This window comes from Urocitellus parryii, chromosome 2 (assembly GCF_045843805.1).
Source record: "Urocitellus parryii isolate mUroPar1 chromosome 2, mUroPar1.hap1, whole genome shotgun sequence".
Lineage (NCBI taxonomy): Eukaryota > Metazoa > Chordata > Mammalia > Rodentia > Sciuridae > Urocitellus > Urocitellus parryii.
This window is the reverse complement of record NC_135532.1, coordinates 47,897,854-47,969,942: the sequence shown is the minus strand read 5'-3', so window position 1 is coordinate 47,969,942 and position 72,089 is coordinate 47,897,854. Positions and strand designations below refer to the sequence as shown.

The window sequence follows — 72,089 nt, the reverse complement described above, 5'->3', positions numbered from 1 at the left end:
AACCATGTTCTAGCTGTGTGATCTGTGTGGGGTCTTATAACTTCTCTGTGCTTCAATTGCCTATTCTGAAAATGAGTGTGATAATCATATCACTCTTCACAGAGCTGTGATGACTTAATGAGTAAATATAAAGAAGTTAATGCCAGCTATCATTGTTGTGTTTATATTCAGTACATGCTGTAGCATTTTGTGTACTCCTGGCTTCTGCTACTCTATAATGTTATGAATTATCATGCAATTAATATTTTTCAAGTATGATACTAACTCTGAATCCTTGCCCCATAATCATTTGTATAAATTTCTGCCAAGCTGCCTCTATGTAAGGGTTTATACCTCTTTAGTTTATCTATAAAATGTTTTAATTAAAGAAGTCATAAGTCCAACACAGCTTTTCTTTAGGCAAGTGGCTCACAAAATAATTACTTTTATATTTCATTACTAAAACAGAATCTTGAAAATGCCATAATCTCAGGCATGCTAGAAACATCTGTTCCTTTATCTAACTTCATGACAAGCCTCCCACATTGTGAATTTGCTCTAATACTTGTTTCTTCAAATATTAAACAATATTTTCTATGTCAGTATTTACTGGCAAAGAACTATATTTTAGTTTGTATCTTATTGTTCTCCATGTCTAGTTTCAGCCATTTTTATTATATCATAAAATCCAATTTTGCATTTCTGTTAATAAACAGGAAATCTCAAGAGAGTTTTCCAATCACATGTCCTGATGCTTCATGAAGACTTATGGAATATTGGACTGGGCATCACGACATGCTAAACATAGTTGAAAAACATTCTATAGAACTTAGTCCCTTAGTCTTATTGCTCAGGATCTTAGGCTGCTTAGTATTAGCTAATTTCTCAAGGGACTCTCTATTGGATAATTGCTTTAACTCCTACATGTCCTAAGAAGAGCTCAAAGTAGGAATGGGAGAGCCAGTTCTTCCAGTTTCTCTTTCACTTTTCTTATATTATCAGTGTGATCTTTAGGCTATAATTTCAACTGAGCCATTTTTTAAGCCATACATCTATTCGATGAGAATTAATGAACATGGCTCAGGTTGGACCTAGAGACCAATTTAGGATGCACATGTGTGTCCACATAGTATTCAAACATGGTCAAGTTTTTTTTTTCTAATTTGCAGATAACATAAACACATATAATTTCTAGCACTCTCTTGGTGCTCCTCCAGTGGAGGACTTCCTACGTGCTCAAGGCTCTTCCTTAAGCTCTCAATCTTTGCTACTTCAGAAGAGCTTGTCAGGAGAAGAGCCCTATCTATTGACTCTCTTCAGAAACACGTTCTTTCTAGCAGTTGTCATGCTTCTTTTCTACCCCAGACAGATAAAAAATCAACATGACAATTATCTAGAACTGGTCTAGCAATGTATGGTGTTCCATAGGACAGAGAAAAACCATGAATTGATTTTAATATGGCATTCTGGCCATTGATGGGCCCAAATACTCCCTGATTTGGGGTTAGCATCAACATAAATTCATTATTCTTTCATATTATTTTCTGAATTAATTTGAATTTTTCCAAATTACATCTTTTGGCTCCTCTTTAGCATCTCTCATCTTAAAATTCACAAGTTTTTCTAAGTGAATTGGAAGAGGCCCAAGAAACTGAGTCTGAAAAGAGGTAGACATTCACGGATTATAAAACCTAGAAATGATATCTAAAAAGAGTTTAGTGAAGGGGAAAAATGATAACACAAATAGATTTCATTTATGATTCCTTTTCAGAAGTTGTGTATGTGTCTGTGTGTATGTGTCCATGGGTATGGGTGTGTGCACATAGTTTGATAAGGTTCACTACATGATAACTATCTACAAATTCTCTAAAGCATGCACATTGGGGAGTAAAATGAAATTCAAAATAGAACTCAAGGAATGTAGTTAAGTGACAGTAAAATGCATGCATTGTTTCTGGAAATACTTTTGAGAGTGGAGACTGTTAAAATAAGAAATAAAGATTCACCAAGGAAAATGGTAAAAAAATATAATAATAATAAAAATCACCTGTTGTTTTTAATGACATAGGACCAAATTCTCCTGAGGGTATGTTATAAAGAATAGTCCTGCAACCCCAAAACAATGTATTGGACTGGTTGGATTACTTGATTTTTCCACATCTGATTTTTCAAATTCAATCAATTTCCAGCCAGCTTTTCTACTTTGCCATCTGTTTCTAAAGCAAAACTTAGCACAAGTCTATGGAGAATGAGGTTTGTTTTGTTTCTTTTCAATCTAAGATTTAGTGAATCATGTCTAGGCTAAATTCCAGGTTGAATGGATCATCAAAACCCAGCATCGCGCCCACATGTTTTCTTTAGTTCAGAGTAGAGCATGTTGTCTTTCTTGTTCCGTTACTTTGAACCATAGAAATAGATTTACTGTGTTAACAAGCATCTGAATAGCACGTGCAGGAGCACTTCCTAAGGAAAAAGACAGTTAATAGGCATTTCAATACCGTTCATCTCCACCGAGTTTCAAATTCTCTGCTGTGTTAACTCTAATACATTTTGAAACTGTTTATTCTGAATCTGATAGTTTTTATGTAAATGAGTCTTACGTATTTTGTGTAGGATAATCTGGCACACAATGACATGTAAGAATGAAAAACTTTACACATTTAATAGTCTGATTATGGTATTGAGGTGATCATGAGTTCAAATTTGTCCCACTGAGGTATAAAAATTCACAATAAATGTCCATATCCTAGTCATTATTTTGTTCTCTCAATGGATGAAGAATGCATTTGCCCTTAAAGTTTAGAAGAAAATGATATGAAAACACTGCACAGGTATATAAAGAAAAAAAAAAAACTATACCAACACAATCATCCCTACCTACTGGGGCAGAAATAGTTAAGAGGCTCACTGGAGAAGTAATACATGAGAAGTGGTGGTTCCTAAAAGTATTCAATAAATATTAGTTGTTATTGTTACTAGATGCCAAACAACTGTAAAAATTCTGACTTTTGTTTGTAAAGGAATACATGAAGCAATGAGATTTTTTCCTTTTTTTTTCTAAAACTATGACTCATTTAGGATAAATTCCATATTGAAAGAAAACAAAGGCTATCTGCATCCTCTTACACCTGATACAAAGACTTAGGCAGACACATGCATGGAAAATGGCAGAAATGTACAGAGCTGCAGAATAACTTTGTGTGTGATTCAAAATGTTTACTGCATTCCTATACAAATGTTGTAGTAGAGTATATACTTGATGCGTTTTACTTAGCTGAAACTTGAAAGTCTGGAGGTGAAAAAGAAGTTTGCTCCCAAAAGAAAACTGACTCCCAGAATCCCGGCAGAAAATCCTGAACTTAGTTGATTATTAGTAAAACCTGCAAGACCTCAGGTACTGAATTTATTCCACACTGAATCATTTTTCTATGATTAAACAGTTGTTATTTCTAGGAATGCATTTTTAAATTTTAAATGCAAATTTAGTAGATTATAAATTTCTGAGGGCAGGGGTTATTCTCCCCATCCCAGTTTTCTGATACAAGTAGGATATTACCTTGTAGATTTTCCTTACATAGCTGTTATTTTAAAATACAGTTCATTTATTGCAACGATTATGTTCAAGTAAGACATAGAGGGGAGAATGCCATTATTTGATATCGTTTAAGGCCTTACTTTTTATTTAACAGTTTTATTGATGTATAATTAAGATACAACATATATATTGAAGTGAATAATTTGATATTTTAGCATGTATACATCCACGAAACCATCACCACAACCAAGATAATTAACATATCTCTTATTCTCAAAGGTTTCCTCATGCCCCCTTGTAATCTCTTCTTCAGTCCTTTTTTGTGTGGAGACAACTGATTTTTATTCTGCCACTATTAAAGAGTTTGCATTTACAATAACTTTATATACATGGATTTATTCGAAAACTACTCTTTCTGATGTAGATTCTTTCATACAGCACAATAATATTGAAACTCATCTTTGTGTGTCATGTATCAATGATTAACATCTTTTCATGCCCAAGTAGTATTCTGTTAAATTAATATGCTACAATTTGATGATTCATTCACCAGTCAATGGGTAGTTGTGTTTTATCCAGATTTTATGTACTGCAAATAAATCTGTTATGAACATCAATGTATATATCTTTATATGGACATATGCTATCATTTCTTTTGGGGAAGTACTTTGGAGTACAATGGGTAGGTCAACTAGTAGATATATGCTCACTTTTAAAAAACTACCAAGCACTTTTCAAAAAGATGTAAAAGTTGTACCTTTTACATCTCTATCAACAGTGTATAAGAGTTCTAATTGTTTCATTCCTTGACAGCACTTTATATGATCAAAATTTTGTTTTGATCTTTTAATGTTAGCCATTCTATTAGAAACACAGTAGTATTTCATTATTTTTTATTTTAAATTTATTCATTTATTCTAATTTGTCATATATGATAGAATGCATTTCAATTCATAGTACACATATAGAGCACAATTTTTCATTTCTCTGGTTATACAAAAAGTCGTCACACCATTCATATCTTCATACATGTACTTAGGGTAATGATGTCCTCATTCTGACATTTTCCCTACTCCCCATGGCCCCTCTCTTCCCCTACCTCCCCTTTGCCCTATCAAAAGTTCCTCCATTCCTCTCATGCTACCCCCCATCCCCATTATGGATCAGCATTCACATATTAGCAAAGACATTTGGTCTTTGGTTTTGGGGACTGGCTTACTTAAGTTAGCATGATATTCTCCAACTCCATCCGTTTACCTGCAAATGCCATGATTTTATTCTTTAATTTTTATTAATAGTGTTTTGCAATTTCAGTGTATGGGTCCTTCATATTGACAAATTTATCCATATTTCCATACTTTTCTGTTTTATAAATTTTTAAATTTTGGGTTATTTTATTGCTTTTATAGAGAGATACTATACATTTTGGTAAATAAACCTTATAACAGATAATTTACTAAGCTCATTTGTTAGTTTTAATAGCATTTTTATAGAATCTATTGGATTTTTTAACATATATAATTCATGTCAGTAGAGTTTTACTTCTTCCTTTTCATTCTGGATGACTTTTCTTTTTTTTTTTTTCCTGAAGGCTCAATCAATTCGTATCTACCTGTACTCTTTAAATGGATGTCTTCTATAAATTTATCTACTCCTAATTTGCTGAATTATATCACAACTGGATGTTGAATTTTGATTGACAACACTTTTCAACTATTGAGCATATTTCCTTCTCTTTCACTGATGAGATGATGAATTGTTTCAATTACTTTTTAAAATGTTAACCCAAACTTAAAACCCAAACTAAACACCATAAACAAATTCATGCATGTATATGATCAATTGGTTTTTGACAATTGTGCAAGATATTCATTCAGAAAAGTGCAATCTTTTAAATAAATGAGGATGGAACAATTGGATATTTATATACCACACAGAAAAAAATAATTGACCCTTACCTCATTACATACATAAAAATCAATCCAATATACATCAATAGTCAAAAAAACATATTAAAAGATGTCCACCATCATTAGTCCTCAAGGAAATGTAAATTCAAACTATACCACAATTCACTAGCTTCAAATTGATCTGTAGTCTTAATACCATCATAATTAACCAAGAGGGAATTTATTTGTAGAAATCGACGAGCTAATTATGAAATTTATGTGTAAATACAAAAGTTCTAAAATAACTCAAACACTTTTTAAAAGGGAAACAAAGTTGGAAAATTTATAATGTCTGATTTTGAGACTTACTAGAGGGCTGGGGATGTGGCTCAAGCAGTAGCGCGTTCACCTGGCAAGCGCCGGGCGTTCGGTTCCATCCTCAGCACCACATAAAGATGTGTCCACCGAAAACTAAAAGATAAATATTAAAATGTTCTCTCTCTCTCTCTTTCTCTCTCTCTCTCTCTCTCTCTCTCTCTCTCTCTCTCTCTCTCTCTCTCTCCTAAAAAAAAAGACTTACTAGAAAGCTATAGCAACCATATATATAATTGGGAGTAAAATTATTATATAGATTAATAGAAGAAAACAGGAAGTCCAGAAATCAACTTCTGTTGAAAATCAACAAAAGTGCAAAGGTGACTCAATGGAGGAATAAATAGTGTTTTAAACAAATTGTGCTGGGAAAAAAAAAAAACTGTATATCCATATGGAAATAAAATGAACATTGACTTAGGCGCATACCTTTTACCATTTCCAAAAATTAATTCAAAACGATTACAAATTCAAAGGTAAAACCTATAATTCTAAATTTTGGGGGAGAGAATCTTTCTGATTTGCGGTTAATAGAAAAATTGTTTAGATATCACGCCCAAATTATGGGTCAGAAAAGAAAATAAGTGATAAGCTGAGTAACATAAAATTAGAAAAAAAAAAACAAGACAACATTAAGAAAAAGAAAATATAAGCACAGCCTGAGAGCACATAGTTTTAAAAAAATTATGTCTGATAAAGGACTTGTACTGAGAATATATGTATATGTATATATATATTTATATGTATGTGTGTATGTATATGTATATTATAATAAAACAATTTTTGCACTATTATATAAATAAAAAGTATAATAAAACACCAGGATATCTACTAATTTTAACTTTACTTGTTTTCAGCCTTGTCTTTTTCCTTTCTACTCAAAATTGATCCTCAAACTACACCACTGAAATCACATCAGAGCTTGTCAGAAATTCAGCATCTTGCAACAACTTCCTGCAACAACTGAATAAGAATCTGCATCTAAAGAAGTCCCCAAGTGACTCAAACACACATTAATGTTTCAGAAACTCTGGAATACTTTATCAAGCTGGAATCTTTCTAGACTGCTCAGAGTTTCTTGAGCTTCCTAGTCTGTTTCACAAGGTATAAAAATCCTTGACATCTTTGCTCTCCAACTGGAGAACTTTATCCTTGAGCATTTTTCATTCTAATAAGGGTTTTAGTGGCCTCCTCTGAATCTTTGCCTACCTATTGGTATTTTCAGGAATGTGTATCTATCTCTCTTTTCCTTTCAAACCATGGTAAGAGGCGAAATCTATCAAACTCCTTCTTGCCTTGAGATGTCATTACAACACCTAGGCCTGTCATATCTCCCCATCAGTGGGGGATTATTTTATTACCTTCCCATCTGCTTTAACATGAGCTTTATGTTCTTTAAAGCTATAGTTTTCACATGTATAATCTGCAATGAATAATCACTATTTACACCTAAATACTTCCTTCGGTAGACCAGCAAATTTTACACCTTAATTTTTGAAACTGCTCTCATCTTTAAAGCAACTCTGCTCTGAAAACACAATTTGGAAACCATTTAGATGTGCCATAAATATGCTTCAGTATAAAATTACAAAATTGCTTATTCAATGCATAGTGCTTTGGTTGTCATTTAGTAGCACTTTAAAAAAAGGTAAAAAAAATGAATCCTAAATTGAAGTATAGAACAATATTTTTAATGGTCAATGCACTGAGTGTCAAATAGCTATAAGAAAAAATAAAGAAATTCTTACTCTTCTCTTGCTTTAAGGGCATGTGATTTTACAAATAGAGACAACACACGTTTAACTCTGGTTACCACTGATATAAAAATAGATGAGGTGGTCAGTGAATGGTCTTCACATGTATGAAAGAGGCCATTGCAGGGGACAGAGCAGGTAGGGATTAATGAGTGATATTGGCCAAATTATATTGTTATATCGTGCATGCATAAAAATGTAACAACAAATCCCATCATTATGTACAGCTAAACTGCACCAATGAAACAATGTGGAATGAGAAAAAAAAAGAGGCCATTGCATATAGCTTGTACATGAAAGAAACTTGTAGCATCTCATTTTTCACTGTAACATTGGCTAATTATTCAAAATCTTTCATTTGTAACTAAGTAAGAAATTACCTGGGACTTATGTTGCAATTATTGGGGCATTATTTTAGACAATTTTTTTTCATTCCAGAATGTCATATAAGATCTTTACTAACTAAATTTCCTCTTTTTCTCATATATTGAAAGTTAAAGTAACAACTTCTCTATATTTTTCAAAATTACTACCCAAAATATTGACATTATAGCTATTCCTTTTAATATATTTCAAATAACTTAGATGCTAAAGGTCCCAGGGTATAGAATATTATATTTTCTTAGGGATTATCTAACCTAAGAAAGAAAATGGTCACCCCTCCCATTTCTTTTCCTTCTACTTCAGGTTAGCATTTGACATGGCTCAAATATAATGAGCTCTTTTGCCACAGCCTGCATTTAAAGTGGATATATTTCTCACTTGAAACATAAGCTACTTTGCCAAAGCTTACATTTTATACGAATATATTTCTAATTTGAAACTGTAGTATGATATAAAGTTTTTGGAACTAATAAAACCAAGCTTCTAAATGAAAAACAAATAATTAAACACTAGTGAGAAATGCTCCACCAGAAGAAATGTAATAAAGACACATCAATGGCTTACTTCTGGTCTCTTAGAAATATCATCTCATGACCTTTTCTGTACTTGATTCTCTGAAGTTCTTTCTAAATACACTTTGCATCGACACAATTCACTTCTCTTTTTAACCCATTGGTGTCATTTCAGCTTTTGTACCTACTCTTTGTCTTGCTTGTCTTTCTTCTATAGGTTTCTGCAACAGCTGTAAATAAGCAGGGTTTGGAAAACAAGAAAAAAGGAGATCAAATTGGTTCAGCAACAAGCTTCCACTTTCTGTTCTCTGATGCTTTTAGAGGATTTAGCTGGTTTTATCATTTTCCCCCTGTGCTGTAGACCATGAAACAAAATCTTTAAAGTTCAAATGCGCAAACTTGGCTGGAGAAGCAAATAAAGAATTGACTAGTCTCAGCATTGCAATGTTAATTGGTATCTCAGAGGTTCACTTTCCATCAGAAGGGCTATTGGCACTGATTCTTTCCAGAACAGGAAAAAAAATCATCAGGATATTAACTAAAAGAGAGAGAAAAAGAAAGGGATAGAGAATACTAAGTGGGCTAGTTGAATAGGGAAAAGTTCAAATCTTCTTTTTTATATTAGTATACAGTCAGATGATTCTTTGGGCTTTCATATACTGGGAAAAAAATCTCCTAGGATATCTCAGATTTTTGCACATCATGCAAGCAGATGCACTGAAGAATTTTGTACTAGACAATGTTTCGAGGATATTTGGAAATAGAGAAATGCTTTCTTCCATAGCAGAAGGTAGGTTTGTTTATTGTCTAGCATAATAAAGATAATTTCTCCCTCTGGGACAAAGTTTAAGCAGGTTTACTTGTAGCTCATTGTAATAGATTGAGGATTTGTAAACTTGAGGTTTTTCAGCAGAGAAACAATTGCCCACACAGCATTCATCTTTATCTACCTGTGTTGCCCTATGAGAAAACAATGTGAATGTCCAGCTTATGCTGCCTGTTGTGACATGAATAATAAAGTCCTTTGTCTCTGACCCAGGATCTTATGTTTTCATCACTGTCTACAAAGCTGTGGCAGGTTAACTTGTCAAATGGCCAACAGGGCAGAATTACAGACCCTTCACATTTCTAGATGCCAGACTGCAGCCATTTCTGAACATTCAACTCACCTAACTATCTTTTTTTTTTTTTTTTTTTTTTTTTTTTTTTTTTTCCTTTTTTTTTTTTTTTATTGGTCGTTCATAACATTACATAGTTCTTGATACATCATATTACACGGTTGATTCACGTGGATTATGAACTCCCGCTTTTACCCCGTATACAAATTGCTGTATCACATCAGTTTCCCTTCCATTGATTGACATATTGCCTTTCTAGTGTCTGATGTATTCTGCTGTCTGTCCTATTCTCTACTATCCCCCCTCCCCTCCCCTCCCCTCCCCTCCCCTTTTCTCTCTCTACCCCTTCTACTGTAAATCATTTCTTCCATTTGTATTATCTTGTCTTACCCCTCCTTTCCTCTTATATGACATTTTGTATAACCCTGAGGATCGCCTTCCATTTCCATGCACTTTCCCTTCTCACTCCCTTTCCCTCCCACCTCTCATCCCTGTTTAATGTAGATCTTCTTCTCAAGCTCTTCGTCCCTACCCTGTCCTTGTTTACTCCCCTTATATCAAAGGAGTCATTTGGTATTTGTTTTTTAAAGATTGACTAGCTTCACTTAGCATAATCTGCTCTAATGCCATCCATTTCCCTCCAAATTCTATGATTTTGTCATTTTTTAATGCAGAGTAATACTCCATAGTATATAAATGCCACATTTTTTTTATCCATTCATCTATTGAAGGGCATCTAGGCTGGTTCTAACTATCTTAAGGCACGTGCATATTTAAAATTTGTTCATAAAGAGGTGTTGAGCCAAACATTTAGGCTCCAAGGTTGATTATACATTAGTTGTTGCTAAGCTTTAGATAAGAGGTGACCACAAGAGCTCATATGAGACAATGCAGCATGAAGGCACAGAGCTGAAATGATTGGGTTATGAGAGCCTTAATATCATCAGTGCATTAATCCAATAATAGGGATTAACTGGGTGGTAACTGTAGGCAGATCAGGTATGGCTTAAGGAGGTAGGTCACTGGGAGTATGCCTTTGGGTTGTATATTTTGTCCCAGGAGAGTGGAGCTCTCTCTTTCTCTGCTTCCTACTGCCATATCCTGAGCTGTTTTCCTCCACTATGCCCTCTGCCATAATGTTCTACCTCACCTCAGGCCTAGAGTAATGGAGTTGTCTGTCTATGGACTGAGACCACTGAAATCATGAGCTTTAAACATATTTTTCCTCCTCTATTTGTTCTTGTCAGATCTTTTGGTCACAGCAAAAACAGAAATTGGTACCAGGAGTAGGGCTGTTTTTGTGACTAATCTGACCATGTGAGAAGCCTATAGAGCTGGTTTGCAGGGGGAGGAATTTTGAGATGTTTAGAGATGCATGTGGAACATATTTAGAATGTTGTAAGCAGAGCTTAATGGATTATTCTGGTGGTAGCTCCTAAGACCAGAATGCCAACAGGACTGGACTATAAAGACTTGGTAGAAGGAGGACTCTATTAGACATTGAACTAGAGGCCATTTGTGTTACATTCTGGCTAAGAGGCTGCTACAGCCATAGTTCCAGGAGGCCTGGCTACTATTTGAGGTGGTGGCAGACCTTTGCATCAACCACAAGGTGCAGGTTCTGAAGGATGCTGGAGTTAGGCGGTCATGGAGGCTTCCACCAAGATAACAAAGGAAGGTCTGGGAGGCCAGGTAAAGTGCAGCAGAGTCAGAGCCTCTGCAGGCAACCCTTGAGAAGGTGATGAGTGAAGATGTGAGAAGGAAGCCAAAGCTGCAGTGAAGACCACTGAGATTAAGAGATGTCAGTATCATGGAACATCTCCCAAGAAAAGCTGTAAGAGAAAGGCCATGTAGGCTATAATCAGCAAAGCCATAGGGGCAGAAATGCACAATCCCTTCAGAGAGAACATCACAATGCCTTGTGCCTCAGATGCTGGACATGGAGCTACAGGAATTGTCTACCCAGTTGCATTTCAGTCTTGCTTTGGTTCTCTCACTTCTTTCTATTCCCCTATTTCTCCACATGATAACGTTTAGTCTGTGTCTTTGTATATTGGATGTATGTGACTTGCTTTTCATTTTTATGGGGACTCACACCGAAATTTTGACTTGAGATTCAGAAGAGACTTTATAGTTGGACTTTTGGGTAATGATGGAATTGTTAACACTATAGGGACTCATGGAAATGGAATAAATATGTTTTTATTATGAGATGGGCATGAGTTTTGGGGAGTAGGAGAGCAATGTTAAGATTCAGATATTAGGTGACCCCTAAAACTTCTGTGTGTGACAATGCAAGAAGGTTCAGAAGTGAAATGATTGGGTTATGAGAGCCTTAACCTCAACAGTGCATTAATCCACTGACATGAATTAACGGCGTAGTAACTGTAGACAGGTTGGGTGTGGCTGGTGGAGGTAGGTCATTGGGGGCATGCTTTTGGGATCTATATTTTGTGTCTAGTGAATTGATTGCATACTGTCTCCTTTCCTACCCCCTTACTTTCCTATTGCCATGTCCTGTTCTACTGCCTTCCACCATGCCCTTCTGCTATGATGTTCTGCCTCACCTTAGCCCAGAGCTGTCTATGAACTTGAAACCTTTGAAACTGTGAACTCCAAATAAACTTTTTTTAAAATTAGCTCCTTTATTTTTTCTAATTTGTTATACAAGACAGCAGAATGCATTTTAATTCATAGTACATATATGGAGCACAATTTTTCATTTCTCTGGTTGTATACAAAGTAGAGTCACACCATTCTTGTCTTCATACACGTACCTAGGGTAATGATGTCCATCTCATTCTGCCATGTTTCCTACCCCCATGCCCTCTCCCTTCCCCTACCATCCATATACCCTATCCAAAGTTCCTCCATTCTTCCCATGCTACCTCCCCCACATTATGTATCAGCATCTTTTTATCAGAGAAAACATTTGGGCTTTCATTTTGGAAGATTGGCTTATTTCACTTAGCATGATATTCTCCAACTCCATCTATTTACCTGCAAAAATGCCATGATTTTATTCTCCTTTAATGCTGAGTAAAATTCCACATTTTCTTTATCCTTTCATCTATTGAGGGGCATCTAGGTTGCTTCCACAATTTAGCTATTGCAAATTGTGCTTCTGTAAACATTACTGTGGGTGTACCACTCTAGTATTCTAGTTTTAAGTCTTTGGGGTATAAACTGAGGAGTAGGATAGCTGGGTCAAATGGTGATTCTGTTCCAAGTTTTCTAAGGGATCTCCATACTGCTTTGCAGATTGGTTGCTTGAATTTGCATTCCCACCATCAATGTAAAAGTTTGCCTTTTTTCCCACATCCTCACCAACACATATTGTTGCTTGTATTCTGAATAACTGCCATTCTCACTGGTGTGAGATGAAATCTTAGGGTAGTTTTTATTTGCTTTTCTCTAATTGCTAGATGTTGAACATTTTTTTCATATATTTGTTGATTGATTGTACATCATCTTCTGAGAAGTATCTGTTCAGTTCCTTAGCCCATTTATTGATTGGCTTGTTTGGTTTTTTTGGTGTTAATATTTTTGAGTTCTTTATATATCCTAGAGATTAGTGCTCTGATGTATGTGTGGTAAAAATTTGCTCCCGTTCTGTAGACTCTCTCTTCACCTCACTGATAATTTCTTTTGCTGAGAAGAAGCTTTTCGGTTTGAATCTATCCCATTTATTGATTCTTGATTTTATTTCTTGCACTACAGAACTCTTGTTAAGGAAGCCACAGCCTAATACAACTTGATGAAGATTTGGGCCTAATTTTTCTTCTACTAGGTACAGGATCTCTAGTCTAATTTGTAGGTCCTTGATCCACTTTGAGTTGAGTTTTGTGCATGGTGACAGATAGAGGCTTAATTCCATTTTGCTGCATATGGATTTCTAATTCTCCCAACACCATTTGTTGAAGAGGCTATCTTTTCTCCAATATATGTTTTTGGTGTCTTTGTCTAGCATGAGATAACTGTATTTATGTGGGTTTGTCTCTGTGTCCTCTATTCTGTACCATTGGTCTACAATTCTATTTTGTGCCCATACCATGCCATTTTTGTTACTACTGATATGTAATATAGCTTAATATAGTGCTTCACTCTTCTTGCTAAGGATTGCTTTGACTATTCTGGGTCTCTTATTTTTCCAGATGAATTTTATGATTGTTTTTTAGGATCCAAAAAATTCGACCAGAAAACATCTAGAACTAATAAATGAGTTTAGCTAAATAGCAGGACATAAAATCAAAACTCATAAATTGAAGGTATTTCTGTATATTAGTGACAAATCCTCTGAAAGAGAAACTAGGAAAACTACCCCATTTATAATAGCTTCAAAAAAGTACTTTGGAATCAACTTAATGAAAGAGGTGAAAGACTTCTACAATGAAAACTACGGCATGCTAAAGAAAGAAATTAAAGAAGACCTTAGAAGATAGGAAGATCTCCCATGTTCTTGTATAGGCAGAATTAATACTGTCAAAATGGCCATACTATCAAAAGCACTATACAGATTTAATGTAATACCAATCAAAATCCCAATGACATTCCTCATAGAAATTGAAAAATCAGCCAAATAAACTTTTCCTCCTCTATTTGTTCTTGTCAGGTCTTTTGGTCCCAGTGACATAAAAACTAACTAAAACAATTGTCTATGCTATATAATCCACATACAGAACACCAATAAGACACATTATATGCCCAAAACCTTTAGTTTTAGTGAAACAATTCTAGTATCTTCATGATAAATATACCATATATAGTAGTTTGTGTCTTCTGATTTCTGTTGAAATATGAATTCCCAGCAGAAGAGACTTGAACTGGTACACAGAAGAAATCATTAGCAATCTCCTTATGAAAAGCATCTAGATGGAGTTAGACACAGTTGTGAATAAAATCTTTCCATTTATAAACAACCCATAGAGAAAGTAAAGAGACATTAAACCAGTACCCAGGAGGTTTCACTGGCACAGATGAACCCATTGTGTATACTGCATTAGATGGTTCACGGGCTTCAGTGTTTATGTAACAGTGGTCCACTTCATGCTTTGAATATGGTCGTTGCTGCTCTGCCACTGAGGCTCATTTTTTAAATGGATACATTTTCTTTTCCTCTTCTCCCTCTCCTCCTCCCAAATCTTGGAGGAAAGCTTTTTCCCATTCTGAGCCAAGTTATTTGTCTTTGAGCACACAGCCATCATAGGAAATAAGTAAGTCACACTAAAGTGATGGTACCAGAAGATCTAAGGAAGTGAATCACTCCCACCACAGGGAACACCTGGAATGGATCACTTCTTTGAAAATCCCCTGTTCTCCCTGATGAGCAGAATCACAGCTTCTGGGATAGGAGTCCCCTGTGCTTCTCCTTAGCTAGAAAGCAAAAAACAAACAAACAAAAAAAAAACTTATTTTTTCTTTTTTTCTCAAAACCATGTTCTCTATATTGAACTGGCATCAGGGACAAGGACCAAGCTTTTGGTAATATTTGTGGGTGACATCTCCTCTGACTGGTAATGTATCCAGACTGTCTTTGATCTCTGCTATCAGTGCATTTTTGTCTGATCCTGGGTAGGACAGCCAGGGGTATATAAAACATTGGGATCTCTTGCAACAATATTTTATCTAAACAAACTCTTTCACAGTGTAGGGAGAGACAAGGAAGAATCAGAAAATAGCAAAAAAGATCCTGGGTAGAATAAGCAACTAACAACAATCAGAAGGGATTTTGTTCAAGGGAAATTTTTAGTTATTATAAAACTGAGGTTGTGTGTAATACACTCGGATTGAATAAAAGCTGCTAAATTATATTAAGATTAAAAGGAATGGGTGGATATTTAGAAAACACAAGAATAAGAGACTAGTGAACTAAAAGAAAAGATTTCCTTTGTTTCTGTGTTCTAAACTGATAAATTATCTGTAGCATGTATTGACTCAGAACAACAACTACAAAAAAATCTTAACACAGGAATAACAACTAAACAGTTCCTGTATGCTATGTAAATATAATTCTTTGAATACTTCTAGATAAAGTTATTATTAACCCGTATTCACAAATGAAGTTTGGCACCTCACATGGATTCACTAAGCCCAAGAGCTAACAAGGGGTAGAACACAAGTTTAAACACAGGTTTCTCTGATTCCAAAGCTTCATTTTTAGTACAATCATCCATGGAGTTGTGAGGATTTAGACATAATATGCAAAGTGTTTAGCAGAATGTTAGACACCTAATAAATAACAATGCTATTATTTATTATAACTTTAATAAGTTAGAAACATGATAGCTGAATTTAAGACTTTTCTTCAACACAAGCAGTCCAATTCATTAATTCAGTAGATATTTTTCAAATGCTCACTCCTATTCCAACACTGAAATGTTGTACCCTAGAAACTTACAAGAGCACAAAACCCCCAGAGAGCCCACAGCTTAGTTGGAGATAAGCAAGGATACAAGGGATTTCATGGCCGTATAGTAAGACAAATTTTGGTAATGTTAATACTAGCACTATAGAAGAACTTAGAAAACATATCTACCTGGCATAGGGAATCTTACTACAAAGGCATTTTCCCCTTTGGTTTCATTTTAGTCAGACACATTGAAGTGAGAAGACTCGGTTGGTTCCTAGATATGACAGCTTGTTCCAAAGAAGTCTCTGCCTGTTGTGGCAGATTACGGTCTCTAGAACTTTCACAGACTGAACAGCCTGTAACAGCAGCATCCAGACAAGCCAGCAACATCAGCACATGCTTGGAATTCTGTTATCTGATATTATCAACATCAGAATTTCTGTTGCTGATTTAAGTTCCCTCCTGAAACTAGTCTACAGCAATGAGCCAAATGTGATATTTTCTTTCTTGGGTTTGTCAGTGCTCAAAAATGAAATTACTGAGTGTGGCATGATCCCCAAATTATTATCTATACATCTAAAAGGAACATAAAAAGAATATCTTTAAGGAATGTATTCCCTGTACAATCAAATTTGAAGTAAAGCAACTTTTGACTTCAGAAACTTCCTGAATCCTTTAGGACTAAGCCAACATACTGTAAGTAAGATAGTTTAAGCCACTTATTGTGCTCTGGAGGCACATCTCAAACTCCCTTGAGCTTCTCTGCCTGTAATACCTGTGTACAGTTTGGAACCAACCCAAAGGTAGAACAAATCCCCCAGACACCAGTGAATTTGAGGAGAATGATAATTACCTCAGGGAGAGAAAGGTTCTAAAACCACATTTCATCCTCTCTGCTTCTCCATGGTCTCTCATCAGAGAGGGATTTGAAAATGAGCACTGCCCTGTCCTTTGTCCACTTTTTGAACTGGAACAACTGCCTAAGTTTACAAGGGATTGAAATAGCAAGACACAGAAAAGGGATAAGCAGACCATTAAGCCCTTTATTGCTACAAAAGTCACTCTGGGAAGCCGTATCCTTCATCCCTGCAGTGTACAATTGCAAGCACAGGAAATAAAACCACACATGTAGACTAAATCTGAGTCGCTACCCGACATGCAACACCAGGCTCATCCTTCCGCAAACAAACACCTTCCTCATTCTGTAAGCATGTCACAAATCCTGGAGCTGGGCTGACATTTACTTTGCTTTTAAGTATACCTGAAACATCCACTAAAAATGTGATACCCATAAAAGATAGACCCCCAAATGTTCCAATTATTAGCAGGAAATTACTTTATAACCTCATAAGTGATTTTCTTATAATTCTGGGATATCAATAATGAAGATTTGTACAAATAGTGAAATTAGTTGTCCATATAATGCTACCTGAACCCCAAATAGGAAATCAAGAGACTAAAAGTTATTTCATATATCTGACTTCTTTTTACTCTTACAAACAAAATTAGGATGTGTTCCATTTGCTTATGGGCAGCAAAACACATAAATACTCCATCATTTGGCTTGATATCTTGGAGCAAGGCACGGGGGTGAGCACAAGAGAGGCTAATGGGGACTTTGTCTTAGACTGCGATTAATTGTGCCCGAGTCAGTGTGCAACTGTCACTGCCAATGATTTACATACTGAATATTTGGCTCTTCAAAACAGGTTGAGCATATGAACATTTGTGTTTACCTTTGAGGTTTACACCAAAGGATTCCTGATGGGAAATGAGACAGTGAAAAGGAAGCCTGATTAATTCTGATGTGAGGGGCATTCTATGCAATGGAAATTAAATCTTGGCACCTTGGGGACTGCTAGTTTCTTTAGCTCCTGAATAAAATGGGAGGTTGCAGAGGCTTTTGTGAGAAGTACAGTCTTTGACTTTTATAGGAAAAAGGTTAAATGCTTTGTTTCTTTTTTCTTCAACAGTTATTCTTTTAATAATCTTAGACTTTTCACAGGGATTTTCTTGAAAAGCTTTCATTTCCTTGATAGGTATGGAAATGTGCTCTTTTAAAAAGTAAAATGTTCTCTGCATGCTTGTCTATACAAGAGAAACACACCCTTTCAAAGACGAACAAGGCAAGCTCTCCTTCTTAAAGAAAGAGAACTAGCATTGTGGAGAAAACTCTCTGTGTCCCAGGTACATATTTTAATCTTATAACCTCAATGACATAATAGGAATAACATAAATATCAATGTAAAAGACTACACCAACCTGACAATTTCAAGTGACTATGCTATTAGAACCAGTGTCACTGCTTTTATCATCTTTGTTATTGGTATCATTAGTTGTGACTTTAGTACTAGTAGTAGTAGTAGTAGTAGTAGTAGTTGTAGTAGTAAGAGCAGTGGTGGTAGTGGTGGTGAAGCACATGGTGTCTCAGGTCTCACAGGTTAGGCACATTATATAAATTATTTCTAACCTTAACAATAACCTTGATAGTTATGATTATTCTCACTTTACAAGTGGGAATACACCATTTAAAAAAAGATTATGCTATCATTTTTAAAGTTCAACTTGAGGAACCAAGCTTTCCAGAGAGAAAAGTAAACCTGGAAGAAGCAGAGTTCAGACAGTTATAATCACGCTCCCTTCTCAAGGAGATGCAGAAGTTTTACATTTATAAATCTGTTAAGTCTGTATTATATAAGAAAGCACATGCTTTGGAACTGACTTTTATAAAACTGAGCTAATCTTTATTAAAAATATGGAAAAATACTATATTCCACCAGTGCCAAATCTGTTGGTCAAGTTTTCATCAAAGAGTTGAAGCGAGATGGCCTGCCCTGGGGGATTCATGAAGATCTGCTTATTTCCTCTGGTCCTTGACCACTGGGCTACATGCATAAGAAACTGTAACCCTTTGACCTGTATCGAGGTCTCTTGGCTCTCTGAGCTGGTGAAGAATTGGATGAGAATAAAAATGCAGGCATAGAGCCTCATTCTGACTTATTCCAGAAAATGAAGAAGGGACATTGTATTAATCAGAAATATTTAATTATCTAGTCCAAAACTGGGTGGACTCATTGCTCAGGCTTCTGGTGAATGTGTTAGATGGCAGTGGCAAGGAATACAAGGGACAGCAAAGCCATTTAAATCATGAGCCAAAGAGCAAGGGGCAGAACTCCCACTGGAACCCACATCCTGAAGGTTCCACCGTTTCCTGATAACTCTACCCTGGGGACCACGCTTTGAACAAAAGCCTTTGGGAGACTTTTAAGATTCCAACTGTAGCAGGTTTTCAGGTTAAATGACTTTGTGGAATACAATACTGGAAGAAGCGTCAGCTTTGAGATCTAAATCACAACAAGGTCTTGCACCTTCTAACTTCTAGCTGGTTTGCGATGAAAAAAAAAATTACCTCTTAATTCTTTAGTATTGCTTATCAAAAAAAAAAAAAGCCTCTACCACTAAGTAGTTGTATAACTAGTTGTCCACATTAGGATCTTTTGAGCACTATAATAATAACACTAAGACAAGATGTTTAAGGAAAGAATCTCTCAGGGAAACCAGAACATGAGAATATCTTTATGTTAATGTGCTCTTCAATATTTTACATAGGACCCACTCTCCGAAACCAAAAACAAAAGTTGTTCCACAATTCAATCACAGTGGTATTTGTCCCACTGAAGACTAAACATGATGTGATTTTCATCAAAAAGATAATAAAAAGAAAATCAAGCCATATCTTGGTGTTTAGTATGTCCAACTTTCATATCAGATTTCTCTTCTGCTACCAACCTACAATCACCCTCTCCTGTCCTGTTCTCTCTCACCAATAATCTGAGGAAGTTCTTTATCAGATCTTTGCAAATCACATCACTATTCCATCCAGAGAGATCAATCCAGGTCCTGGCTGAAAGAAATAGGTCAGGCTCCGCTGCCAAATTCCCTTCCAAGGAAGACTCTCCTTTGCTTCCCACCAAAAGTATTACTCATCATCCAAAAGGAAATTCCTCTCACTCAGTAATCAGAGTTTTGTGGTGGTTGGACCAGTAAACCTCCATAATGATAGGAAAAATGTGCTTGGTCTTGGTTTCTTCCTATTGTATTGCTGTTTTCCAGGCCCAACTCACATTTATTTAAACTATATTGCACCATTGATGACTCACAATCTGTCTGCAATTCAAAATAAATCAACCAACATCAATCAATGCATATGTATTGAACACCTATTTTAAGCATACAGGGAGTCTGACCTTTGTTTTTATGCAACCAATTATTCCTCATTGTGCTGATGAAGGGTTTGCTTTTCCTTTCAAGGCTCACTACTTTGTCCTTGCCCTCATTGACCCTCATTTGGGTTGTCTTGACTTCCTGCCCAGATCAACAAGAGTACTTTGAATTTTGATCCAGGCTTTCTAGATGTTGGCCACCCTCCCATATCTCATGCAAATAGAAAATGTAATGGAAATTTTTCTTATTGACTTTTCACCATGTCCAGTAACTATTCACAAATCTGAGTGTAGGAATGTAAGGGCCCAGGACAACATTCACAACATGTTATTTTTAATTGTGTGTGTGTGTGTGTGTGTGTGTGTACACGTGCGGACGCTCTCATGCTTGTATTACTGCAAAACATTGTCATAAACACAGAAGCCAAAATAAGAAATATTTATTATCTCTCATACTTTTTATGGATCTGGAATCTGGGAGCAGCTTTCCTGGGTGATTCTAGCTCAGGACCACTCTGAAATTTGCTGTCAGGATGTCTGCCAGGGTCTCAATCTTCTGAAGACTTCACAGGGCTAGAGAGTCTACTTCCAAGATGGGTCACAAAGCTATTGACTGGAGGTTGGGGACTTCTTCTTTATTGGTGGGAGAGCTGCAGTGAACTTTATCAATGGCTCATGACAATAGGGATCCCTAAACCCCTCCCCTTCTTCAGGAGATCTGGGATAGAAAATGGAAGGAAGGAAGGAAGATTCTCAGTATGTTGGGGGACTGATTTGGAGCAGCACTCCCCAGCAACTGAGGGCCTCTCTCTTCCTTTCATGTTCTTGCTGGGGTAGGTGGTCCAGGGGCTGTTACTCCTTGGAGGCCATGTGGACCATTAAATCCACCACCTTGTTACTATAACCAAATTTATTGTCATACCAGAAAATGAACTTAACAAAGTGCTTGTTGAGGGCAGTACTAGATCCAGCATCAAAAGAGCTGAGCATGGTGGTGCATGCCCATAATTCTTGCAACCTGGGGGTCTGAGGTAGGAGGATCACAAGTTCAAGGCCAGCCTTAGAAACTTAGTGAGGCCCTAAGGAACTTAGTGAAACCCAGTCTTAAAATAAAAATAAAAAGGTCTAGGCATGAGGCTCAGTGGTTAAGTACCCCTGGGTTTAATTCCCAGTATCAAAATAAATAAATAAAAATAAATAAATAGAAGAGTAGGGATCACTGTTAAAGTCACAGGAGACAACCTGGTCCTCAGTGTAGACCAGAACACTCTTGATGGGTTCCTCTGATGCCTGCTTCACTACTTTTTTTATTTTTAATTTTATGGGCACTAAGGATTGCACTCAGGAGCACTCCACCACTGAGCCACATCCCCATTCCTATTTTTTATTTAGAGACAGAATTTCACTGAGTTTTTTAGCACTTCACTGTTGCTGAGGCTGGCTTTGAGCTCATGATCCTCCTGTCTCAGCCTCCTGAGCCACTGAGATTACAGGTGTGCACCAGTCGCCCAGCAACTACTTTCTTGATGTCATGATATTTGGCAGTTTTCTTCAGGTGGCATGCCAGATTCAACAAGTTGTGGGTGGGCACATGGGAGGCCATGCCAGTGAGCTTCCCACTCAATTCAGGGAAGACATTGCTTACTATCATGGCACCAAAGGACCCAAGGATTATGTTCTGGGCAGCCCTGTGGCAGAGCAGCTTTCCATGTCTTCTGAACGGGAGTGACAGCATGGATTGTGGTCTTGAACCCCTCATATGGACTTCTTTCTAGGGCTCCTTGAGTGTCCTTAAGTATTGGTAATGAACTTTCCATAGACAAAGTGATTTAGGAGCAGAAATAAGAAGGATGCCATATGCCTTTTTATGACATTGCCACATATTGCTATCTGCTCTATTATATTCACTTGAAGCAAATCCTTAGTCCAGCCCACATCCAGGGGAGAGATAAACTAGGCTCCACTTTATTTGGAAGGGAAAATGTCAAAGAATTTGTGAGTATATTTTAAAATCACCTTGGAAGGTATATTTTTCAGGGATATAGAAGATTCAGAATTGAAAAGCTTTATGGATAGATTAATACACTTACACATTATTATTATATGATAATAAATATATTTTATTTCAATTATATTTCATTTTCAATTTGGGATCCAGCATATTAAATCCTTCAAATTATATCAAAAGCTTGTGCCTTCACATATTTCAAATCAATGCAATTAAAATAAATTTGACAAACACTAGTTGGGAATTAAAAGGTTCTGTGTTAGTCCAGAAGATAAAAACAAAGAAAGATACAGCCTTCAGAAACTCTCAAGGAATCTAGAAATAGGCTAGATTCCTGAAGTTGGTTTATTGTAAGAAAATGGCTCACATGATTATGGATGCTGATATATCCCAAACCTGGAGAACTGAGATCCCAGATCAGTTCAGAGCTGGAAGCTATTGAAGAAATAAGAAGAGCTGATATCCCAATTAGAAAGCCATCTACAGTCGGAGAATTCTTTCTTACTGAGGGGAGAATCAACCTTTTGTTGACCTCTATTTAGGCCTTCAACTGACTGAATGAGTCTCACATTATGGAAGGCAATCTACTTCATTCAAGTTCACTGATTTTAATGTTAATTTTTTCCAAAGACATTCTCACAGAGATACCCAGAATAAAATTTGCCAACTGTCTTGCCCAAACTGACATATAAAATTAATAATCACAGTAGGCATTCAAAAAACATAATCAGTAATGACATATTTATGTTCTTTTAGAATTTCATTAATTTACTCACCCTTTCTTGAGAAAACAAAATGCACATATTTGAATAGAATATTATAATTTGCTGACCACTTTTCAAAAGCTTTATTACAGTTACATTTTATAACACACAGCATGAGAAAACTAAGGATTAGATAGGTTGATTTTTCAATGTCAAAAGACTAACTGAAGGAGTAGAATAAAATATCCAAGAAGGAGTTCTTTGAGTTTAGATCCACAGTATTTTTCTTTACACAAGTTTTCCAGCAATTGTATATACTGGCAATAATTGTGGAAACCATGTTTTTTTGTTTGTTTATTTTGTTTTGTAATGTTTACGGTAATCAAATTCCTTTTTTAAATGAAATTCTATACATAATTTAACATTTCCAAAGTGAATCTGCTGAGATAGATGAGTGGGCTGGGCATGAACTCACCTTTCCTCACCTTGGGGGAATTTTAGTATCAACAAGAATCTGTGCAATCTTATTTGAAATCCACTAGCCCAGTATCTGCCTTTGTCTGGAGAATGAGGATTTGTGGAAGGAACAGAAAGTTCCATCTCTCAAGTCAGGAAGGATTACTGGGATATCATTGTCATTTTACTTTCAGCCAGACAGACATCTAGCTCTGGTATTTGAGGGAGCAGCTCCTGGAGACAAAGTGGAGTTTAGATTTGGGAGGCAGAGTATCATATTTTGACTTACCTTACACTGCTTACATGCATAACATTGTTTGTTCTAAGTTATATCATTTCTGAAGTTGAATTTTCCTCAGTTTTCTGTGATGTGAAAAGAGAATTTAATAAAAAGAAAGAAAGAAAATAGGATGCCAAAGCAAAAAGATTTTGGAAAGGTACTTGGCAAAGTGAATGGGAACATAATTTAGAATGTCTAAGTACATTACTTTTTATAATTAGAACATTTCATGATTAGAAATGGTTGATTATAAAACCTCAGCCAGCCTGTCAGCCAGATACTTCGAAAGCTCTGAAAAGAATGATCTCAAAAAAGCCCCACCTCCACAATAAAGTAAGGTAAAATAACACTCCCATGTCCCAAATGAGAAAAGAGTAGAGGTTCCCGAAAAGTCAGGCTAAAATCAATACACTCAGCTCCTATTGTCTACTACAGACATGGGGTTGCACTCTACACATTTCTCTACTGTCTGGCAGCTCAGACTCACTAAATTACATCATGTCACTGCAAGTCTTCCAAAGCATCAGTGGTTCCCCAAAACCTACAGAACACATTTTCAATTTGGGATCCAGCATATTAAACCCTTAAAATTATATCAAAAGCTTGTGCCTTCACATATTTCAAATCAATGCAATTAAAATAAATTTGACAAACACTAGTTGGGAGTTAAAAGGTTCTGTGTTAGTCCAGAAGATAAAAATAAAGAAAGATACAGCCTTGAGAAACTCTCAGCTTAATAGGATAGACTAATAGATACACATACAGACAATCCTGAAATATACTATGGAACATGCAATAGTAGCTTTAATATAGGAGACAGAGAAGCAAATGATACAGTGGGAGACTTCCCAGTAATCTTGTACATGTTAAAAATAAATGTTTTTTAGCAAATAGAAAAGTTAGCCAAGTAGGGGGCAGGGAAGTCAAATAACAGACGAGGGAAGAGACATGACTTCTGGGCATAGAAAATAACCACCTAAAGCTTTGCAGAGAGATTTCCAGAAATTTCCAATTCCAGCAATCTTGGGGGATATTTCAGTAACATAGCTAAGCAAGGAGGCTCCTCACTTCCTTCTTAGTAGCAGCAATGAGATACCAGCATTAGCTGAAGCCCTGGCCATTCTCCTGCATATTGGCCAAAGCACTTTTGTTCCCAACACTCAGCCCGAGGGAGGCAGCAGCTTCTGATTTTGAATCACCAATTGCTTTTCTTTTTTTGCTGCTTTGATCCTTTTGATATGTTTTTAACTAATTCTCCAATTCTATGTTGACGTCTAGAATAATTAATTTTATCTTGATAGCATATTGACTAAAACTAACTCCTAGCACAGTATTAGCCTCAAATAATGAAAGTTTTCATAGATGAACAGATAAACAATGAATTAATAAAGATGTACTTTTTCTAAAATTAAGGCCTAGCATAACGTCAGGGGGTTAAAGGACAGGTTAATTGAGGAATGGAGAATCTCCTAAATATTTTTAAATAAACTGGGGAATGACTGGAGCCTCACTGTAAGCACGTAAGTTCCACTGATGAGTTCCTCTTTTCCATCAACTTTCTCCAACAAATGAGAGAAGAGAAAATTAGTAATCAGTTTGAATTCAGATATTGAGTCACAAAACATTCATTGTCTTTTATTTCTGTTGAAAAATGAAAGTGACAATGGAGAGATTTTACACTTTTCATTGTAAGCTTTCTTAATCCATGTGTTTACTTTAGCTGTATTTTCAGACAGTCTTTGGAGATCAAATCAGAATTATCTGCAAACAGTTTTCATTTTCAATGAGGCCATAAACTTTCAAATGTACAGAAAATCATGTATCGACTATATAGCATTTGAGGCTATTAGGGCTAAAGTGAATAGACTACACTTTTCTCTTGCTAGGGGACAATTTTGTCAGTATGTTCTGGCAAGCAAAGATCAGATGGGGAATTAGAGGGACAGTTTGATTTCTTAGGGAGATCAATGAATATGACAGGTTAATAGATGGTACACAGCTGGTGTCAGGCTCAGAAGAAGTGATGACAAGGGACAAAAGAAAGGACAAAATGAGCATTTATAGAACCAGAGTTCAGTTCTATGTGAAAAATCAGAATGCCCTGGGGAAGAGAGGAGTTAGTGGTTATCTTTCCTGGGATAAGTGGGACAATCAAAACATCTTAGACATTCAGAGGGTCCCCTAGGAACTCTTGTCACTTCTTTCGCAAGGCCATCAAGACTTCAAATAGCACTCTAAGCAATGAAAAGCTTGGGCATGGTTTCTAGTCAAGTATCCCTGCATGACATGCTCCTCAGGGAAGACAGGAAGAAGTTTGCACCTGGTGAAGGTCAGAAACAGGAGACAATCTTTGCTTGTGGCCATTCCCACCCATGGGATGCAGTGAAGCTGAGCAGGAAAAAAAAAAATGTCACAAAAATTAAATATACCTGCATATATATTCAGTCTCTACTGTTTATTAACCAAGAAAGTAATTCAGCCTCTATGATCCTGTTACCTTAGCTATAAAATAATAACTATATCCATTGATCACTGAAGGTTTAAAGTGAGAAAATGGGATGATTATAATGATGGTGACAACGATGACAGACATTTGTGCAAAATTTACATCAGACACTATTCTAAGTGCTTCACGCCTGTCACATTATTTAAGATGCATGATATTCCCGAAGTGCCCATGCAGTAACTGGCACACTAAGTGACAATACACGCCAGTGGCCTTCCTGGTGCAGGTTAGTGGTGCTAGACATGGCGCCTTTATCATTGCTTCCCTTTGAGGTCCAACCACTAAGGCTACGATTGATTGGGAAGCTAAATACGCCTTCCCACGTTCATGCTACTTCATCAACAGACATTCTTACTCAAGAACAGAATGACCTAAGCAGAATTTAGACCACCTACAGGAGACCAAAGTAGCCTTATTTTATAATATTTATCTCATCTATGCAACTAAAATTAAAAAATAAAATAAAAGTACCATGAACAGGGCAATTTGGGGCATGGTGAATAATATTGAACTATGAACTAAAATATGTTTTAATACCACTCGTCCAAGATTTTTTTTTTAATGTTTATTAAGGAAAGGCACATTAGAAATAAAAGTGCATGAAGATATGATAACTGAGGGGAAAGGACAGATACAAACAATATGTAGATATATTTAAGGGACATATTCAAATGACAACTTAACAGTAATTGTAGATGTGGAACATATTCAAGAAAAATCAGAGGGTAATGCTATATATCAAACTGTTGCAAATCCATAGAATGTAAAGATAAAGGCAGAGGACTATATGTGTCTAGAAAATTTAGTTGTAGATGGACATAATACCTTTTATTTATTTTTATGTGGTGCTGAGGATCGAACCCAATGCCTTCCACGTGCAAGGCAAGCACCCTACCCCAGCCCTAGTATGATCATTTTGTAAATGATTTTTAAATCAGATATAAAGTTATCTACAGATGATTAAATTATGTTATATACATGTGTGACTGTGCCACAATGAAACACACTATTTTGCACAATTAAAAGCACCAATAAATAAGTTTTAAAAAATAAAATATTTACAGAAACAGTGAAGGAGTAGTGATAAGTGCTTTGACATCAGAGTTGACTCCTGACTGCCAAGTTCTTATCCATATCTTAAGGTTCTCATCCTTGTCTACTAATTGGGATATTAGTAACTGCTTCACAGATGTAGACCTGCTAAAAAAAGTCATGCATGTAAAATGCATCATGTGGTAGTCTCTACATAATACTCAATAAATGTTAGCTCTTCTACAAAGTAACAGCTCTAAATCCTTCACTATTTGTATGAAGTGGGGTGGAAGGGTGAATTCATTAGGTAAAAAAAAAAAAATACTATTTAGTGGATTCTTCCTGTTCCAAATAAGATAACATCATAGCTCTAGCAGGTTTAAGGTAGGGAGAAAAGAACTGGCAGCATTTTATGAGTAAGGGTTATTATTGTAACTAGGTAAATCATAATAAAAACAGCAAGGATCTATAATCAGCTTCATTTGTCAATTCTTTATAGAATACAAGATAATTTTAAATGGTAATCTTTAAAGAGCTTGATGGAAGTAAATAGAAAATAAAAACTAAAGAATTAGATCACAATATTTTGAGGATAATCCTTAGCAATAAACTAACTGCCCTAGAAAATCAAGGAAAAAAATAAGACTTTGGAAGAAGACATTGTATCATTGTATATAAGAAATGAAATATGTTGCTTGCAAAGCAACATTCATAATAGGCTTGAACTATGGAAAATTAACTTCCAGAAAGTTAAAATTACACCTTAGAACTAATAAAACTCATGTGAGTGTATTTACATCACTATTTTCATTATTTTATTGCTTAACGAGTCTTAAATAACTGCTGAAATTCAGTAGTTGGGGTTTTGGGAAACATATGGCACACAGTGTTCCAAGAAATACAGTTTAAAGCGGTTTGTTAGGACATTGGTTCAATGTCTAGTCTTTACCCAGTGTCATCTGGGGCCATTAGCTTGTATCTACAAGATGCACTTCAAATAGAGCACCAGGGTGAATGCAGAAAGGCTGCCGGTAGGGTGTCAGCTGGACTAGTACAGAAAAACCTTTTCTAAGAATTCCCTCCTGTTGTTAGGAACCAGTTTGCTGTAGAACAGAAGAACCTACTGATTGCTTCTCTCTGCTCTCAGCACCCTTGACTAGTAGTGCTACAGTGTTGTCAGACATCATCTCAGGTGAAACACGTATATTTCAAACCCAAATCGTCCCAATTTGTATTGTCTTGAGTTGCCTGATTTGACATTGCTCAGGATGGTACTGGTGTTTACATCAACTCACTCACTTTATAAGGAAGAAGTCTCATTCTATTGCAGGATGTACTTTTTAACAAAATGTTTCCCATTTTTCTAATCTGTCTGCAGTGAATCATTTTAAAGAGCAAGTGCTTCCTCTGGATGCATGCAGCAAAAACTATTAAATATGACTTTATATTGTTTGCATTTGGGGTAAAGAGAAGAGAAAAAGATTGAACAAACCTTTAGCTTTTTTTTTACCCTGTAAGTCTAGATATAGAGTAGAAATTACCCTATAATTCCCTTCATTTATTGCCACACAGGATATTTATTGAGTAGTTACTAAGTGCTCAGACTGCCAAGCATTAAATAATTAAAACAATTAAAATCCACCTCATTCCCAAAATCTCTACAAACAGGAAATAAAAATAGGTAGAAGCTGTAAGAAAATGATTGAGTAATAAATTATAGTTTTTCCATTATAACTCAAACAAAGAATATATTTATTTATCATATATTATCTGAGGCAACAAGTTATATTAATTAAGGGGCAATCTAATGCAATTTATCTCTCATCTCTCTCTCTCTCTCTCTCTCTCTCTCTCTCTCTCTCTCTCTCTCATTCACTCTCTCTCAGAATTCAAGGTCAAAGAGACATTTAAATCTAGGTGCTACCAATTTATTAGCTGCAAAAATAAACAATTTTATTTCATCTCTCTCAGCTTTAATTATATCCAGATGTCCAGGAAACCCTGAGTAGTAGCCACTCATGTCCCTGTCAGCTCAGTCAACAAGTATGGAAGCTGACCTTCATATTGTTTGTTCTGATACCAACTTCACAGTCTTGTGATCATAATTTGACATCCCATGCAGACCTTCATCCTAGAGAAAGGATTTAATGACCCACAACAAAAATATTCCTTTGTAAATTATCGTTTCATTGTACATGTTTAGCTATAAATTAATAAATACATCAATTTTCTACGAGTTTCATATGCAGAATCACTCTCCTTGAGTCATTTTTGGGTACAAAAATCTCTATGAGGCTCTGGACAACAGGGCTGTGACCAGAGCCCAGGTCATGTAAGGAGGAATACTTTTTCCAGTCTCAATAAGTACTAGACAATATGTTGTATATTCCAGATTAGTGCTACAAATTAAATCCAGGTTTAAAAAAAAACAGAAGATAAATGCTGTCTTTTAATGTTTCTACCATTGAAAATATAAAATAACCAATAAAACCCCCAAATGTCATAGCAATGGTCCTCAACTACAGTTAAATTAAAACAGCCTGCTTAACTCTTACGAACCACTCTGGAAAGCAATAAGGAGATTTCCCATAAAACTAGGAATGAAACCACCTTGCGACCCAGGCATTTCACTCCTTGGTATTTATGCAAAAGAACTAAAATCAGAATCCTAAATTGATACATTCACTTCAATGTTTACAGCAGCACAATTCACAATAACCAACTTATAGAATCAACTCAGATGCGCATAAATAGATGAATGGATTAAGAAATTGTGGTAAAAATACATAGCAGAGTTTCACTTAGCCATAAGAAGAATAAAATTATAGCATTTGCTAGTAAATGGATAGAAACGGAAAACCTCATGCTAAGTGAAATAAGCCAGATACAGAAAATCAAGGGTCAAATATTTTCCCTCATATGTGAAAGAGCAAAACAAAGGAAAGCAGAGAGGTGGATCAGATATCACACGGATATATAGGGAAGATCAGTTAAATAGAAGGAGATTGAGAGAGAGAGGAGGGATAAGAAAGGGGAGGAAATGTGTAATGAATTTTTAAAAGGTTGATGATATGTGCATATATAAATATATCACAAGGAATTTCACCTTTATGAATAAGGAGATAAAAACAATAAAAAATAAATAGATGAACAAAAGGAAGATCACTGGAGTAGAGGATAGAGCATGAAGGGAGGGAGGAGGGAGGGCAAATGGGTGATATATGAACTGAAATCAAATTGCATGCATGTACAATTTTGTCAAGATGAACCCAACTACTCTGTTTAACTGTAATGATCTAATAAATTTTTAAATAGCCTATTTTATATATATATATATATATATATATGTACATTTATGTATATGTACACACACATACACCCACCCACCTCCCCCACACACACACACATAAATAGACATACACACTCCAATGATTAGTCCTACTAGACCCATAAATCCACAGTTCAAAGATATATGGCTAGGATTCAGCATGAGGGAGGCCTGGGTTTCCACTCTTATAATTCTCTCTCCACAGGACTCTAAGGTGTAGGTAAGGCTTGCGAATCCATAACCTGTATAAATAACCTGGAGGGAGCTATAGGTTATTAGAGACTATAAACCCAATTTAAATGGACAACTTTTATTCCTCTAGAGTCATTTCCATGTGGAATCTCAGGCTTGCTTTCAATGGATCATTGGCACGTTTGAAAAAAAAAATTCAGAAATTTGCAATTATTGAAAATTGTCTCAATTTTAAACTTGACAACAAATCCATAATTTTAAATATTATTCTGTAAATTTCTGAAAACATATCTTTAGACCTCAAAATTGTGTCCTTGGAACATAAAGTAAGAAAAGCTATGTGACATGCAATGCCAACTCAGAGACAAAAAAAAAAAAAAAAAAAAAAAAAACAACCCGCAGGTTCTTCAAACACAAAGAAAACAATGAGCACTTACACTGATTCTATTGTTTAACATTCTACTGACAAAATTATCAACCAGAGCAATGCTTTGCTTTTCCCATTGATATCTTATCTTGACTTTAGTCAAGAGCATAAGTGTCCTGAAAACAGAAACTACATTTATTTTCTTCATTAGCTTTACTTCCCTAGCCTTGAACACATACTTGAGTGTTTATAAGTCCTTGAGACTGTTGTAAATTGGATATACTCATGTTTTACATATAGACAAAATAGTCTTCTTTGTCATATCTACTAAGAAAAAAATATGTTGTGAATTGAGCAAGTATCTAAGGAATGGAACTAGTGATCAAAGCCATCTGTTAATTGTGATTCATTCTCTCTCTTTACCACCTTTCATATCTTCCCAACTTCCCTCCCTTCTCTTTCTCCCTCTTTCTCAAAAATTGGTATCCACTCATTCTTTCAGATGATGCATGCTATGTGAAAACAACCTGTAAGGAAACTGAAAGGAGTAACTTTTCTTAACACAAAATAGTGAACAGTCATGAAAAGGCTGGAATATTGACTGTGAAAGATTTTAATTACACTGATATTGATTAGGATAATAGCAATTTAATTACAGGGAAGAGTCAAAGTTCTGTCCTCATCACATTGTTTTCTGTTTCTAAGAGTTTCCTTGTCTAGTTTTTACAGGGAAGAACTTTTGTTGTTGTTGCTGTTTTGTTATTTATATATTTCCTGGAACTTTTCCTAAAAACTCAGCCAAGTATGATAAATCAGATTGAAGCTTGGGAGCATCTCGAATCTAGTTATCAACTTATTATTTGATTTGAAATGCTCAAGAGAGTGTGCTGTTTATGAAGAGAAACAATGCAAGCATTTTTTACTTTGGGGGGGGAAAAAAAGCTTTTGAAAAAATGCAAAGTGCCCTGAGGAATGTTGATTGGAATTCTATGAGGTATGAGAAATCTACTGCACATAAGTAAGGAATTGAGCATTTAGGAAACAATTGGGAAGGCTAGCATTGAAATTCAACTGAGATGAGTAGTAATCACAGTACTGAATTTAGAGTGAAAGAGTTGAATATGAAATAAAATATAAAAATGCACACTAAAGGACAGTTAAAGAAATGTAGTGCTTATAGTTGAGGGGCCTTGAAAATGTACCTTGTGCATGATACAGGTTATAAAAATATCCTGAAAATATTACTTACTTCAGATTTATAATGAGGTAAATTCTTTATTATGTTGTGGTATTACATAATATAAATACATTATAGCTTCTAATTAAATACTTCTTTTCCTAGAATTTATTTACTCAAGGGAAATTTTCTTATCAAAAAATTGATAAGAAACTTGTAAGTAACATTATAAGAAAGAAATTTAACTTAGTTACTTTGGGTATTTGTAATCATTGGATTGAATTGCAATTATTTTGTTATATATAGATTTGGTTTAATGTTATTTGTTTTAGAAGAAATTTGAACCTCTGTAAGATGTATACACATAAATAAAATTAAAAGGTTAAAAATATTACTATGTGTATATATGTGACTGCATGACCAATATGATTCTGCAACCTGTACACTCAGAAAAATGAGAAATTATATCCCATCTGATTCAAATGTATGATATGTCAAGGTCATTGTACTGTCATGTGTAACTAATTAAAACAAATTTAAAAAAAAGAAAAAAATGTTCATCATCTCTAGCAATTAGAGAAATGCAAATCAAAACTACTCTAATATTTCATCTCACTCCAGTTAGAATGGCAATTATCAAGAATACAAACAATAATAAGTTTTGATGAGGATATTAGGAAAAAATTCACTCATACATTGTTGATGGGAATGCAAATTGGTGCAACCACTTTGAAAAGCAGTATGGAGATTCCTTAGAAAACTTGGAATGGAACCACCATTTGACCCAGCTGTCCCACTCCTCTGTTTATACCCAAAGGACTTAAGATCAGCATCCTATAGTGACACAGCCACACCAATATTTCTAGCAGTTTAATTCACAATATCTAAATCATGGAACCAACCTAGATGCCCTTCAACAGATGAATGGATAAAGAAAATGTAGTATATATAAACAATGGAATATTACTCAGTCTTAAAGAAAAATGAAATTATGGCATTTGCCAGTAAATGGATGAAACTAGAGACTATCATGCTATGTGAAATAAGCCAATCCCAAAATACCAAAGGCAGAATATTTTCTCTGATAAGCAGTGTGTACAGGGAGAATGAAGGAACTTTGGATTGTGCAGAGGGGAATGAGGGGAGGGGTGAGATGGTGGGGATAGGAATGACAGTAGAATGACACAGAAATTATTACCCCACATACATGTATTATTACACTACTGGTGTGACAGCACCATGTACAGCCAGAGGAATAAGAACTTGTGCTCTATTTGTGTACAGTGTGTCAAAATGCATTCTACTGTCATGTATACTAATTAGAACAAATTTTTAAAAAAATAAGAGACCAGTAAAATAAAGGAAGGGGGCAGAGGAACAGTGGGGAAGGAAAGGGGAGGTACAGGGGAATTAAACTGATCAAATTATACAGTTTTATTGAGTGCATGTATGAATATGTAAAAAATTAAAAGGTTATAGTACATATAGAGAACAGTACATGAAAAAACATGAGGAAGAACATAAAGTATTTTAATACATTAGAGCTCACAGCCTTCTTCCCTCTGTAGTCCTTTCTTCCTTTTTAATCTCAGTACAGGGACTTGGGGGTGTATAGCTCAGTGGTAGAGCACTAGTCTAGCAAGTTAGAGGCTCTGGGTTCAATTCCCAGCACAGTCAAGCTGTCATAGAGCATGTACTTAAGCACTTCTAGAATTATAAGAAACTAAGACTATGAGAAAATTTTGTCTTGAAAAACTAATTTAGATAGAGTACCAGCCATATATCCAATAGGATTTCCTTCCTCCAGGAAAGTAAGTACACTGGAACTATAGAAATGTACCAAATGGGAATTGCTTGGTATAATTTAGTTCAATCCAAGATTCCATCAGAGTTATCAAGTTCCTATTGTAAGTTGCTTAACCCAACAGAGGCAAGGATGCCAAAATGAACTAGAGTGGTATGGCAGCACCTAAGGATTTCAGGGCAGTGGATTAGAATCATTTCTCTGCACAGATGCTTTTAAGGAGTAGCAGCCACAAATATATCCACCACCACCAAATATATCCAAGAAGATCCCATCCAGGCCACAGTCATCCCAAAGTCAAAGAACAATAACAAGTCAAAGAACCAAGCAGGTGAGAGGAAGTTAGAGTGGACCTCAGAGCTGAGTGACAAAGCAGGCAAGAGTAGTGAATCAGGAGCAAGGTGAAAGTCAAGTTTGTCCTGAGAGTCAATTCACAATAATAAACAATTCCTGAAGCGCTAACCAAGCCTCTGGCACCACCTGATACTTAAGGTGGGAAGTACTGATCCTGGAGCATAGTCATACCTACCCCAACATCACGTGCTCTATTACCTCCACAAGATCACCAAATCCAGGCAGACACCCCAAAACGCAAGTGAACACCAGCAGGTCCTGTGGTGTAAGATAGGAAAGCTCTTTTCTTCATATTGACGAAAGGAGAAAAGGGCTTCCTTCAGCAGCTCAGTTTTTAAAACTAAGAATTAACTAAATTACTTCTAGTAACCGTATGCATGTATGATTCTTACAGTACATATAAATAAATGAATATATTTGTATCAAAATTTAAAGTCAAAAGAGATTTTATGGAGCATCTTGTCAGACATCTGCACTGAAAGAAATCAACAATCCAAGAGTTGATGCAACTTGGTTAAGTTTATAATGCTAGTCAGTATCATAGCAAATTTGGCAGAAGAAAGACTAACATTTTCTGGCTCAGTTCAGGAGTCTTTCCAGAAGGGCAACGTTAAAATAAATTTGTTCTACTAGTGAGGAAAGTTTAATTAATCATAATCCTGATAATCCTCAGCTGTTGGCACACTGCCACCCTTGGTCCATTTAAAGCCCTTTTATTTATTTATTTATTTTCAATTCTTTTTGTTCTTTCCTGTATCCTTAACCCTGAATTCATTTCCCTCCTTCACATAGGAATCTATTAAAATATCAATACATGACGTCATGTATATAAAATTTCTTTGCACATTGCATTTCTGTGTGTAAGTGTACATGAATGTGTGTATTCAACTTACCTTAATAGTATGGATACAGTTCTAACTACCCTTTAAAAAGCGAAGATGGTACTGCATGGTTATCCATTTCATTGTTTCTAACCATTGCATAAATCCATAGTAAATATCTATCATGATTCAGTTGTCTATTCCCCTAATAATATAATAAGAAATCTTAAAGAGTTGTTGATTTATTTTCTGTAAGTGCCCATTGGTTTTATTTTGTTTTGTTTCTGGCATTCAAATAATCAGTACAATTTACATCCAGATTTTGTGGTTTAAATAGCTATGGTTTTTTTGTTTCGGCATTGTTATTTCTGATGTTAACTTTAGGTAGATGTCTATGGATGTCCTGTTTTCAACTTAAGTATATCGTTTCTAAAATAGACTACTAATAGCTAATAACATGAAAACATGTCAGTGATTACAGGAATTTGGGATATCAATACATCATAGCAAGGGTGGGTGTAATATAAATTTTCTATAAAATTAAAAACTTATTTTGAGTAAATTAATTTGTGGCAATTTGTACTAAAATTACTGCCTCACCATTGAAAATAGCTTTATAATGTTTGCCCATTAAAATTCTAAAAAAAATTATAAATCAATTGTTCCCTTGATGACTTTAGTCACAAGTAAATAATGAGAAAGTATTCACAGTACAATGTGTGGGAGAAAATATTCAAAGCAAACAATAAACCAGTGATCCAGTATCACGGTGACTAAATATTACAAAATGCTAACACAGATGTCCAATATGAAAAGAAAAAAAGTTGGGTTCTGTTAATTAGGGTATTTAATCAAATCAGACAATGTATTCTATCCAATATGTAGAGTGCCTTTTTACTTATAATTTTAGACTGGAACTTAGAGACGGAATGATCAGACATCAGGCATGCAGGAGATTGAGATAAATGGAGACTCTGGACAATACAGCATGGCAGGCTAAGGACTCAGCCATACATATTTAAGAGCTACATTAAAATGCAGCATGAACCCCAAGCAGTGACTGTCAAGAAAACTGGTTCTAAATGGAACACCTTGTTTAATTGATGTACGACTTTAGGTTTGTCCTCTAACCTCTCAAGAATGTCCTGTTCCTCTATTAAATGAGAGAAAGAACATGTCCCACCCTGTGTAACATGTTGTGATCATAAAACCCAGTGACAGTAGAGCTGTTAGAGTAAAAACGAACATAAGAATTTTAATATTCAAATAGAATGATTCATAACTGAAGCTGATGTGCTGACCACCAAGAAGGAAACGTGAATAACATAGAAGCTGGTGCTACAGGCTTTGGAGAATTCTTTCTTACCGCTGAATATCTTTTTATTGAAGTTGATGTGTTATAACTGGAGAATAATTTAGAATAAAAGTGTGTTTAAAAGACCAAAGAAAAGTATTTAACAAGATTATTAGGCTTATACATACTAAGTCATCAACCAAGAAGTGTTATTTGGTACTGTTGACTGCAGAGTACTACACTCACAGTCACAGTAAGGGGATGAGATCCAGGGAGCTTAAATAAAGGCCAAAGCACTCTCCATACCACCACCCTACCAAACGTGCATGCACATGTGCGTGGTGCAGGCACACACACTGGAAGTACACACATAAATTAAAGAGTAAAAATCAAGTTCAAAAAATTTTTAAAGAGTTGAGAGAAAAATGATGTTTCCTTCTTCTCAGGCCAGAAGTGTAGAGGACAGAGGCAGTGCACATTTTAAAAGAATTTCAAAAGGAAAGCAAGAAGCAATGGATACGTAAATAATACAAGAAAGATCTACCCAAATCTAAAAGGATATTTTCTAGCAGAATTCAAGTTCGAGTACTCATTTCTAGATCTATCTTGGTAAATTGTGGTGTTGTAAAGATAAAAATAAATAGCCAATAATGGTAAAAGTGGGAAATAGACCAATTTGCCTACCAAACATAAAATAGCAAGTTACAAAAAATGAGGGTAGAGAGGAGAAGTGTTTTGGTATGAATTGATAAATACAATCAATAGGAGCCCAAGACTCTATTTTGCTGCCTTCTATTAAAAAAAATTTTTGTTACAACAGCTGTTTCTGAGATACTTAAATGAAAGCTGTTTTCTTATTTAAAAAATGGACTTTCTATACTTTGTACCCCCCAAATTGTACCCTACTCAGGATGCAGCAGTGATCGTGGTGAGCTGCATCCTGGGTGTGAAGGCCCTTGTGGGTCTACAGGACTTTGAAGTAGATTCTTGCCCCACCGACCCTCACCCAAATTCAGGATGCGAGTGTCTAGCACCTGCTTGAACCCAGGACTGTGGTCAACTGAAGTGCAAAGCTCATGCTTTTTTAGCTTCTGTTTATCATTTGCTTGCTGAATGGAAAATTCCAGTCTTGCCTAGAGCTCACAGGTCCCACATATTAATGTTTTAATTTCTATGATTGGCTGGCTTACCTGAGGCCAAGCAAGTCACTGATTTGTGGGTTTTGTGCTTATATTCTCTTTGGATGGATCAGGAGATCGCTGTGCTCCCACAGAGCTTGAGTCTCTGCAGTCGGTGACAGTCCCTGGCCAGGTAAATAAAGCTCTCTTTTGATTTGAAATTCATACTTAGAGTGCTTTCTGGAGCAACTCCTCATAACAGAAGAAGGTGCATCCATTGCCCATCTTATATGGAGGAGTAAAACAGCAATTTTACCATTTATAATTAGACAAACACAGATTCAGAAACATTTTCTCTTAAAGATAATAATAAATAGAAGAAAATGAAGGTGCATGGCTTCCAAATCACTAGAGACCAAAAAACAGAGAAAAAAAATTATGGAAGAAAACTAAAAGTATTAAGGTAAAAATAGCAAGAGTATATCAGAATTATATCATATTATTCCACTATGATAGTATAATCAACAAAGGCATAGAATGACATTACTGGATTTTATACCTATTCTTTCCTCCCAAATTTATGTTTTTGTGAAAGTTCCTGGTCCTTTCCCCCAGAGCCTCATGTCTCAGAGGATCTGCACCTCACCTTCAGCTCCATAGAGAGCTCAAGGTCTGATTCTTTTTGACAATGATTTGTTCAGAAATGGTTAAGTGATCAATTCTGACCAGTGAGATGTAAAAGAAAATCTAGTGTGATACTTCTGGTGACTCATCTTCACTGTAAAGCAAGCTATATGACATTATCATCTCTCTTTTTCCTCTTGACATTTTTTTGACTGGGTGCAATGCCTAGAATTGGTACCACCCTGAAACCATTGTCTTGCTATCTTGTAGCTATTGTGTAGTTATTTGCACTCAGAGGTTTGATAACTTTCCTGAGATGAAACAGTAAGTGGCAAATCAGTATACATCTCCACACCTACTTCTTATTCTGAAATTAATGTTCTTTCCAACACTTCTTATTGCTTCTAGCCAAGCATATGTTAGAGCTAACATTGACTTTATGTGTTTATAAAGTTTTGTTAATCCCAGTCCACTATTTATTCTACAACATCATGGTATAAAATATTCCTGCATTTTGGTTAAGGATAGAGCTATGCTTATTGTTTGTTGATATTATTGTTTAGGGTGATGTACCAAGTAGATGTCCATGAGCTTCCTGTTTTCAATCTGTGTAATATTTTTTTCAACATACCCTTTCTTAAATATACTATGAATATCTGATAGCATGGCTAATGATTGCTCTTTTGTGTTTTTTCCAGATTAACTTTTATGTCTCTCTTTGTATGATTGGTGAAACTCAGGTTAAATGCTTTCTCTGGCAAATCTTTTTGGACCTGTGCAGACTCTATTAAGCTTCCCCTTTTTTGCCCTCCTTGCTTTAAGCCTTCCTCTTCCCCTGTGAGCTGCTGTTTCACTCCTCCTTTATTCCAGCACATAATGCCATGCCTAGTGCATCATGCATGATTAATGGTAATGGAAAAGTCCTTGAATGAATTGTTCAGTGATTAAGTGAGTGAATGAATGAATGATGGTAGATGCATCACCTTGTAGTCTAGTCCTATTAAAATTCCAAAAGGATACATCAGGACTGTTATGCCTTCATCCTCTGAATCTCAAAAGCATTTTATTCCTCTTACTGCACTTACATTCTGCCTTATATTAGTTTGAGTACACTTGCTTTCCTCCTAATCCATAAATTCCTTGAGTTTGTTATCTTTGTCATCTCTAGTGATGCCCCTGTAGCACCTAGCACAGCATAGTGTCTTTCACTTAATAAAAGCATATGAAATGTATTAATCAATTTAAAGGGATCTTGTTAGTAATGGGAGAGATTTAGAATACTCTGCATTTTGAGGATGGTGTCTTTGAAATCTGTTCCAATATTCTGAGCTCTGTTCACAATAGAGTATGTCTCCTGCACTTGTTGATTTGGTATTTTCATAAACATTTTTGAATTGCTACATACTTAACATTTGCATATCAACATGTAATGTTTGTTTACAAACAGCCTTACATTGTTTACTAAATTTTTTAACAACTGCAAGTATAGTCTTCTCAGAAAGATTGCAAGTATCAAGTGACAAATAAGAATACAGGCTCTCTAGCTTGTGCTTTCCTTTAGAGTCTATTTCTATGTTTCTCTTCAAGAACTTAGACATGTGTGTTTCCTTTTATGGTGCCTACCAATGTGGTTGACACCACAAGTATTTGCATATCATTTGCATATCTGGGTGTGTGTGCCATTCAAATGTGGACAACTGGCTCTGAGACCAGTGAGATTATTAAAAGAGGAAGATATGTTCATGTTATAGCACCCTCAGTCTTGAATACCTCAGAAAAGTCATTCTCCAGTGATGGAAATTAGAGGATAACCATGTGCCTAATTTGGCTCATTGAACAAATGTGAAGTGATTATATGTGTGTGTGTACAAACATTCATGTATGATCCTCTAGAATAACAGAGAAAATAGCACTGTTAATAGTAATCTATAAAACAAATTTGACTAAAGAATATAAATAATTTAAGTAGAATATTTGAAAGTGATACTTTTTTTCCACATCCCCATGCCAGAAAATGGGTAAGGGGCCAAAAAAAATACTATATTCACAAGCCAGTTACCTGTTATTTTTAAATAAAAATAACAATTTAAACAATTTAACAATCAGACACACCCACTTATTTTCACACTGTGTATAGCTGCTTGTGAGCTACAAGGGTAGAGAAGTTGCAACAGATTAGGTGGACCACAAATCTAAATATTTACTCTCTGACCTTTAAGAAAATCAGCAGTCTAAACTACATACAAATATCAAATGATTATGATGGTATTCCACCACCATCAAGACACATTCCATTAGATGTGCAAGAGTTGGTGTGTAACCTGTTTAAAATTGATTGAAAACATTGTACTAGCTCTGAGGGACAATCCTTGGACAGCGTGGGTAGAGAGTATAGGTGAAGCATAAGAATTTATTGAATTACTCAGAATGGAAACTTGTCTTTAAAATGCCAAATGGCCTGTTTTTCTTTTAGAAAATTCTCATTAATACATGAACAGTACAGATGCTTCATAGCACCAACATGCTAATTGCAGGCAGTAAAGAATTCTAATTGAAATAATACTAATGAAGAGCCATGCCAACCTACTGCAATATCAAAATCTTTGTGAATCTTTAGCTTCTTATGATTCATTTTCCTCCCCAAAATAACTCAGATTAAACAGTGACTTCTCAACACAAGACAACATTTCCATCCAGATTCCTCTTTTATGTTTTGAATCATGTTCCAGGATACAGCACACAGAGCAGGACTCATCTTCTGCCATCAGCTAATGTTGTTAAATGTCAGGCATTTAATAAAGTTAAAGGGCAAAAAACTTTTAAACAATTTATTCTGCCTGGCAATCTTTCCTTGAGAGAGAAGTTGCAGGGAAACTCATTGTTTTATTGACTTAAGCAGAAGAAGAATTTTTTTAAATCAAGTTCTGAAAACAAAACCCAGTGACTTTATAAATTCTAAATATCTAGGTAGTATGTTCATATGTGTGTGTGTGTGTGTATTTGATCATATGTGTGTGTGTGTATTTAGGATTGTTTGTGAAATATAGTAGTAAGTATACTTTGTAACACCAAATGTGGACTTTGCATAGCAGCAAAGTGCTTTGTGAATTCCGATGTTTGCAAACCAAGGCACAATTCCTAGAAAAAAACTGGTGGTATGTCTCAGTTTCCCACATAAGAAGTGTACTGGGGCCAGGCACAATGGCAAATGCCTGTAATCCCAGTGGCTTGGGATGCTGAGGCAAGAGGATCTTGAGTTCAAAGCCAGCCTTAGCAGAAGCAAGGTGCTCAGCAATTCAGCAAGAACCTGTCTCTAAATAAAATACACAATAGAGCTGGGGATGTGGCTCAATGGCCAAGTGCTCCTGAGTTCCATCTCCAGTACCAAATATTAAAAAAAAAATAAGTGTATTGGCAAATGGATTAGAGAACTTTAGATGTTTATTGATTCTGCAAACTAAAAGAAAGACTGTCAGTGAATATCTTTCCAGTGTCCTACAGGAAGGACATCCTCTCAACCTGCCTCCTCTATTCTGCCATGGGACTGGGGTGAAAATTGCCTTGATTTCCTCTCCAAATATGTTGTGAGGGGATAGAACCCATAGGTTAGAAATTGAGGAAAAAAACAATAGTTTGAAATGCCACCTTATAAAGAACAAAACACTGAATTTTCTAGGAAAGGATGTTAGGAATGTTAGGTAATGTTGATTATCCTCTGCTGTTGTGGTTTGTATGTGAGGTGTTCCCAAAAATTCTCATATGCGAGACAATGCAAGAGGTTCAGAGGAGAAATGATTGGATTTTGAGAATCTTAACACAATCAGTGGATTAATCCCCTGATAGGGATTAACTGAGTTGTCCCTGAAGTGGTAGAATGTGGCCAGAGGAGGTGGGAATTGGGGCGTGGCTTTAGGGTATATATTTTATATGTGGAGAGTAGAGACTCTCTCTCTCTCTCTGCTTCCTGATCATCATGTGAGCTGCTTCTCTCCGCCATACTCTTCTTCCATGGTGGTCTCCTTACCTCCAGCCTGCAGGAATGGAGCCACCTTTCTAAGGGCTAAGACCTCTGAAACCGTGGAGCCCTCAAATAGACTTTTCCTCTCCTACAATTGTTCTGGTTGGGTCCTTTAGTCACAGCAAAGAAAAGCTGGCTAAAACATATGCTTATTGAGTTCCCATTCTAATAGTTAGAATGAGCTCCCATTCTAATAGCTTAGTTCCCAATAAGCATAGGATATAATATAAAGCACCTTAGTAAGTATGTATGGTTAAGAATTAAAACATTGTAGGGTTCTCCTTGTTTTCAGTACGTCTCATGGGATTGATGTCTCTTAGCTTTCTTAAAATGGACATCCTACAAGGAAAAGACTTATTTTAATGGCCTAGGTATTAGGAACAAAGCATTAGTAACTGACCACCCTTCTACTTAAGGAGCAAATTTCAAAGGAAGATCTATGTATCCATGGAGCTATTTTTAAAACCTCCAGAGCAAGGTGCCATGAGCCTGAGAAATTGTTTCTTCTGATCTCTTAGGTTTTAATGACTAGCTAGCAGCATTCAATTACAAACTGATCATTAACGAGAAATCTAATTGCTATTAGCAGACAGGTAAACAACTCATATTGACGTAAAAAAGAGCATGGAGGGCCATTTTATGGTAAGAAGTGAAATACAGATTCTCTTAAGGAGAAAAAGTAACATCACTGTGTTTATAAAACTATAGTGCCACTCCTTTTCATATACATGGAATACAGGAATAGCTACTGTCAATAGTGACGAACTATGATATTTTTTTCCTTTTTATTGATTCTTTTTAGTTATACATAACATTAGGAATCATTTTGATATGATTATAAAGACATGAAATATAATTTGTTCTAAGTCAGTCCCCAGTATTTACCCTTTCCATCTCTTCTCCTACCCCCACTGTTGATGATATATTGTTTTTTTTTTCATTTTCAATATAAGGTTTTTATTTATTTTTAATTTTTTTATTTATTCCAGTTAGTTATACATGACAGTAGAATTCATTTTGACACATCATATATAAATGAAGTATAACTTCTCATTCTTCTGGTTGTACATGTTGTAAAATCATCCGATTGTGTAATCACATATTTATATAAGGTAATGTTCAATTCATTCTACTATGTTTCCTACTCCCACACCCCCACCCCTCCCCTCACTGTCCTCCACACAATCCAAAGTTAATTCATTCTTTCTTAGCCCCACTCCCTTATTGTGAATTAGTATCTGCATATCAGAGAAAATATTCTGCCTTTGGTTTTGGGGGATTGGCTTCTTTTTCTTAGCATGGTATTCTCCAGTTCCATCCATTTACTGGCAAATGCCATAATTTCATTCTTCTTTAAGGCTGAGTGATATTCCATTGTGTTTATATACCACATTTTCTTTATCCATTCATCTGTTGAAGGACATCTAGGTTGGTTCCAAGGTTTAGCTATTGTGAATTAAGCTGCTATAAACATTGATGTGGCTGTGGCACTTTAGTATGCTGACCTGAAGTCCTTTGGGTATAAACAGAAGAATGGGATTGCTGGGTCAAATGGTGGTTCCATTCCAAATTTTCTGAGGAATCTCCATATTGCTTTCCACAATGGTTGCACCAATTTGCATTACCACTAGCAAGGTATGAGTGACCCTTTTTTCCAATATCCTTGTCAGTATTTATTGCTTGCATTCTTGATAACTGCCATTCTGACTGGAATGAGATGAAATTTTAGAATAGTTTTGATTTGCATTTCTTTAATTGCCAGAAATGTTGAACATTTTTTTTTCATATATTTGTTGAGCCATCATACTTCTGCCAAGTGTCTATTCAGTTCCTTAGCCAATTTATTGATTGTGGGTTTTTTGGGGGGAGGTGGTTGAGTTTTTTGAGTTCCTTTTGTATCTTGGAGATGAATGTTGTATCTGAGTTGCATGTGGTAAAGATTTTCTCCCATTCTGGAGACTCTATCTTCACGTTATTGTTTCTGTTGCTGAGAGGAAGGTTCTTAGTTTGAATCCATCCCATTTTTTATTCTTGATTTTACTTCTTGCACTGCAAGAGTCTTGTTAAGGAAGTCAGGTACTAAGCTTAAATGGTGAAGATTTGGGCCTACTTTTTCTTCCATTAGGTGCAGGGTCTCGGTTCTAGTACCAGTCTTTGATCCACTTTGAGTTGGGTTTCATGCAGAATGAGAGATAGGGGTTTAATTTCATTTTGTTACATATAAATTTCCTTTTCCCAATGCCATTTGTTGAAGATGTTTTCTTTTCTACGATAAATATTTTTGGAACCTTTGTCTAATATGAGATAACTGGATTTTTTAAAATATTTATTTTTTAGCTATAGGTGGATACAATATCTTTATTTTATTTTATATGGTACTGAGGGTTGAATCCAGTGCCTCACATGTGGTAGGCAAGTGCTCTACCTCTGAGCCACAACCCCAGTCCAAGATCACTTTATTTATATGGGTTTGTCTCTGTGTCTTCTGTTCCATACCATTGGTCTATGTATCTGTTTTGGTGCCAATACCATGCTGCTTTTGTTACTATGGTTCTGTATTATAGTTTAAGTTCTGGTATTGTGATGCCTCCTGCTTCACTCTTCTTGGTAAGGATTACTTTGGTTATTCTGGTTCTCTTATTTTTCCAAATGAATTAAATGATTGCTTTTTCTATTTCTATGAAAAATGTCATTGGGATTTTAATAGGAATTTCATCTGGGACACTCTGAAGACAGTGCTAAGAGGAAAGTTTATTTCATTAAGCTCATTCATCAAAAGAATAGAAAGTCAAAGAATAAATGACCTAACATTACATCTCAAAGCCCTGGATATCTTGTTTTTTGAAGTATAATGCAAGTAAAACTGTTAGTTAAGACACAAGTTCCATTTTGTAGGAAGTAAATCATTCAAGGTTTCAAAAACTTGCTTGCTAGTGTCTCTAGCTCTCTACTCTAAAATATCTGTTAGTGATGATAAATTCTGTAGGAGGGTCTATTCTGAGCTATTAATTTCCTGTAAGGGGAAAATGGGTGGGTTACCAGGAATATCATTGAAGCAGGGTGGGATGTGGGTAGAGGGTTGTATATTTGTCTTGAGAATTAAAATCTATAAAACGTTCTTGTACACAACTGATTTTTTAAAAAAACACACATTTTTAAAGAAAAAACATACTTAGAAACCAATCTTTTGATGATAGACAATCAAGAAAATTTACCTGTAACTATGTTGTATTGTTTAAAATATGTACTTATTTATTCATTAAACAATACTTATTAAATATGCACTTATATACTACATACATTTATTAAAATAGAACAGCAAAAGTATAAAAATAACTCAGTTTAAGATAATGAAAGACCCCATGTTTTATTCCAACAGTTTCAAATTCTTCTTTTAAAAAGTTTACATTAATTTTGTGTGTATGTGATGTATTGGGGATTGAACCCAGGAGCAATTTACCACAGAGCCACATCCCCAGTTGTTTTTATTTATTGTTTGGAGACAGAGTTTTATTAAATTGCTTAGGGCCTCGCTAGGTTGCTGAAGCTGGCCTGTAACTCACAATCCTCCTGCCTTAGCCTCCCAAGTCACTGGGATTACAAACATGCAGCACCACACCCAGTCACACTAGTTACATTGACTAGAGGGTCAAAGTGACTCCTCACCTTTGAGGAGTCTCCCAAGGTGATTCTGCATCACTTTCATCAGTTTATCAATTAGAACTTAAAAATACAAACACATGACAAAATGATCAAACATCTTGCAGAATCTTTCCCAGTCTCTGTAGAAGAGTTACAGCTTGAAGATTCAGTTTGCAATGAGCTTCGTATCCACCAAATCATTAAGAGGTCATGTAAAAGTCTTACTAGAGCAGATAGCACAATACACTTGCCCAGAGTTTCACTAATACTGTAAGCCTACTGGGGCATTCTTTTATAATTTTAAAAGTTCAAAATTGAGACTTAGTAGAGATAAAATGAATATTACATTCTGGTGTCAATGTCATAATCCAAATGTGGAAAAACTAATTTCCACCTGGAATTATTAAAAAAAATAAACTTCTGAGTTTATTACTGATTAAAAAGAAAAACCTTTGAAAAAAATCATGTAGCTCAAGTGGTAGCAAGACTGTTTCAAATGGAATCCTAATGATTTTGTCCTCGGTACCATATAGCTTTGGCCCAGGAAGGAGCGAACCAAGCGATGTGTACCATGAACATCAGTTTAGAAAAGTCCATAGTCTTCCCCTCCCCTCCAAGTTACCCTTTAAGCATTTTACATCCCATGGTTAAGAAAATATATAATAATCATGTTCTTTCTTGTCTTCAGTCTTAGTCTTTGCCACTTTGCAAATTCATTTTCTCTTGTTTTCCTCTTTGGAGACAGAGAACAGCTGGTTGTCATCTTCCAAATGCTGTAACAATCCCTCATATATTTGAAGATAGTAATTAAGTCATCCTCTCAGCCTTCTCTTTTAGAGAAACTCAAATTTCTTTTTAACACAAATTATCAAAAAAATTACCACAGCCGTGGACGTGAAAATTGTTATTGCATAGACTTTCTATGTAAACCCCTCTTGTTTCTGTAAATACTCCTTCTCCAGAAGCAAAAGAAGCAGCACGTTGCTTTGATGAATTCCAGCTCCTGCTGCCCAGCATTATCCTCTTTCTGACATCCATTAACTTCCCACGAACACTTTGCTCTTCTCAGGTAAACTGATGTGACTCCTACCTTCCAGTCACCTTTCGCTCTCTGTCTCCACCCCCTCATGTTCTAAAAGGAGAAAACATCATGAGGAGCAGGTTCTTTAGCAGTTACAAGAGTGCAGCTCTAAATATTACTTAGGCTATTTTAAACCAAAGATATCATTCTTAGATGGGTGAGTTTTCCCCATAAGATATTATCTGGCAATAAGATTTTAAAACCACTAAAGATTTCTTTTTGTTATACCAATACAAAAAAAAATAGCACTCACTGCATGGAAATATGAAAGAAAAAAATCAGACTTACTGGCTATTGATTTGGGGGAAGATATTTGATCTCATATTTTCTTCATCTGTAAAATGGGCACAATAATAGTCATAGAGGTAGTATATAAAGAAACTAATAAAATAGTTTGTTACCCATCACACTGACTGACGAAATTCTCTTCTCAGTCATCCAGGTGGCATTTTTATCTCTTGGTTTTGTGTTCCTCATGAAAATACAAGGAATTAATGAATCCATTCTCCTGGGTTGCATATTTTCATTTAAAGAGGTACTTTCTCATGTTTTAACACATAAAGAAATGGATCTCATGATAAACATTCCAATTGGCAAGTCAAATTTGTTAGGACAATGTTTTGAGGCAGGATTATCCTATGCATGAAGCAAGCTGCTCACAGATGTGTGATTTCACCTCATGTCTGAGGCGTAAACATGTTTATTTAGAGACAAATTATCCTCAATCTCCGTGATCCTGACTGGTTTATCACAGGATTTTCTCTGAAATATAAAACTATATATATTTTGCTTTATATTATTTCATTCCGGTAAAAGAAGATAACCCTAGTCCTGGGAAGATTTGACATGCCAATTTATCTGTAACACGGATCTGGAATATTAATGTATCAACCTTTTACTTCATTTTGCTTTGAATAAAGTAAGACAATTACTCTTCCTGAGAATGGAGTGTTTCAAGTGTGAAAAAGTCAGAAATCTTTTTATTTTTCTTATATGACCACAATTCATGCTCCCCCCTCCCCTTCTGTCCATCTACTGGCTGTTGAGTTAATGGATGACTTTTAGACTTTCATGATTCCATAGTTTACCTGTTTCCTGTCCATACATGAAGATTAATGGTTTATCCGGTAATTATCTGCTTTTAAATCTAGGCCTACAGAGAAGAGGTGGAGGAAAAGGTCTCATGTAGGAAACAATTATCATTTCTATTAACAACAACAAAAAAAGAAAGCAAAATTAATTTTCTAAGCAGGCAAGTTAAATGACTCAATCAGCTTCTGGATTAAATATTTTCATGTGTATATAAGCATCTCAAATATCAACCAGTAAAAGTCACTTATGTGGAAAATTTATCTTTTCACATTTAGAAACAGCTACCTGACTACCTACATACGCTGAAATGTGGGGGAAGTGTATGCGAGATGTCTGTGAAGCGAGGGCTGCACAGAGGGATTATAAATTTCTGCTCCTAAGTGGTAAGGTTTACCTGCTACTGGGTGACTCATTTTATATTTTATTTCCATTTTTGGAAAAAAAATACCAGTCGCATTTAAATGAGTCATGTTTTGTTTATGAAATAGTCTAAGGCAAAAATGACCAAGACATGCCATCAACCTAATAGTGACCTGCAGCAAATGAACAGGATAAAAATCTTATTGTGAATGAATGAACTAGCATCCTCCTTCCCAATTATTTCAGTAGTGTTCTACTACTCTCATTGGCAATGTTTATTAATGAAGAAGAAGAAGGAGGAGGAGAAGGAGAAGGAGAAGGAGAAGGAGAAGGAGAAGAAGAAGAAGAAGAAGAAGAAGAAGAAGAAGAAGAAGAAGAAGAAGAAGAAGAAGAAGAAGAAGAAGATCTGGTTTTGCTTTAAGTTTAATCAATATTCTACATGATACCACTGTTTCAACTGTCTTAAAATTTTTCTCCAGGATCTGTTTTGCTATCATTGTTCGAAAGCTCTATTCCACATGTCTTGCACCATTTCTTCTACTCTTTGACCCCTTTTCTATCCTTCTTGCACTATTTACTCATATGCAATTGTCACATATCATCACTTAACTCCTCTTCATCCTCAGAACTGTATGGAGGAGGCAGATGACTGGAAACCTACTGGATAACTTACTAAAATGGTTGTATAGACGAAGTTGAATGTTTAGGAAGCTCAGACTCCAGAGCCAGCAATGATGAGTAAAAAATGCAACTGTTTTGTTAAAGTGACTTCTACCCAACGCTCCTCCAGGTAGTAGTTGGAACATTTATTTTGTCTGAGGATCTGTTTTGCTAACATTGTTCAAAATTTCTATTCCATGTGTCCATTTCGAAATCTCTATTCCATGTGTCCATTTCTTCTACTCTTCAACCCCTTTTCTATCCTTCTTGCACTATTTAATTATATGCAAATGTCACATATCATTTACTTGTGATTTTTTAAAAAGTCGGAGTATCAGAAAAAAAAATGTCTCTATTACTTCCAAATCTATCCTCTATAACGTTGTTTTAAAACATCATGGTTTGAATGTATTCACTCAGTTGGTTTGCCATTTTCCAAGTCTTCTACTCTTTCAGGTCTAACATTCATCAGTAATACTTTTGTCTTCCATTCCTAAATGATTTCTCAAATTCCACTTTTTACCTGTCATTTTTTTTCTTTAATGAATATATTAATGGCTATTAGTAACACTTCTGTTTTATATGACAATCAAATACTTCAGAATTACAAATATTTCATCCTTACTTTATTCACTTCACAAATTATTAAAATGTTATAGCTACATTGGTTAGTAGAAATTAGACACATCTACTTATCAAAAAAGTTTATGAATAATTTCTATCCATGCAAATCAGCCATGGTCCACACAGGCAGTAATCCCTGTAGCTTTTCCCAGTACCATGAAAAGGCTATAACATAGGAGATGGAAAAGAGAAGAGAACCAGTCTCTATATGTCAGGAAAGTGGTGAAGCAAAATAACAGATCCACACATGGACTAGTGAGGAGTAGAAATCATAAACTTAGTATTCATTGTTAATTAGTGAAAAATAATTGGCATGAGCCATGTGTATAGCTGTATATAGGGCTGTATATAATGATGAGTGTCTTTCTATTTTGTTGTCGTTTTGGGGGAGAAGAGGAGGGTACCAGGATTAAACTCAGGGGCACTAAACCACTGAGCCACATCCCCAGCCCTATTTTGTATTTGACAGGGTCTCACTGAGTTGCTTAGTGCCTTGCTTTTTCTGAGGCTGGCTTTGAACTCATGATCCTCCTACCTCAGCCTCCCAAGCCACTGGGATTACCTGCATGCTCCACTGCACGTGGCAAAAATGGTGAGTTTCTTTAAGGAAATTGTGCATGTGTCCCAAGAGCCAAGAGAATAGACTTAAGCAGGAGAAGTAGACAAAATCAGCCAGCAATTTGCCCTGGAAATTGTTAGTATAAAAGGTGGAGTATTTCCAAGCAAGCAAAGAAGAAAGAAGAGAATATTAAAAATCTCAGTCAGATGAAAGCAAAAGTGGGTAAGCACAGGGAAATTTGAAGGACACCTGTTATTAAGAAAAAGAAGAAAATTAAAAATCCAGAACCATATTACCAGTCTAATTATCCTGCTCACATATACACCTGGGTGTGTTTTCATATGTGAAGAAGGGGAGAAGAATATAGAAATTTCTTAATCATCGTACACATAATTTGGATTGGTATTTCAATAAATTCTGTGGAGTTTATGTATTCAGGTTAAAAGTGAACTCAGATTTATGGCTTGATGGAATAATGGACTACTCCTGCCAAAATGTGATACTGAATTGCTTTTCAATTCTTTTTATATTCAGATAATATTGCAAAAACATATGAATGCATAAGTACAAGAAGAAAATTAGTGAAAAATGAATAAATTATCATGACCTTGTTATTGTAGTATACAGGCAAATATTTCATTCCATAAAACATATGTCCAATTCAGCATGGCCTTTGAAATCCACAATCCTCAATTTTTCTAAGCAACATTTTTCACAAAGAGTTTTAATTTCTGCAAGAGTTAAATCAACCAAAATGCTAAACTCGGAAGGAGTGGTGAATCATTATAAAAATAAAGGCATAATTACATCTAATATTCTAGAACACTTAGAACTGTTTACTTCTTGCAGGCAATGGATTTTTCCAAATAAAAGCTCAGGGTGAATTAATTGTTGTAAATAAATACACAATCAAGCAAATAACATTTTATAATTCTGAAACAAGCCTATAATAGAAAACCATTTCAAAGATGCCTAATCCAGAGGAACTGGCAACTGGAAGTAGATTTGTGAATTAGCAAACATGATGATCTGGCAGTCAACATCTCCGGTTTCTAGGGTTTGAATGCACGCTATAGAAAACATGCACAGGAAATTAAATTTATGCATCATGTGAAAAATTGAGCAGGTGGAGGAATGAAGAAAGGGAATGAGTGAACAAGTATAGGGCGTGTGGGGAGGCAGGGAAACCTGAGAAGGAAGAAGACAGGGAAATGAAAAATATTTGAATATTCAGAAAATCGATTTATCTTCTTTGTTCGACACTTTCTATTGATCACCATCAGGGTTGGCAAGTAGCTTGAGATTGTGATCCTGAATTGATATTTAATTAAAATCCAGTTCTATTTCAATAATACGGTAAACACATCACAATTCTGTATGTAAATAACATCAGTAGATGAAGGATAAAAGAAGAATCAAAACTAAGTGCTAGGAAGTTTACAAAGAAAGCAGAGAGCGAATCATGTGGAGAAAAACAATAATTAAACTCTGCTTCCAATTTATTGTTACTGTAGCTTTTATTAAGATTCTGCTTTAGTCCAAAAGTTATTTTCTTTCTGTCTGATTTGTCTTGCCAAAGAGAAAAATAAGCACAAACAGCATTATATCTCTGATATTTTCCATAATATCAGAGACCAGTTCTGCCCTCAACAAGCCTACCCAACTCTCCATGGACTAGATTTGTTTTTAATGGTCATCACCCTTAACTCCCTGTGAGTAAAATCCATCCCTCTTCCTCTAAAATTCTAGATAGTGGGAATTATGAGGTTAGGCTAAAATCTTAGATAATGGAAATTATTATGTGTGTTACCTAGGGAACCTTTGGCCTTTGAGAGAGATTCCAGTAGTCAACTTAACCAACTTGTTTGAACATTGTTATGATTTCTAAGAATCCCAACGTCTTCCACTTTGTGGATGTGAAACATCCCTCAAAGCTATTGCCGTTCATCCATATTCTTATATATTGACATGAATGTGTATGCATAAAATGAGCAAATGTTTACAAGCTTCTTTTTAATTTGTAAACTTATTTCCAAATTCAAAATAATTTTATAATAGTCACTGTCGCAAATCTTGGCATATCAACCATGATGTGGGCTAAGTTATAATTCTTTTGTGGCCTTGAATAGTAACAGCTATAACAAAACTTTAGGGTCCTCAAATGAAGAAGACTCACAAAGACCACAGCATCTCTTCTTCTCCCCATAATTGGGTAAAGATTCTCATGATATAGAATTGCTGAAAGTTCTACATTATTCCATCTTCCCACTGATCTATTGTGCCTCAATTCCAGAGAGACTAAAGGGCTAGCAAATGGAAATATTGAATGGATAGCGTCTTGGAGGATCATGGGTGAAAAGAATAAGTTCAAACACCTCCCAATTGGGTCACAAAATGATGAAATACTATTTTCTTGACAGAACACAGTCAATTTGCCCAGACCCACTTGTTCCACCTCTGAGCCTCCCATAAGACTTCTGAGAAGCCACTGTGGGTTTGGAGAAGGGATGGGAAGCAGCTGTATACTCCTCAGATGCCACTTCTTCCAAAAGCAAAGGGTCTAGTGCACTTCTGTGCATCATTATTCTGATCCAAAATAAGCCGATCTTAAGGCAACTTAGATTGCTGTACCAGGTGATTCTTGGGTTAAAGGAATCACCTTTATCATTTGCAAACGTCTCAGTGGTGTGCAGCAAAGTGTCTACACAGCCAAGAGCAAGAGGACAAGCTTGTTATACTTAGTTATTCTATTCTTGAACTAGCCAAAAAATCAGAAAGAAGAATATTGAAGGAGCCAAGAGGGAGGATTTTATTTTCTCCAAGACTAGCAGAAGAAAAGTAAAGCCAAAGCCACAGCCTCCTCAGCAGTGAGGCAAACTCTAATTATTTGAATGGAGAGAAGTGTACCGATGCCAGAAACATAAAACAGACAGAATAAATTCAAAGATTTAAGAAAAGGATGTGATTTGGCTAAATTATTATTTCTGCCTTTTTGCACTTCCAACCCACTTTAATTCAAGCAGCTCACATCTGGTGTTTTATATGAAGTCAAGAGGAAAACCTCATTGAACCGATGCTGAGCAGCTCTGGGCTGGGAAGTAGGCCCGTGTGCTCATGGAGGTGGAGAAAATCACAAAGCAGACCAGCCTGCCAGTGTCCAGTTTTCAGAGCCCAGAATTTGTTCCCTAAGTACCTCCATTTCAGTTAGAGGGAATAGATAAGAAAGAGAGAAAATGCTTACAATATAGTCAACCAGAAGTAAAAATCATATTAAAGCTACTATATTAAAAAACAAAGACCTTGGCTGGGCATGGTGGCACACGCATGTAATCCCAGTGACTTGGGAGGCTGAGGCAGGAAGATCAGGAGTTTAAAGCCAGCCTCAGCAAAAGCAAGGCACTAAGTGACTAAATGAGACCCTGTCTCTAAACAAAATATAAAAAAGGGCTAGGGAGGTGGCCAGTGGTTAAGCACCCCTGGGTTCAAACCTCAGTACCAAATAAATAAATAAATAAGACTTCCTCTTTGTTCTTTGGAAAATCAGAATGGTATTTTCTACAATCTTTTAGAGCATCCTTACTTTTGAATTCAAAGTTATTTGTTTGTAAAAATAAATTGCTCAGTCATAAAACTTACAAGGCGTTAAGTACAAAGATAAGAGTTGAAATAGTCTACATGGTGCCTAAGTGTGTAGATCACAACAAAATAAAACCACAGGCATACCTGGCCCACCAGACTCACTATATCGTTACACAGAAATGAGCTCTGCTGGCACCATGAGTCTCCTCTAACACTCAAAGCTGAGCTAACAAAAACAACTGAGGAGAAAATACTATGTTCCCAATACCGTTAAAAAATAAATAAACAAACAAACAAATAAATAAAAACCTGGGTGTATAATTTGGAAAAACTAAAGTGATGCATGGTAATCCCTGAGAATTGAAAGAAGTTCTCCCCTGGGAAATCCTATCTCTACTAATCTGACTCAGAAGACAGACTGCCAACATCTTGTTTTTCTCTGTCCAAGTTTTATTCCCACTTATAAACGAATATTTCAAAGTGATTTATCAGAAGCTTCTTAATTCTGAGTCCAATCTGGCCTGGAAAGATAGGAACCATAAATTTTGGGAGGACTCCTGGGGTATTTCCCAGTTAGCCTGGCTTCAAGTTGAGATCCTTTTGTGAGTTAGCTCTCATTATTTTGTTCAATTCTCAGGGATCAGTCAGAGCTTCACTTCTTATTGCCTATATTCCCTCTGGAGGAGTTTTGAGATATGTCAGATTACTCTCTGTTTTCCCAAATTAAAAATAAAAATACTGCAGAATTTGTACTTCCTCAGGATGTCAGTGTTGTACACACATCTGGTTAGACAGGGACACATCTCATACTTATACCATAAGACTGTATAAACAACAGGTCAATTGCTCTCTACATTCTCCTACAAGTATGGATTGTATGTGGAATTGTTGCCAAAAATGGACAGAGGATCATATGCTCAAAGAATAGTCAAGACTTGGCTGAGAGAGAAGAAAACACGAATCAAACTCCAAGCATAAATGAGGGTTACAGAAGCAATTAGACAGCATTATAGTAATTGCAGGGTCTGGAGAGGGACAGAGGAGGAAGTAAGAACAATGTAACACAATGAGGAGCAATTCATGTTATGCATTAGCCAATTAATTCACATAGGTAAATCCACAAGTGATGGATATGTGCTGTGAAAAGCAGGCTACTAAGCATATGCATCTCCTTAAAAGTGCCATTGATGTCTGGACAAGCAACAGAAAACAAACTACAGTTGTTACTCCATATCTTATAGGTTCTAGATTGACAGAATCAACCAACTGTATGTGGAAAATATTTTGGGAAAAAAATCTTATCTGTGCTGACATATACAGACTTTCTTTCCTATCATTGTTCTCTTAAAAAAAATACAATATGATGGCTATTTGCAGCATTTACATTTAATTAGGTATTATGGATAATCAAGAAATGATTTGAAACATATGGGATGAATGTACCTAGATTATATGCAAATACTATATCATTACATATAAAGGACTTGAGCATCTGCAGAATTTGGAAACAATTCCTTGTGGATACGGAGGGACAGTTGTACAACATGCTTGACTCCTGTTAATCACCAATTCAGTCTTACAAGCTACACCTTAACTTCCTACTTGTTTTCTACCTAAAGCTTTGAAGTCTTTAGGAGTTCTAAATTCTTGGATTCAATTTATTTTCTTTGAAAAATAACAACATCATAAAAACATATGCACTTGAGTGATTGTCTTTTATCTTATTTACTAATGATAGAGAAGCAACCAAACATTACAGAAAATATGACCATGACCCGAAATTGGATTAAATAAGCATTATTCAATAACAGAGAACATACCCTGTGGCTACAATGTATGCCTCTTCCTTCACAGCTTCATTAATTTGGACTTGAACTTCAGCCCTTTGAAAATGTCAGTTCTAGGTAGGTTGTAAAGAGAGTCAAATTCTTTTTACTTGATTTTTTTTAATACCACTGAAGTCATTGAACTGGTTTGAATTCACAACCCGGGGCATTATGTACCAGCACATTTTCAGAAGATAAAGACAGCAATAGTATAGAGAGAAGATAGAGATTGAAAGTGGAAATAGATATTATGATAGGTAAATGCAATATAAGTCTTGTATCATTTTACACATTTGTCACAGCAAAGAACTCTTTTAAAAAGACCATGAATATCCCATTATTGAAATAATTTTGGTAATTTCTTAAAGAAAATATTCCTAAGATCACTTTTAATTGCCTTACAATCTACATGACATATACTGTATATTTTATTCTAGACTTGATATTTGTCTGGAACTACCATTAGAAAACAGAATTGCTGAAAGGTGATTGTCAAGCTTTAAAATCAAGTGTAAACTCTCAGAGCTTGAAAGAGCAGACACAGATTCTCATTCTATTCATGGCTATAAAAACTGCACAGTACAATACACAGCTCAGCTCAAGTGTTAATTGCATACAACAGAAACAGGAGAGAAACATCTAAACAGGCTAGGAAGAAAAGAGGAGAGCAAAATGTCAAATCAGAAGGAAAAAAAAGGAATTGAAATACATCAAAATAATATATGTGATGTGATATAAAGTTTAAAAATGAAACTAAAATGTACAAAATGACAGATCATTTTTCCTATAATCTTTAGCATTTCCTTGTTCTGACATGGCCTACAATGCTATAAAAGCTATCTTACTGTATTTAACTTTTCAAGTACATCGAAGCTTGGAGAGTTCATTGTTTAAAAGTGAAAACAAAAGTTAAGCAAAAGCTACCAAACATTGAAAAGAGATTTCAGTTCAATTTAGAGCAGCACCTAATTCATCCCTGCTGATTTTTTTCATTCATGTTGGCAAGGTTAATTTGTGTCTCTTATTATTTCACTCTCTTTACTCACTTCTTTTGCAAAGAAATAAAAATAAATTCAACCTCACCTTTGAAGAGTGATAATTATGTTTCCATCGCTTATATGAAAGATCTTAGTAACTCTCTCATGCCTGAGGCTTTTGGAGTTATGGGTCTTTCACCTTCATGACAGAAACATAATAACCATACTTCACAGGTAGAGCACTCTGTGATTGTGAATGGGAAGAGAGCGCCAGTTACTCTTGGCAAATACACTGCTCTGGAGGTTGGAAAAATCAGCTCTCAATCATTCAAGATGCCAATATCTCAGGGAGATATTCTCTTTCCCCCCATAGCAGTTTGGGGATTGAAGAACCCGAGAATCATCTGAGCATAGAAAGTGTATGTGTGTGTGTGTGTGTGTGTGTGTATATACACATCTCTATATCTGTAACCATATATAGTCTATATATCATAATTTATACAAAAATAAATCTATATGAGAAAGAGAAATAATAGGTTTCAATCATGGTTGTATGCAAACATTACACACAGTCTCACAGTGGACCATATATAAATAGAATAATCGTTTTGCTTCATAATTATCCTCAAATGAATTGCAGCTAGCTATCTTACCATGTTTCTACTTGAAACATAAGTTTATAATAATTCCTATATGACTATTTTTAGGATACCAGAGTTATTCATTACTGCATTAATTTATCAATATAAATTAAATGCAATTTTAACTCATAACCTGTTTTCATCTTTTTTTTAATTGTAAATCTGCCTGCCAGTGTTTGAAGGGAAATACATTTTAGTAGTAACATAGAATACCTGGGGAATAGACCTGGGCATGTTTTGGATTCAGCACTCGGATCCAAAGAACTGCTCTGCCCATTTCATACCTATTTTCCATGTATACATTACTCCCATTTCCATACTTCAGTGTCCTCATCTTAGAAATTGGGATAAAAAATAAAGTTCTGCAAAGATCAAAAGTAGTTACATACTACAGTCAAAAAACTGGCACATAATGGCACAAAAAATTAATTACTATATCATATTGTTTCTTGCGACAGAATGATCCTCTTCCATTCCAGAGGTTATTTGAAAGACATTAGTCTCATTTATATTTCAAAGTAGACAAACCACTGGTATAGCCAAGCTGTGAGTTGTGTGACATAAGACAAATCTAAAAATTTACAGCATGGGAGAAGTTTAAACAGTCTGTTCTATCTACTAAAGCATAATAGATCTGGGACCATTTCCATCAATAATGGTTGGTAAAACTTATCGTGAAAAGCATGATTTTTCTTAGAAATATCTCATTTTTTTCCTCCTTCCACTGTATATCTCAGCTTCCCTTGTATTTGGGTCAGAGTTATGTTTTCTGGCCAACAACTATCAACCATACATGCCATTTTTAGTCCAAGAGTCTTAAGAATGCACTGAGTTCTCCAAATCCAAGCCTTAGGATGGGTTATCTTATGTAAAAAAATGACAGAACTATAGGACAAAAACAGCCTGGATTCCTCGGGTATGATCAGAGATTTCAACACCATTCTCTCAATAATTGAGAGTACAAGTAGGCAGAGAATAAGTGAATATAAAGAATGCCAAAAATGAGTATCTTTACTTAATTTCATCTAACCAATGTGACTTAATAACATACCAACAACAGTAAAATAAGCATTTATTTAATATATATAGAATATTTATCAATCATACTACCTGCTGATCCAAAAAAAAAAATCTAAACAACCTGAAAAGTATACAAATCACATATGTATTTAACAGCAATGGAATTCAATTAGAAGGCAGCAATAAAATGATATTTAAATAATCCCTAAACATTCATAAACTATATAATTCCAAGAAAACAATGGGTAACAGTGAAATTTATTGAGTGAAATGGCAATGCTATACGTATTCTAAATACTTAAAATAATGAAATATTATGAACAAACATGTGGCAATAATTTTGACAATCTATATGAAAGGTAAAAACTACTTGAAAAACAAACTACAGAAACTCACTCAATGAGAAATAATCTAAAAAGCCTTTATCTGTTTTCTTAACATTGAATTTATAGTAAAAAACAAATTCTGCACTGAAAACTCCAGGTTCATATGACCTCACTTGTGAATTCTATCAAATATTTAAGGAATAAATAATAGCAATTTTACATAAACTTTTTCAGGAAAATAAAGAAAGAGGGAACAATCTCCACTTCTCTCTATGAGGTCAGAATATTCTGGTACTAAAATTGGGCAAAGAGATTAAAAGACAAAAATAAGAACAATAACAACAACAAAACTACAGGCCTACAACTCTCATGAAAGTAGATCAGTTTTTAAATTAGATTTTAAATTTTAGAAAATCTAATACTACAATATTTGGAAATGATAATATAATGATATTTATAATATATATAATATAATGATATTTGGAAATGATAATAAGAGAATTTTTCTCCCAGAAATGGGAGATCATTTGAATATTCTAAGATTATCAATATAATTGACCATATTACAATGTTTTTATTTTTACAAAAATAAAACTATACAATCATCTGAATAAATACAAAAAAAAGAAAACAGGATTTGACAAAAATCCTGCATAACTTTCTGATTAAATACTCTTAGTAAACCAGAAACAGAAAGGAAAAATGAAATTCGCCCTCTTCCCCCTCCCCCCACAAGAAACTCACACAATTAACATTACATTTAATGAGGAAAAAATGAATAATCTCCACCTAGGAACATTAAAAAACAAGAATTTTCACTCTTACTTTTGTTCAATATTTTACTAGAAGTACCAGACAGGACAAGGAGTAAAAGAAAAAAATTAAAATTCATAATAGAAATGAAGAACTAAATTGTTTATCTGAAGACAGTATCACCATTGACTATTAAAAAGGTATAAAACTTAGTAAATTTATTGAGATTACAAGATATAAGATCAAAATATGTGAGTGAATCACATTTCTATATTTTAGCAACAATCAGAAATTGAAGTTATGAAAAATATCATATACAATATCATCAGACAGTACTAAAAATACAAGGATAAATCTGGCAAAAAAAAGTATGTTAAAGACCTGTATGCTTAACACTACCAGACATTCCTAAGAGTAGTTTAAAAACATCTATGTAAATGGAGAGATAAACCGTGTTCATGGATCAAAAGATTCATTATTGTTAAGATATTATTCTTCCCAAGTTAGTTTCTAGATTCAATACAGGCTCAGTTAAAACTGTGCAGACTTTTCTATAGGAATTGACAAGCTGATTGTAAAATTCATATGGAAAAGTAAAGGAAATGAAATAGCCAAAACATTTTTAAAATATAGAATAACAAAATTCTGTAAAAGAGAACAAATTTTCAAGAGCAGTTAACAAAGGATAGGCTCTTCAACAAATAGTAATGGAACAATTGGTTACTCATAAACACTGATTTTTGATCACAAATCTAATTGGAAATCCTAAAGCTATAAAACCTCTATTTAAAAAGTATAAAATTGCTGAGACATTTGGCAAAGCTTTCTTTGCAACAAGGCCAAAAGCACAATTCATAAAATTAAAAAGACAATAAAATGTACAATTTAACTTCATTAAAATTAAGAAAGTCCTCTTTTTGAAAGGTACTGTTAAGAGAGAGAAAAAAAATTAAAAAACATTCTGGGCAAAAAAAAATGTCAATCATGTACCTAATAAAGAACTAGTTTTCTAGTTCAAGAGCAAAAGATTTGAGTAGATAATACAAACAAAGAATGTATAGAGGGTAATAGGTAAATAATAAGATTCCTCACATCAATGCAGTACTAAGCCATGTGGTTGGAACCTTTTGTTTTAAATAGGATAACTCAACATAAAATTTTATGTTTTGTTCATTGTGGGTATTTTTCAGTAATTTTATGTTTTCAATATTACATTAAAATATAATTTATCTTGACTGCTGAATTTGTTGGTATTCCCTTAAATTTTGTGCCAAAGGTGAGTCTCACTCACTTCATCATAGTATTGGCTCTGCTTAATATCATAAGTCATTAGATAAAGGGAAACTAAATCCACATCCACGACTCTATTTATACGCCTATTAGAATGTTTAATTTTTTTAGAAGACTGATCCTTTCCAGTGTTGGTAAGGATATGGGCTTATGCAACAGTATAACAACTTAGATAAATAGCTTGGCAGGTTTTTTTATAAAGGTAAATATACCACTACCATATGACCAAATTGCTCTACTCTTAAGATATTTCATTAGAAAGATTTGTACACAGATGTTGAACTCTTTATTAGAAATAAGTGAAAACTAAAACAATCCAAGTGTTCCTCCACAGGTAAATAGATTAGCATACACAGGTAAATGGATTAGATAGTGTTTCCCTTCTATGAAATACTACTTGGCAATAAAAAAGAATCAATTTTTTGATTGATATGTTCAAAAACAGGGATAAATCTCAAAATAATTATGCCATTTGAAAGAAAGCAGAAATTGGGGGAGTTGGTATAAACCAAGAAATCATAAATTAAGCTGAAATAAAAGCAAAGACCATTTTTATGCAAGTACAGAACAGACTTACAAGTCAGCAGATACAGGTTCAATTATAAGCCCATCAAGTATCCTGAATGTCAAGGATAAGGAGGTTTTGGATTTTAAAAGGGAAAATGGGACAAGGGGATGAGGATTGTTTGGAAAATTCTTTGATTTTCCCTTTTAGTTATCCTTGTTGTTTTGAACAAATTTAGATTGGTTTAGAGAATCTATCTATACATTAAGTTATACAGGATTAGTTTCCAGGGGACTCTCAGAAGGGGGTTAGTAGTAAATCAATGTGTCTTTTAAAACAAATCAGAAGCCTGTGGTTGGAAACTTTCAGTGTGTAGACTGGCAAACTTGCTCTCTCCAGACAGCATCCTTTATCTAGAAATTAAAGATTGAGGCACTTGTGGGGTAACTGCAGGCTTTCAAATGCAATCCCTGAAAAATTTTGCACTTTTTTCTTGACAAAACTGCAACCATCTTAATTTTCATTTCCACAGTAGCCACATATGGTTCCATTTATATAAAATTCAAGAAAATGCCAACAATTCTACAGGGACAGGAAAACAAATCACTTATTGCCTGGATGGGGTGGGGGAGCTGTAGGGAGCTGGGAAAGGGTGAAATGGCTAAGGGCAGAGAGAAACTTTTGGAGGAGATAATATGAGCTGAGTGTCATCTTGATGATGACTTTATAAATCAGTGCCCCTGGGATTGAGCACCTGAAATTTATAAAATTTATTGTAGGTCAATTATACCTCAATAAAGCTGTTTAAGAAATATACAGCTGTACAAGAAAGAAATCATATCTCAGTCTATTTGGTTGATATATGTCATTTAGAAATGGCAAGGGAAATGGCTGGAATAGTTCAGTGTTTGCTCAGGGGAATGCAACTGGAGCTCAAGGGAAAGCAGAAGAGAATCCCTTTCATGATAAGCCTTTCACATGTTTTGATTTCGAAACTCTACACAATGTATTGGCTTGATTAAAAAAAATGTCTATTAAAAGGGAAATATATGATTTTTCTGAGAACTGTAATATTTCTGGATGAGGAATTCTGATGCACTAGAAAAATTAAAACCAACATTATTATGATACTCTTTATAATAAAATTAATAAATATTAGATAACCATGTTCCCCCCTATTATTTAGCACGATTGTCAAAATTTAAATGAATGTTATCACTTTTTCTCCCAGAAATAATAATTTCTGAAATATTAGGAGTCACCAACATCTCAAACACCTTTCAATGTATTGATCAAAAAGACATATTTTTATACCTCCTGGGAAGTTCCGTAAGATGAAGAACACTTTATTAATTTACTTCATTAAATAACACAATTCTGATATATTAAGAAGAAATAATTAACCTCACCATGTGGGCAAAGAAGATAGTATCTCAGTAAAACTAAACAAATCTAGTTCCCAGTAGTCAGTGATGACTCTAATACACCTGACTTTCACTGACATACATTGGAGGAGCTGGATGATCATGGGCTACTCTTTAAATTTTTCCTTAGTTTTTCAAATATAAAAAGGAATAAGTTGGACTTGCTCTCTACAACTCTCTTGGCTTTAGATATATGTAGTTCTATGATCTGATGACTAAATGCCATATTTCACTGAATTTAAAATGCCATTGATTGCAAGACATACTACTATTTACCATAAAGAAAGAAAAACATTGCCAATTAAATTACACTTTCCTATCTTTGGAGATTTTCATTTTCAACTTATTGAAAGAGCATTTAAAACTCATTTAGACATAACTTTTTTTCATGTGGTACTCTTATTCATGCATTAAAGAGGAAAGTATAAATGAGATAAATTGGTTAAGGTAGTTGCAAAACTTCTTTGTATTCAGAAGTTGACTCTTCTGGACTAGGATTTTTTTCTTTACTTCTTTTTTAATCAGACAAGAGCATACCATTCAACATCTTTTAAGAGAACCCTTTGCTATTGTCTCTAGGATTTTCTTTCAAGCTACTCATATACATTCTTCAAGATATCTTGGAAGGTTTTCAGGCTAACAACCTCATATTCCTTTATCAAAGAGTCCTTAAAATGGTGGGTTGAGATATCAATGGATTGCACTTTTCCAGTTATACCTCTAAGTTCAAGAATACACAAACTATGACAACCATGGCAAAACTGTTTCAAATACTGTTACACTGTTAGCTAGAAGATGGTCTGATTTCAGAGAAGTTAAATTATGGGGGTAGGTGATGACACACTCATCTTAGAGTTGATGAAATATGACAATGGCAATGAAGAGCCAGTGAAGTATGTAAATTATTAACCTGGTACTTTATAACAGCCGTACTAATTAAATTAACCATGGCTGAGAACATACACCCATGGGCCATCAATCTTTCTCTTTCTCCACCCTGCTCTCTCTTTCTTTCCCTCTCTCTTGTTCCCCTTCATATCCCTCTTCCTCTTTCTTACCTGAGTGCAAACATGCTTTAAATAGTCCAAGCATTAGAATATATGCAAGCAATATTATCAATATTGGAAGACACTTTTCTCAAACTAGGTAGTTTATTTCCTCAGGTTATTAATGTTTGTAATTATATATCAAATCATTCAGCATCAGTTATGCTCTGTTGCAAAGAAAAATTTGGAAGGACAATCAAAATATACATCATGGCTGGTGTGCACGCCTCTTCTGTGTGTTAAAGTATAAACATTTGAATACATGATTTCTATTTCTCCCATCGCACTGATATCATACGTTCTCACAAGAATGAGCTACTTTTAATGGCAAATTTGTCTCTTGATATCTGGTTCACAGTGGTCTCTGAGTTTTGCCTAGCCAACCGGGTTTAATCATATCTCATTGCTTGAATGGATGTTGGTTCCTCTCAGGAGGCAATAAGGCCTGTTTCCTCTAAGAATTAGAAAAGCAAAGTATTACAGGGTCATTAGTAGTATTATTGGGGGGAAGGCTGTAAATAAGAAATAAATATACATGGCTCCTCATCACACTTACTGAAAATGAATACTCAGGAAAAAATGCCCAACTGATCAGTAAGAAAATATGTATTTACTTTTGCTTGCTCAAGCTTGGGAATGAGTGCAGAAGCAAGCTAGCTCTGGGACCAATTTCTCTCTGCCCTTGCTGCCCTGCAAATGACATTCTTACCAGACCATTAAGAAAACTGTTATAACTTCTAGTGAGACCACCTGCTAGGTCTCAGTGCTGGGACGATTACATCTATCGGAAATAATGACCCATAACTAGAATAAAACACATTAATAACATCACATTTACCCAGGATAATGCATTTCACCATTTTATATTGCAAAGACCAAGTTAATCAGTAAAAGCATTACCAAAAAAACGAAGCAACTAACAGGCACAGAGTAGATAATGAATATAAAAGCCGAATGTTCAGGCGATTTTTTTTTTCCTTTAGAACTAAGTGGATGTGTAATGGGCAGTAATGGATGGAACACTGAGTAAGAAAAAAGGTGATCCTGTCTTCTGTCTGTGGCTTGATATGCTAAGGAAGAGCTGCCTGTGTCTTCCTCTGAACATAAGAGAAATGGATAAGGCTGAGAGGTGTTATAGAAAGAGTCCTGGATTAAGAGTTGGGAGACCATGGGTCTTATTCCAGCTGTGCTGTTAATGAACTGTGTGACCCTGGGCAATTCACTTCACCCTTCTGGGTCTCCATTTCTTATCTGAAAAAATGAACAGCTTAGACTAGGTGATCTCTGTAATCCCTTTCAATTTTTATATGTTGTGATTCAAAGCAGAATGTCAGGCTGGCATGGGAATGCTGTGGAATGTAATAAAAATGCCTATAAAACCTTGGCGCTCCATGGTGCTTAGAACTGAAGGCAGAAAAGATCAGATCACAATGGCATCTGACTCAGTAGACTGAAGCCCTGGTAAAACATGGGGACTTTATAGAAGAGCTGCATATGGATCAGAATAGGACAGGTTTATATTTCTATTACTCGCTTTTTTTAGGCAAGAGCATGAGTTGATTTTAGTTCATTTCAGGAATTCCCATATCTAGCATAACAAGACAGAATTAGTCAGAAATAACCCTGAGCAAATGCGACCTAAACAGACCCCAAACTGTTACTATATATAGCCCACCCGAAATTTAACAATTCAGGGATGCTAGAGGTTAAGGGAACACAAGAATGGAAATTAGTTAAGGATCTTACAGTCCAAAATCTCTTTTCCACCTTTCCACTTTATTTCTGGGACTGAGCACTTTGATCTTAGAAGAAAAGTATTTCCTCATTCAAACCAACATCGTTTCCACTGAGATTGAGGAGAAATATATATGATGAAGTCAGATATATAAAGATTCCCAAGACCAATGCCTAGTGTATGCCTAATTTTATTCATCCTGGTTTGTAGATAGTGTGTTCTTATGACTGTTATCAATATTATGGAGGAAAAAAATTCATAATGACCTTTTACTTTTAACCAAGATGCAAAATATTGAGCTGATGTTAGGGAAAGGACATAAGTAAGTACACTATGTGGGCATTTTACCCCCCCAGAGCCACGCCGATACCTTCCCACAATTATCTGGGACACCAAAATCCAAATCTTGCTACATAATACTATTCATTTTAGCTTCACATTTTTTTTACTCAAATGAAATTTTAAATTAGTCTACTTAAAGACCAAATTACTAAAAGTTTAATTTTTTTATTCCATCAAATTCCACTATAAGCACAAGTCATCTGAAACCAAGTGAATTCTATTTTTTTGTCCAAATGAAAGTGAAATAAAATATCAAAAACAAATTCTCCCTCAGAAGAAATGTGCAACCTTTTTATACTAACAATCCTTGGTTGAGTCATTATTTTAGCCAAAAATAATCAGAAATAATCCTTAAATCAAACACTCTTCTTCTCACTCCTAAATAGAATATAGAAGATGGTAGAAAGGCTGATAGTTTCTTATCATTATAAGGGGACAAGTATTGGAAAAAAGACAGGAAAGTTAATGATATCTAGCTAACATCATTTCAATAGACAATGGCTCTATCAAGAAGAAGAAGAAGCCCTCACAAATGTGTTTCATGACAGAAATATATTAACCACTTTTCGTCATCTGGAACCTTCATAAATCAATAGGAGATAATATTTACTCTATCCTGCTGGGGTGGCTTTTTGTATTTCTAACAGAATTCATTTATTTCTGGTCACCATAGTTACAACAGAATTTCAGAATGAATTTGTTTCATCATAATTGCCACATGTTAGTATATAAACAGCTGACCTCTACCTTCAACCAGCAGCACTCATTTGTGAATAAAGAAAATCTCTCATCACAGAGTAATTGAACCAGAATTCAAAATATGCCATTGAGCGCTTGCCCTCTTCACAGAGTTCAAAAGTATTTCTTAAACTTTTTTTTTTTAGCATAGCTATCTCTGAAAGACACATCAATAGTACATGAAGAATTTAGAGGAAGATTAAAAATGTGTAGAGTGATGTGGAGATTTGTAGAATTTGAAACAATTTACTCTTGGCTTGTACTATAAGGCACAATAAAATTTTTGAACTTTAGGCTAATGGGCAAACTGGAATCTATCTTTATTACCAGGTACCCATCAGATATTAAATTTGAAATATATTCTTTATCAGCCAATTCAGTGTCAATCACTTCAATATCGTTTTATCTATTTAAAAAGCACACCAGACAGAGAAATTATATTAAATCTGATATCTTTTTAGCATTAGTTTAAAAGGTCACAGGTAAAGAAAAGGAAAATCATAGTTTTCCTTGATAATTCTTTAAGGCAACAAACATCCAGAAAATATAGAATCAAAGGGAATAAGGACATCCTGCAATTTGAGAAGCAGGGTATTTATAAATCCTAAAAAAACTGAAACAACATTTTCATAGACAAACAAATCTATGGCCAAAGCAATTAAAATGTCAGTTAAGTTAAAGATATAATCCTCTTTTTTTTTGAAAAACAAAAATCTTCTCATTACCACTAAATCTTTTAAATTTATTGTCCACCTGTAAAATTCTACAATGCTGCCTCTTAAATACAAAAAGAATATGTCATGAGAATATGGAAGGATGAGAAACTTCAACTAAAATCATCTTTTCACATATGGCAGCACAAAACAAATAGTCCTAAGTATGCTAATTTGAGAGGTTATACAATTTTAAAATAACTGCAGAAACCTCAAGCTATTCTATAAATGAATATAGAAGTATTTTAGCTAATTCATCTTACACTTATGCTCTTTAGTTAGAAGTTGACTTTCAATATGTTCCATCTGAAACTATTTTATATTTTTAGTATTTATTGGTTTTTGATGAAACCATTTTCCCATGTGTGTTAGATTTGAGTCATGGACATTTGCATGAAATTCTATTAAAATGTATGGTTTTGAGCAGGAACAGAACAAGACAATGTGTTAATAATTCAAGAGATACAGAGATAAATAAGACACTTCTTGCCTAAAGGAACATGTATTAGAAGAATGCAGCAGAAGGATGGGGAGAGATGTTAAAATAAGTAACACTGTATAGTGATATAATATGAGCTGGTATGTGAATGTGATAAAGAAAGAGGACCCATGCAATGAGAATTAACACATAAAACATATCAGCTCTTTGAAGCATCAGAAAAGGTTTCAAGAAGGTGGTAATATTTGAGCTGTTTATCCTGTTTAAGGGAAACTCAAAAGTCTAAGATTAGTATACTAGTCCATTTTGTCACTAGAACAAAATAACTGAAATTAGGTATTTATGAAGAAAGAAGTTTACTTAGCTCACATTTGAGAGGCTGAAAGTCCAACATCAGCCCAATTGGTTTAGTCTTTGGTGAGGGCTTAAGGGTAAATGTCATCATAGTAGAAATGCTTTACATAAGGAAGAGATGGCATGATGAGACTGGAAACCAGAGCAAGAGTAGAGGTTCAGGTTATTCTTTTTATAACAACCTTCTTACAAGAACTAATTCAGGGTCCCATAAAAACTACCTTAATGCTTTTCAGGGGCATGCTTGTGATGACCTAATGACCTCTCAGTAGGCCTCATCTGAAAGTCCCCTCTGCTATTAACATAGTCACACAGAGGACCAAGTTTCCAACACATAAGACATTGGGGAACACATTCAAACCATATCTGAATCATCAGATAGGGTATATTCTGAAAGGAGAGAAAACCAAAAATGATGACTGGGATAAGACATGAAAGACTTCTTTCAAGAACCTTGACAAACTTTTAGTAGATGTTAATATAAGCAAGTACAGATTATTGGAATAAACTTTGTGATTTTCAAATACTCATACAACATTTGAAATTTTCTATTTAACTTTTTAAAATTGAAGGTAAACCTTATTCCATTGTGTAGTAGGAACCTCAGGAAAGAAATAGCAATGTCTGACAGATCCCATGTAGTAGTTGGAGTGGTGGGAAAGGGGCTTCAGAAATAACCTGCTTCTGTGGGGAACATTTGCTCTAGGTGAACGAGAATGTTACTTAACCTCTTGGCTATAGTTTGAATGTGTCCCCAAAAGTTCACATATTGGCTACTTAAACCTCAATTAAACTGTGTTGAGGGGTAGGCCTTCACTACATGATGAAGTCACAAGGACTCTGCCCTGATGAATGGATGAATGCCACTGTCATGGGAGTGGTTTAGTTATTTTAGTCTAGATCCTCATGAAAAGATGAACTTTGCCCCTTCCTTTCTCTCACCCTCACTTTCTCACCTGTTCTCTTGCCCTTCTGCCTTCTTCCATGGGATGAAATAGAAAGAAACCCTTGATAGATGCAGGCATGGACTTGACAGCCCCCAAATCTGTAAGATGTACAATTCTGCTCTTTATAAATTACCCTATCTCAGAATCAGCAGGAAGTATGATTATAAAAAGGGGATTTATTAGATTATCATAAAGCCACCAGAAACTGGAAAGTCCCCAATGGCTGTCTGCACACTGGAGAGCTGGGAGAACCAGTAGCAAGCTGCACAGTGCCAGAGGCTGAAGTACCAGAACAAGAGGGATCAGCCCTGCTACCCTCCTCCAAGACCAAAGGCTTCTAGAAACTCCCTGGAGAATCACTGGCACAGTCCTCTTTGGAAGAGTGAAGAAGCCAGAGTTCAAAATCCTTAGATGAGCACAGCAGCAATCAAGAACTCATTCAAGAGGAATCCAGCTGCTGTTGCTTCCTTGTCCTTCCAACTTTTATTCCATCCAAGCTACCTATTAGATGGTGCTGCCCACCTGTAGGGAGGGTCTCCTCTTTGGTTTGGTCTCCCACATGCCAATCATTCCTAGACACACCCTCCACTGAAATACCCAGAAGCCTTTTAATCTCTGGTATCTCTTAATCCAATCAAGATGACAATTCAAATTGACCATTACACTCAGATATTCTGTTATAGTAGCACAAAATGGATTAATGCACCCTTTGCATCTTTCTAATATAAAGCAGGACTATTAATAGTGCTTACCTTCTAAATCAACACTGAATATTGAATATTAAATAAATATTAAATAAAAATACATGCAAAACACTAAGACTAAAGCCTGGCAAGTGGTAAGCATATGTTGTTAAGTAGAGCAAGGCTGAAAATATGTGATTTCAGATATAAATTTTTTAAAGCATTTATGTAAGTAATTTTATCCTGAGTTGGAATATCTAAGAATTTAAGCAATGGAGGAAAAATAAACTAAACTGGCCAATTAAAGTTAATGCCCAATTTAAAAGTCTCCTTCAAGTTTCTTTGTCTTCATTGCAGTGGAACTGAGATCTTACTGCACTTTTTAATCATGTGAAGAACTCTTAAAAACACGAATGCCAGAATCCCACCTCCAGAAGTTAATTGGTCTTGGACTTAAGGAATTTTAAGTGTCCCAGGTGATTGCAATGTGGAAAAAAAAAAGAAACTTAAAACCACTGATCCAATGGGTAAATTATCTGCCAATTTGAAATTCAAAGTCCCTGTAAGAGCTGGTTTACCCTTTTTCATCTGGTTTTATTCTTCCTCTACTCCTTATTCCTCACATGGTATGGGGAAAATTGCGACTCCTCATAGTGTCAGGTCTCTGACTTGGGTCTTAACTAGTCTCCTTTATAATAGGGTTGGTCTACTTTTACTCCTATGAACTGATGCCTGCACTGATGTCTACCACTGTCTAGATATGGTATGAGCCCAGGCTGCTCTGCCCTACTAGTAGCCCAGGTAAACCCACCTGGATTTTATAAATTGTTTGCTGAGCCTGCTATTGAGGCCCATAGCCACACACAATGCCACTGGCTGTGAAATAAACTTTCTAGCCTGTTTATTCTAACACCTAGACTGTCTCTTGAATCCCTGGTCCTTTTAATTCCTCCCCCAACTTCACCATGAGATGCAGGCATGAAGGAATCCCAGGTCTCTTGTAAACCAAGTACAGACCTTGCAGGTTTGGAGTCCTTTTATAAACATTTAAATAGACTTTCCTTCCCCTCTTCTCTTGCTCTTCTGTGGTTCCTGGGACATTATGGATGCAAAGAACTGAATAGTCTGAGACTTTGGTCAGAGTTGCATAGTTTTGTGGCTGAGACCAATAAATAGGGACTCAGATCATCTCATTCTAGTCAGTCTTCCTCTAGTGTATGTCTTTCTTCTTTATCCTTACTCTTATTACATTTGCTTTAGTTACATTCTTGATCCTTTTTACACTATAGTTTAAAGAAAATTCTGTGATCCCAGTCTCCTAGGATTGACTCTGAATGTGGAAAGAACAAATTTTTGGATTTCAGAAAAGTCTCTTTTCAGTAAATCCTGGCATATTTTCTCACCCCAGTCTCAATCACTTCATTTATAGCCAAAATTTAAGTAGTAAATTTTTTATCTTTTTTTTCAAGCTCTAACATTCCTGCCTAGATCCTTCCTGAGGCAATGGACATATTTGGATAAATCAGAGGACAGTCTCACACAAGGAAGTATAAATAAGAAAAGAACAGGAATATACTTTATACTATATTATTCACATAATATTCACAGCTGAAAATAATTCCAGTATGAATTTTCCACTTATCTTGAAGTACTTACCTTCTAGTTTACTGGACAAGATATATATACACATAGAAGAATCTAAACATATTTTTTCACTACTGATAATCTACCAAGATATCTGGAAGTTTTTTTTATTTGTTGTTCAAAACATTACAAAGCTCATGACATATCATCTTTCATACATTTGATTCAAGTGGGTTATGAACTCCCATTTTTACCCCAAATACAAGTTGCAGAATCACATCGGTTACAAATCCACATTTTTACTTAATACCATATTAGTGACTGTTTTATTCTGCTACCTTTCCTATCCCCTACTATCCCCCCTCCCCTTCCCTCTCATCTTCCCTCTCTACCCCATCTGCTGTTATTCAATTGTCTCCCTTGTTTTTTTCCCCCTTCCCCCCTCACAAACTCTTATATGTAATTTTGTGTAACAATGAGGGTCTCCTTCCATTTCCATACAGTTTCCCTTCTCTCTCCCTTTCTCTCCCCCCACTAGTCTCTGTTTAATGTTAATCTTTTCCTCATGCTCTTCTTCCCTGTTCTGTTCTTAATTGCTCTCTTTATATCAAAGAAGACATTTGGCATTTGTTTTTTAAGGATTGGCTAGCTTCGCTTAGCATAATCTGCTCTAATGCCATCCATTTCTCTCCAAATTCTATGATTTTGTCACTTTTTAATGCAGAGTAATACTCCATTGTGTATAAATGCCACATTTTTTTAATCCATTCATCTATTGAAGGGCATCTAGGTTGATTCCAGAGTCTAGCTGTTGTGAATTGTGCTGCTATGATCATTGATGTGGCAGTATCCCTATAGTATGCTCTTTTAAGGTCCTCAGGGAATAGACCGAGAAGGGGGATAGCTGGGTCAAATGGTGATTCCATTCCCAGCTTTCCCAGGAATCTCCAT

The 72,089-nt window shown here is 35.3% G+C and overlaps 1 non-coding gene across 1 annotated transcript; it reads left to right on the top strand.

The window, feature by feature from the left end:
• Positions 1–33,770: 33,770 nt before the first annotated feature.
• Positions 33,771–33,842, top strand: Trnaa-agc (transfer RNA alanine (anticodon AGC)). The gene has a single exon. It is a non-coding gene; the product is annotated as a tRNA-Ala (tRNA).
• The last annotated feature ends 38,247 nt before the right edge of the window (positions 33,843–72,089 follow it).